Source organism: Trachypithecus francoisi, unplaced genomic scaffold, assembly GCF_009764315.1.
Source record: "Trachypithecus francoisi isolate TF-2019V2 unplaced genomic scaffold, Tfra_2.0 Contig01585, whole genome shotgun sequence".
Taxonomy (NCBI): Eukaryota; Metazoa; Chordata; class Mammalia; order Primates; family Cercopithecidae; genus Trachypithecus; species Trachypithecus francoisi.
The window spans coordinates 3,731,357-3,803,445 of NW_022681444.1; the positions used below are offsets into that span (position 1 = coordinate 3,731,357).

Below are 72,089 nucleotides of genomic sequence, written 5' to 3' on the forward strand. Positions count from 1 at the left end.
AGTCTTGTTCTCTCACCCAGGCTGCAGTGCAGTGGTGCGATCCTGGCTCACTGCAGCCTTGACCTCCTGGGCTCAAGTGGTCCTCCCACCTCAGCCTCCCGAGTTGTTGGGACGACAGATGCCTGACACCGTACCTGGCTATTTTTTGTATTTTTTTTTTCCGTAGAGATGGTGATGTGCCATGTTGTCCAGGTTAATCTGGAAATCCTGGGCTCAAGCAATTTGCGCACCTCAGCCTCCCAAAGTGCTAGGATTGCAGGTGTGAGTCACTGGGGCCAGCCTGTGCACAGTATTTCCTTTGCACATCTCACTGTGCCCCATCACAGTCCTATTACTTCTCGTTTTATAGATCAAGAGGCTGAGGCTCAGAGAAGCTAAGTAATGTATCCCAGAAACAGGATGTGGTGGAGGTAGGATTGAATCCAGGCCTGCACTTTTGTCTGTTTGAACTCATAGGCTGAAAGCCTCCTCCCGGGGCCTGGAGTCTTCTCTGAATCTGGGTCATAGAAGCCCCAGTCCTGTACCTTTTCAAGGCAGCTTTTGTCAGACCCTGAGCCTCCGTGTGTCAGAGGCATGGTCTAGAGCCCCCAGTCTGACCAGGGGAGCACTTCCCAATCTTCAGGGAGTCCCAACCTTGAAAGCAACCAGGAATGCTGGATTCCGATCCTACCATACCCTTGGGAAAAATCCCTCTCCCCGCCTTTTTTTTTTTTGAGACGGAATCTTGCTCTTATCGCCCAGGTTGAAGTGCAGTGGTGCAATCTCGATTCACTGCAACCTCCACCTCCTAGGTACAAGTTATTTTTGTACCTCACAGCCTCCCAAGTAGCTGGGATTACAGGCATGTGCTGCCACGCCCAGCTAATTTTTTGCATTTTTAGTAGAGACGGGGTTTCGCCATGCTGGTCTCGAACTCCTGAGCTCAGGTGATCTGCCCACCTCGGCCTTCCAAAATGCTGGGATTACAGGTGTGACCCACTGCACCCAGCCAGGAAAAGCTCTTCACCTCTCTGGGCCTCAGCTTCCAAGTCCACCCAATGGGCTGAGAACCGCTACCTCAGGGCCTGCATCTGGGGAGAGGTGGGTGAGAGGATGATGTCCGCTTTCCAGGTTTGGACTGTCTGACTGAGGTGGGAGGTATGTGGTTCCTGGGGAGGAGGACTTCTGGGCTTGAGGAGGAGGCTGGAGTGAGTGGAGTCCGCAAGGTTTGGCAGGGCGGGAGCCAGAATGTTGACCAGGCACCGTTTCTAAGCCAGGGCCTGGGCCCAGACCGGGTCTGTTGTCATCCCCGTCACACAGGTGTGAGGTGTCATGAAATAACCACCTCCCTCAGCTGCTTCTCCCCTTTTCCTCCTCACTGAACTATCCCAGGTCTCAGACTGGCCCTGGAGCCCAGGTGTCCACGCCTGTGGTGGCCCCAGCTTCTGAGTCAACTGTATCCTAGGGTCCTTCCCAGCCTCGCCCACCACCAGCTGCTTTGGGTCATAGGGAGCACGTGCCTGGGGCTCTGTGTGAACCCTGGCTCTGCTTCCCTCCCAGAGGGGGCTGCTAGGCTCTAGCTATGCGAAGGTCGTGCTATGCAGGCTTTGGCTGGTGAGCTCCTGGCTACAGCGACCCCCTCGAACCCCGCACTGGCTTCAGCCCTCCCTGCCAGGTAAGAGGAACCAGCTTCAGCGATTAGAAGCTGGTGGGGAGCATGGGAGAGGCTCAAATGAAGGGCAGCACAGTGGTCAAGGGCACAGGTTCTGGAGCTGGGGGGACATCCTGGCTGCACACTGCAGCGTGTGACCTCAAGCTCATGACTCCACCTCTGAGCCTCAGCCTCCTCAGCTGTGGAGTGGGCTGGGGAGACCCTAGCTTCCCAGGTTGTTAGCATGAACTGAGGCGATGCATGTGGGTGCTGAGCACGAAGCTGGCGTGTGGTCAACCCTCAGCGAATGCATCTAGCTACCCTCCTCCCTTTCCAGAAGCCGCAGCACTGAGGGTAGAGTGCTGGGGCCAGGACAGGGAGGGCCAGGGCCAGGGAGCTGGGCTCTAGGGACAAGATGGATAGGAGCTGAAGGGACCTTCAGGCGTGGGGACCCTGAACCCCCCAAGGTGACAGGAAAGCAGCGAGGCCCTCACCAGCCAACATCAGATTCATCATTTTCTTCTCTTATCCTCTCAAACTGGAGGTTCTCCCAGGTAGAGCCTGGTCTGCTGTGTCTCAGTGCCCCAGCACCCAAAGGAAAATCAATGACTTATTCAGTCTTAAGTGTTGAGTGGTGTCACTGTCCTATCTTGGTTGAGGGGGAATCCATTCATCAGCTTACAGGGTGCCACATCCTGGCACTGAGTGTTTGTGGCTTTAGTTGAGGGGATCGGGGACACACTGTAGGGAATTCAGAGCTGGCGTTTGTGTTGGGCAGGGACCCAGCTCTTTTTCTAAGTGGGATGAATTTGAGGTCACAATAATAACTCCAACCTATTGAGTCCTTACTCTGTGCCAGGTACCATAAGTGGGGCCTTGCCCTCATGCCTCCTTCTAGAAACTTCCGTATGATTTCTATTTTCAGACACAGACACAGAGGCTCAGGGAAGGTGAGCAACTCGCTTAAGGTCACCCAGGGCAGAGCTGGGACTTGCTCAAGGTCATTCTGGCTCCAGCGCTGCAGATGATCCTTTTCAGTGCAGCCTCCTCTCCGAGCTGTTGAACGGGGTCCCCCGCAACCCAGATAGGAGAGTGATGCCACTCACTGCCACCACCCACGACTGAGAAAGTCTTTTATTTTCCCTGTCTATAAAACTTTTCGCACAGTAACAAAAGGTGTAATGTGCAAGATCTTCAGAATGACCTTTAGAAGAAGTGACCACATCTTAGTGGCTCTTACCCTCGGCTGCCCATGGGCATCACGTGGGAGTGTCAGAAAGCTCTGAAGCCCCGCCTCACCCCCAGCCAGTGACGTCAGACTCCCTGGGGGTGTGGCCCAGAGCAGTATGTTTCAAAGCCTTTGATTGGTCCCTGTGGGCAGCTGGGGCACCTGATGTGTCTAAGTTGTATGTGTCTTTTTTTTTTTTTTTTTTTTTGAGACAGAGTCTCGCTCCATTGTCCAGACTCGAGTGTGGTGGCACAATCCGGCTCACTGCAACCTCCGCCTCTTGGGTTCAAGCAATTCTCTTGCCTCAGCCTCCCGAGTAGCTGGGACTACAGGCGCCCGCCACCATGCCCAGCTAATTTTTGTATTTTTAATAGAGATGGGGTTTTACCATGTCGGCCAGACTGGTTTCGAACTCCTGACCTCAGGTGATCTGCCCGCCTCGGTCTCCCAAAGTGCTGGGATTGCAGGGCGTGAGCCACCACGCCACCATGCCTGGCCTGCATGTGTCTTCCTTGCGTACCCTGATGGCTTCAATTCTTAGGTTAGCTTAAAGCCATTCTCATCCCAATTTAATTGAAGAGCCTTGGTGAGTCCCTTAAACCCTCACGTGGAATCAAACTGTCGTGCTGTGGGGAGATGGCCTGAGGTTCTGGAACTCCCTGACACTAGACCGTCCTTCAACAGGCCTCTTTCAAGTCCGTTTGCCCCCGGGCCCCTTTATCCCAGCTTTCTTTTGCCATCATTGTAACAGTCATCAACACAGCCCGGCCTGCTAATGAGTAGCCCCATCTGGGCACAGTCAGAGGAGAAAGGGTCTCTGCCCTCCAGGGACCAACGCCTGTCTGGGGAGGCAGCAACCCAGACTCGGATGAAGCCCCGGGCCCCTCCTGAGCCCCACAGCTGCTGGGGAGGTGGGGTGACTTCATCTCCACACTCTGGATCTTCCCGGGCGGTTCCCTTAGCAACAGGGCCTTGCTTTGACAGCCGCCTTCGCAGACAGTCTGCTTTCCAGGAGGCTCTTTCCACCAACCCCATCCTCTCTTCCAGTGGAAATTTTTGCAGGGGCTTCAAGCAGAGGCTCAAAGCAGGCCCTTCCTGACCCTCAGGGAGTCAAGCTGCCCCTGGACCCTACAGCCTTCCTGGACTGTTCACGAACGTCCCATACACAGGGCATGCCCATTCCTCCAGCTTCCGACTTCCTCCTGTTCCTGCAGGTCCTAATGAATTCGATCTTGCTCTTCTACCCGCCCCCCACCACCGCCTCCTTGCTTTTTCTACCTCCCGACTTTCTCTTCCCCTGACACACCTGTGCCCCACCTGCCTCTCACCCGCACATGAGCAGTTTAAAGCGTCTGCGCTGACATTTAATGTTCTTAATATAGGCCTCGGTGACAGAGGGAAGCGGGCACAGAGTCCCCTGCTGGGGAGGAGGCTTTTCATCCCCTCTGCGTGGGTATGGAGACCTTCCCTCCCGCAGTCAAAGGACGGGATGGCTTCAGTGGGGCCCACAGCTGCAGGCATCGCTGGCGACCATGTGCTGAGCCCTGTGCAGGGAGCCTCTGACCCCACGATAACAGCTAACAGTATTCCCATTTCCCAGGCTAGAGAAGGCGGCTTCAGAGAGGTTAGCTACCTTATTTAAGACCATCAATTAATAGTTGGAGACATCGGTAGTGACAAATATGAAATATTTTTGTCTCTGAGCACCCACCCAGTGGAAACGCTGGACACCCCACGCACCTGAGAGGGTCCTCATCAAAGCTTGCAAAGGAGGGAGTTTAAACTCAGCATCCACCTACAACCACAGTGCAGTGTGCTGGGGGAGCCAGGCCCAGGGCACCCAGTTGCCATGCAGTTTGCAAGCAGCCGGCTGCCGCTGCCAGCTCTAACCCTCCCTCCGGTGCCCTGTCTGTATTATCCTTCTCTTGGCTGCTGTCACTTATGTGGTGGGAAGAGGACTCCTCTATCAGGCCCCTAAAATGTGGCCTGTGGGCAGCGGTGATGAGTTTGGGGTCAGTTTTCTGGATGACGAATTAGAGAACAATGGAACAGTTCCTCCTTTGTTCACACCTTGAAGAACCTCTTTCCACCAACCCATAAACTTAGGGCAGAGGCCAAGCAACTCGGTGTGGAAGGTAAGTGGTCTTGCTTCTTATTCCAGAGCCGTAATCTCATTGCTCTGGCTTGATTGAAAATCCCAGGTCACCATCGTTCATCACCATTATTTCTCCCCAAAAGTCCACAGAATGCCATTTCAAATATCTGCTCTGGGCTTGGAGAGACCTGGGAGTCCGTAGTGCAGAAAGGGAAGCTTGACACCAGGGAGGTGGTGACACCCTTGAGTGCAAGTCCAGGGGAGAGGGACACTGGGGAGGGATTCTGAGGGACACTGAGATGGGCTGGAAGAGGCCAGACGAGGAGGCTGGGCGGCAGGGAAGGTGGAGAAAGTCCAAGGACGTGGAGTCAGGAAGGCAGAGGACATCTCACCAGAGACGAGGAATGGGGTCGGGAGCTGACACGTTGGGAAGGCAAGGGCTATGAAACAGTGACCGCATTTAGTGACAGGTGCATCGTTGTTGATCTTGTTGGATGTTGTTTCAGTAAAGAATTGGAAAAAGAAGCCAGATTTAAGCAGGTCAAGGAATCCACGGGAGAAAAGAGAATAGAGCAGATAATTCTTTGGGGAATCCCGACTGTGAGGTCCCATAGAGACATAGAGAGAGGCTGAAGGTGAAGAATTGGTTTTGTTTGCTTGTTTTAGGGGTGGAGAGAGACTCGAGCATGTTAAGATGCTGATGAGAAGGCTCCAGTGAGAGGGAAGGGATGGCTGGTGGGCCTTGGTCCCCAGAGGTGGAGGCAGCCAGCAGCTGGAATACTGGTACCGATGCAGGATTCATTCTGTAGAAGTCCCAGTCCCCTCTGTTGACCAAGAGGGAATGAAGTGACAGGGAGTGCTGATGGAGATAAGCCTGCATGTTCAATGGGGAGGGAGCGCTATGGCATCATCCCCTAAGAGACAAAGAGAGGATGGTGAAGTGGGGAGGTTTGAGGACAGCAGGGAAGGTTGGCAAGAGTGGAGGCCAGGACAGAGAGCTGACCAGGGAAGAATTGCTAGGCAATGTTGGGAACTATGAGAGGCTGGGGACCCTTGAAGTTATCACAGCATCAACTGTTTAGCCAATCCTTTGTGATGTTCTATATTCCAACTTTTTGAATTAGTCAAATACATTTGGGAAATATGTTGTATTTCCCACATAATATATTGGTAAGATATGTTATGCTAATAACAAGATTGGTTAAGCCAAATACGTTGCATCAATATGATGAAATCTTAGATTTCTCAGAGACTTTGATATGCTCATGTATGTTGTAACCTGCAGAATTGGCATGTCCAATTTTATTTTTGACCACAGTATTTTTTCCTCACAGACCATCTCATGGTCTAGTGTTCTATTCAGTGGTGTGCTTGAGCTGGCTTATGAAAGCAAAGGTATGCATCTGTTTTTAATTTCTTGTCCAGTGACATCACAGTGTGGCTTGACATCAGCCATGGTAGGAGAATTTACACCACAGAAATGGGCAAGTGGCACAAATCAGGGTTATTTCTCCTGGATAGCTGGTTGTTAAACATTTACCATCGCACCTCAGATATCTTGCACCGGTCAATGCAAAAGGAAAGAAAAACAATAAGTGGTAAAACTATAAAAAAGAAAGGCTCGAAATTATTTTTCACATATTATATGATTATTTACCTAGAAAATTCAAAAGATCAACTAGGGACTATTACAATTAATCAGAAAAATCAGTAAGATGCTGACTTAAAAGAATTATTCAAAAATCAATGCCTTTCCTATGTACTAGCATTAATCACCTAGAATATATGATGGAAAAAAGATGACACTCACCATAACAACAAAAGTAGAAAATATCCAGCAACAAACTTAACAAAAAATGTGTGAAGCTCAACTTAACATAAAAATAAGAATTGACTATATGGAAACACCTGCCGTGTTCATGGGAAAGAAGATGAAAATTTGTCAGTTCCATTAAGATTAATCCATACATTTAATTCCATTCCAATTAAATCCCAAATGTATATTCTTACTTGCAATGTTAGTTCACTGGGAGTTATAAGTAGTCAAGAATGCCCAAGAACATCTTGATAAATGCAATTGATTGGGGCAAAAGCAACTTTTTTTTTTTGTTTTTTTGAGATAGAGTATTGCTCTATTGCCCAGGCTGGAGTGCTGTGGTGTGATCTTGGCTCACTGCGACCTCTGCCTCCTGGATTCAAGCAATTCTCCTGCCTCAGCCTCCTGAGTAGCTGGGACTACAGGGCTGTGCCACCATGTCCAGCTACATTTTTTTTTTGTATTTTTTTTTAATAAAGACAGGGTTTTGCCATGTTGGCCAGGCTGGTCTCAAACTCCTGAGCTCCAGTGATCTGCCTGCCTGGGCCTCTCAAAGCGCTGGGATTACAGGCATGAGCCACCACAGTTGGCAGAGGCAAAAGCAACTTCTAAGGTCAGATATTAAAATGCAAGTGGCAAGAGGGTGATGCGGTGTTGTCACTGTTCCATTGCCCATTGTGGAATCTTGGTTTCTAGAACAGTACCTGGTCCACAGAACTACTCGATACGTATTCATTGAATAAGCAAGTTAGTGAGTGAATGAATGAAAAAAAAAAAAAAGCATCACAAGGATATTATAACTCAATACAGTTTGAATTGGCACAATTAAATAAATGAAATAAAAATGAGTATATATAACTAATATACGATAAATGTGGCATTTCAAATCAGTAGGAAAAAAATGAGTTATTTAAAAAATAGTGTTGGGGTAATTAGTTAACCATTTAAAAAATAATAAAGTCAGGCAGGGCACGGTGGCTCATGCCTCTAATCCCAGCACTTTGGGAGGCCGAGGCAGGTGGATCATCCGAGGTCAGGAGTTTGAAACCAGCCTGGCCAACATGGTGAAATCCCGTCTCTACTAAAAATACAAAAATTAGCTGGGCATGGTGGCGGGCGCCTGTTATCTCAGCTACTGGGGAGGCTGAGGCATGAGAATCGCTTGAACCCCAGAGGTGGAAGTTGCAGTGAGCTGAGATCCCATCCCTGCCCTCCAACCTGGGTGACAGAGCAAGACTCCATCTTAGAAAGAAAAAAAAAAGAAAAAAGTCACACAATTGGACATATACTAATAACAGGATAAGTTAAGCAAATTATGTTGCATCAATATGATGGAATGCCATGCGCCCACAAAAATGATGTTATGAATGATATTTATTGGCATGGGTCACACAATTGCTCAGTGGAAAAGGGAACAGGAAACAAAATTAACAATGTAGTTCAAAAGACAAATGAGGGAGTCAGAGCTTGCATTCGCATTTCGGCTCCGTGATTGCTAGTAAGCTGTGTGACCTAAAGCAAGTTACTTAGGCTCTCTGTGCCTCAATTTCCTCATGGCCAAAACAGCAATAATAACAGCACTTACTCTCATTGGTTCTTGAGAAGGATGAATATGAGAAAATGCATGCAAAGTACTTGGCATTGTATCTGGCACATAGTAGGTGCTCCGTAAATATTTGCTGTTATTACAGCATTTACTGAGCACCTCCAGTGGCCCAGAGGGTACAGAGATGTGTGGGACACAATCCTTGGAGGTGCTTACAGGCTGGGAGGGAATGAGGAGGTGAAGCCTTCTGTGAACAGGGGATACCTGCCTTACGTAATAGGTTATCCAGCAGGGGGAGGACATGTGCTCTGGGGACTGAGGAGGAACCTGGCCTCACCAGCAGGTAAGAGAAGGTTTGCCCTGTCTCATTAGTCTTGAAGAACCATCAGAAAATGAGAAAGAAGAGCGTTCCAGGCTGCAGGAATAGCTTGGGCAAGTGAGAAGCAAGCCAGCTGTATGGGTGTATTGATGACGTTGAGGTAGGATCAGGAGTTGAGGATGGAGAGACAGGAGAGAGCAAAGGATTGTGGGTGCCCTGTTAGTCATCTGTGGTCCACTAGCATGGCAGGCAGAGGGCTGCAGGGTCGAATGGGCAGTTTGCAATCACTGCCCTGGCTGCTGGGTAAAGAGTGGATTGAATGGAGGAAGCTGGAGTCAGGGAGACAGCGAGGAGGCCGGTGCGGACACCCGGTGGAAGTGACAACACAGGGAGGTGACACAGGAAGGGATGAAATGCTTGAAGCCAGTGTTAAGGAGCTATCTCCAAGGACCAGCGGCAGATGGGATGCTGTAGATGGGATGGAAAGAGCCCAGGGCAACACACAGAACTCAGCCCCAGGCCCTAGGGAGGATGGTGGAGAACAGGAAGAACGGGCCTAGGGGAAGGTGGGACATGTTGATTCTGGACAGTTGATGAGAAATGCATCCGGCCTCCAAACAGAGATGGCCCAGAGCAAGCAGAGGGACCCTTGGCTCTGAGCCACCACAACACCCTGTGTGCTGGAGAGGCACTCCCAGGACACCAGCCTTGTGTGGGAAGAAGAAGGGCCAGGAGGTCGTCCTGGGGGCACTGTGGGACAGGCATAGCACAGAGGCCAGCGGAGATGCCCAGGAGTGACTGTCAGAGCCGCAACAGGAGGAACCAGAGGGCTTCTTGACGTGGCAGCATCCCAGGAAGGAGACGGTGGGAGGAAGTGAGTTGGGGAGAGTCAAAAAGTCAAACAGGGACACGGGAGATGAGCAGAAGGACTCCACGGACTAGCAACGAGGGTGCCAAAGGGCAGTTAACATGAGTGCTTTCAGTGGAGGTGGGAGCTGGGATGGTACATGGTAGGGTGGGGACAGCCAGCTCACAGGGGCCCAGAAGCCAAATATGTTTGTGTATTTATTATTTATTATTTTTATTTTTAGAAACAGGGTCTTGCTCTGTGGCCCAGGCTGGAGTGCAGAGGCATGATCATGGTTCACTGTAAACTTCAACTCCTGGATTCAAATGATCCTCTCTTCTTAACCCCCCAAGGAACTGGGACCACAGGTGTGCACCACCGCATCTGGCTCCATTTTTTTTTTTTTTTTTTCTTTTCTGAGATGGAGTTTTGCTCTTGTTGCCCAGGCTGGAGGGCAACTGTGCAATCTTCGCTCACTGCAACCTTCCCCTTCCAGGTTCAAGCAATTCTCCTGCCTTAGCCTCCCAAATAGCTAAGATTACAGGCAAGTGCCACCACCCCCAGCTAATTTTGTATTTTTAGTAGAGATGGGGTTTCACCATTTTGGTCAGGCTGGTCTCGAACTCCTGACCTCAGGTGATCCACCCACCTTGGCCTCCCAAAGTGCTGGGATTACAGGCGTGAGCCACCATGCCCGGCCTCTCTTTTTTTTTTTTTTTAATTGAGACAGGGTCTCACTCTGTCACTCACTCTGTCACCTAGGCTGGAGTGCAGTGGCGTGATCTCAGCTCATTGCATCCTCCACCTCCTGTGTTCAAGCCATCCTTCTGCTTCAGCCTCCCAAGTAGCTGGGACTACAGGCGCACGCCACAATGCCTGGCTAATTTTTTTGAATTTTTTCTGGAGATGGAGTTTTGCCGTGTTGCCCAGGCTGGTGTAAGCTCAAGAGGTCTGCCTGCTTTGGACTCCCAAAGTGCTGGGATTACAGAAGTGAGCCACTGCACCTGGCCTTACCTGGCTAATTTTTTTTTTTTTTTCCTTTGGTACATGCAGGGTCTCCCTATGTAGCCCAAGCTGGTCTCTAACTCCTGGGCTCAAACAATCCTCATGCCTCAGCTTCCCAAAGCACTGGGATAACAGGCCTGAGCCAGTGTACCCGGCCTGATTGATTTAAATAAATATTTGATTTTGGAATAATTTTAGATTTACAGAAAAACGTAAGGTAGTACAGAGAGTTCCCATATACCCCATATCTAGTTTCCCCTACTATTAGCATCTTACATTAATAGAGTATATTCGTCGCAATTAACAAACCAATATTGATCTGTAATTGTTAATGGAGTGTATACTTTACTCAGATTTCCTCAGTTTTTCTCTAGCACCCTATTTCTGTTTCTGGGTCCCACCCATGAGACCACACCGCACTCAGTCCTCATGTCTTCCTAGGCTCCTTTCAGCTGTGACAGTTTCTCAGACTTTCCTTCTTCTTTTGGTGATTTTGACACTTGTGAGGAATACTAGTCAGGTATTTTGTAGCACGTCCCCCTATTGGAATTTGCCTGATGTTTTGCTTTGCTCATGATTAGACTGGAGGTATGGATTTTGGGGAGGACCACAGAGCTAAGCCACCATTTCGTCCCATCATCTCACGGCCACATGCTGTCCCTATCAATGTGACTTACCACTGCTGATGTTGACCTTGATCACTGGCCAATAGGACCTGAAGTGGGGCCTGGGAGTAGGCTGAATGCCCCAACTGGAGTGGCACGTTTGACTCATTAGGGACATGAAGGTTCTTGACCTTGGCCTTGGGCTGGTGTGGCTGGCCCTTCGGGGCAGGAGTAGCAGGGACTATGTCAGACAGGCCAGCAGAGGCAGGGAGCGGCTAGAATAGGGAGCAAGAAGGGCTTTCCTGTAAAGGCCATGCCCTGGGCAAAAGCTTAGAGAAGGGGAGGAGCTGGGCTTGGCTGCCCACCACCCTCGATGTGCCTTCGGGACTCCTCCCTCGCTGCTCACTCCTTTTGTCTGTGTAAGTGTTATTTCTGCAAATGTAATAAACCCCTGTGCCTTCCAAGTACACACTTGCTCCGCAGAACCATGCGGTTAAAATGACTGCTTAATGGAGCTAATGAGGTGCCTGTTTGTTCTGACCCAGAGGGCAGGAGGAACCCCCAGGAACAGGCACCAAGGCACTGATTAGGGGCAGGGCCCAGCCAGCCCCACAGCTGTTAACTCCCAGGGTACCTGAGTAGGGCGCCTATCTCCCCCTCCATCTTGCGATGGAGCCAGCATGCCAGAGAGAAGGGATAGCTTCAGCAGGGTTCCTTGGCTTCCACATCACCTTCAGGCCTTGCCAGTCTCAATGGGGACTTCAAGGGTAGAGCCCCGGGCTGAGGTTAGGAGATTTGAGTGACCTCCTGTCACACACTCCACCAACTCATGGTTAGTGAATCAACCATGTCAGGCACAGCCCCTGGTACCCCTGCCCCTGGGGATCAGTCACGCCAGCCCAAGGCCAAGGTCAAGAGCCTTCATGCTCCCAGTAATGGATCCCTGTGCCACTCCAGGTGGGGCATTCATCCTACAGAGTGCTGGGCACTTCCAGGCCCCACTTCAGGTCCTGTTGGCCAAGTCTCTGGCTTGGTGCCTGCCTGTGAGACCCACTGCCAGTGTGCAGATTTATCTTCGAGGATAGCGGTGCTATCCTCCAGCCATGGTGCCTTCTCTTCCTCCAAACGCAGCCCAGAAGACCCAGGGCTGCAATTCTGCGGATTTCCCAACAGTTTCACTTTGTTCTCATCCCAGCAGCCTCTATCTGCTGCCCAGTGGTCCTCACACAGCAGTTGCAAAATCCTTCCCTGCCCTTCCCTACACCTCTTTAAAGGCCAGTACAACCTTTCCAGGGTTGCTGGCCTTTAAAGAAGTGTCATTGCATTGTAGATAGGCTGCTGGAGCCACTCCACCTGGGCTCAAATCCTGGCTCCACGACTTAGACACGCTGTGACCTTGGGCATGTTGCTAACTGCTCTGTGCCTCAGTTTCCTCATCCTCAACTGGGGATGATGATATAGTAGCTCCTTTCTCATAGGGTGTTTTTGTGAGGAGTACAGGAATTGATACCTGTGTAACACCTAGAATAGTGCTGGGTGTGTCTAAATGCTGTGTGAGGGTTCTGTAACTGTCATAACTTTATTTGTATAACTGTTCCACTAAAATCATTTACTGAGCTTTTAACCACATGCCAGGCACTAAGCCTAGCATTGTACCTGTTGTATCTTACTGAATGCTTACATGAACTCCAGGATGGACATGCTACTGTACCAATTTTATGGAGGAATACACCAGCCCAGGCTCACAAAGCACTTCTGGCCTCACCCACCCTGTTCTCTTCTCTTCATCCAAATTTCTTTCTGTCTAGGTACATAGAGCTCCATGTTTCTCCAGGCCCCATGTTCCTCTCAATAGTCACTTTATTGATTGAGTTATACATTTATTTATCATCTTAAGCCTTCATTTTAAAATAGATTTTCATGTTTATAGAAAAATTGCAAGAATAGTACAGAGAATACCTACATACTTTTTATTCCAACTTACCAAGTCTTATTTTACCTCACTGGTTTTATCATTGTGATCTCTATCTCTTGCTCTCTCTTGGCATATATACATATATATGTATGTACATCTGTGTGTACGTACATATATATGTATGTGTGTGTGCATGTGTATATAAGTACGCAAATATGTCTATATACACACACACACTGCATATATATATGCATATATATTTTTTCTCCTAAATACTTTGAGAGTTATTTGCAAATAATATGATGTCCCTTTGCCTACAAATATTCAGGGTATATTTCCTAAGACAAGGACTTTCTCTGAGATAAAGTGCATTTATCAAGAGCATGAACTGTAGGATGATAATACTCTTATTTATTCCATAGTTCTTATTCAAATTTATCCCAATAATAGGAGGGACATTACATTCCAATAATGCCATTTATAGCTATTTTATTTACTTAAATTTTAAGTAAAAATTAAAATGGAGATATTAACCATTTCTAAATGTACAACTCAGTGGTTTTTAGTATATTTACAATGTTATATAGTCATCACCACTCTCTCATTCCAGAACATTTTCATCACCCCAAAAAGAAACCCAGTGTTAATTAGTCCATTCTCATGCTGCTAATAAAGAAATACCTGAGACTGGGTAATTGATAAAGAAAAAGAGGTTTAATGGACTCACAGTTCCACATGGCTGGGAGGCCTTACAGTCATGGCAGAAGGTGAAGGAGAAACAAAACCACGTCTTACATGGCTACAGGCAAACAGGGCCTGTCCAGGGGAACTTCCCTTTACAAAACCGTCAGACCTTGTGAGACTTACTCACTATCATGAGAACAGCGCAGGAAAGACCCACCCCCATGATTCAGTTACCTCCCACTGGGTCCATCCCATGACACTAGGAATTATGGGAGCTATAATTCAAGATGAGATTTGGGTGGGGACACAGCCAAGCCATATCACCCAGTATCCATTAAGCAATCGCTCCCCATTCTTCCCTCCTCCCAGATTCTGGCAACTAATAATCTATGTTCTGTCTGTACGGATTTGCCTATTCTGGACATTTCACATAAATGGAATCTCATAACATGTGGCCTTTTGGTCCTGGGTTCTTTCATTTACCACAATGTGTTCCAGATTCACCCATGTTGTAGTGTGGATCAGAACTTCATTCCTTTTTATGGCAGAATAACATTCTCTTTTGTGGGCATACGACAATTTGTTTATCCATTCATCGCTTGATTTGTTTTGTTTCCCCTTTTAATTGTTTCCACTTTTGACTATTGTGAATATTGCAGCTATAAGCATGTGTATACAAGTTTGTGTGTAAACATGTTTTTAGTTCTCTTTGTCACACATCTAGGAATGGACATGCTGGGTCATATGGTAACTCTATATTTAATATTTTGAGAAAATTCCAAACTGTTTTCCACAGGAGCGGCCCCATTCTACATTCTTACTGGCAATGTATTAAGTTCCAATTACTCCACATTCTCGCCAACACTAGTTATTTTCCTCTATTATTCCTATGTTATTTTCCTTATTTCCATATAACAACAACACTTGTTACGATAAATTATAGTAGCCATCCTAGTAAATGGGAGGTGGTATCTCACTGTGGTTTTGATTTCCATTTCCCTAATGACTAAAGACATTCATAATCTTTTCCTGTGCCTGTTGATCATTTGTATTTGTATATCTTCTTTGGAGAAATACCTATTTGAGTCCTTTGCCCATGTTAAAATTGGATTATCTTTTTGTTGTTGAGTTATGAGAGTTACTTATATATTCTGGGTACAAGATCCTTTTTCAGATGTGTGGTTTGCATGTACTTTCTCCCATTCTGTAAGCTTTTATCCACTTTCATGATAATATTTTTTGATGCATGGAAGTTTTTTATTTTGATGAAGTCCAAATAATATGTTTTTTCTTGTATTTCTTGTGTTTCTTGTGCTTTTGGTGTGATATTTAAGAAACCATTACCCGATCCACAAAGTCATGAGGATTTCCACCTACATTTTCTTCCAAGAGTTTTATAGTTTTAGCTCTTACATTAAGGTCTTTAATTCATTTTGAATTAATTTTTGTATGTGGTACGAGAGAGGGATCCAGTCTCATTCTTTTGCATATGGATATCCAGTTGTCCCCATACCATTTGTCGAAGGAAATTTTCTCTCCCCCATTGAATGGCCTTAGTATTCCTGTTGAAAAATCATTTGATCATAAATGTATGGATTTATTTCTGGATTCAGTCCTAGTGCATTGATCTCTGTGTCTGTCCTTATGCCAGTACCACACTGATTTTGATTCTTGTAGCTTTGTAATCAGTTTTGAAATAGGAAAGTGTGAGTACTCCAACTTTGCTTTTCCTTTTAAAGGTTGTTTTGACTATCCTTGCAATTCTATGTGAATTTTAGAATCCACTTGTCCACTTCTGAAAAAAGTAAGGTAGCTGGGATTTTGTTGGAGATTGCATTGAAATTGTAAATCATTTTCGAGAGCATTGTCATCTTAACAATATTAAGTCTACTGATCCGTAAATGTGAGATATCTTTCCATTTATTGATTGTCTTCAGTTTTTCAGCTGTGTTTTGTAGTTTTCAGTGTACAAGTCCTTCACTTTCTTGATTTAATTTATTCCTGAGTATTTTATTATTTTTAATGCTACTGCAAATAGAATTGTTTTCTTAATTTCTTTTTTTTGCATTATTCATTCCTAGTGTATAGAAATATAATACGTTTTTACCTGTTTATCCTGTATCCTCCACCTTTGCAGAATTTGCTTATAGTTCTAAGTTTTGGTTAAGTTTTTTTGTTTTTTTAAGTTTTTTGGTTAAGTTCTAAGTTTTGGTTTAAGTTTTTTGGTTTGTTTGTGAATTTTTTAGGGTTTTTTACATATAAGAACCTGCCATGTACGAATAGGATAGTTTTACTTCTTCCTTCTAATCTAGATGCCTTTTACTTCTCTTTCTTGACTAACTGCCCTGTGTAAAACCTCCACTACAATGTTGAATAGAAGTGGTGAGAGTAGACATCCTTTCTTGTTCCTGATCTTAGAGAGAACACTTTTGGTTTTTCTCCATTAAGCATGCTGTTGATTGTGTGATTTTCATAAATGCTGCTTATCAGGTTGAGAAATTTTTCTTCTATTCCTAGTTTGTTGAGTGCTTTTATCATGCAAGGGTGTTGGATTTTGCTAAATGTTATTTTTTTTTTTTAAATCTATTGAAATGATCATACAGAGTCTTTCATTCTTGCTAATGTGGTATATTATGTTGATTGATTTTTGTATGTTGAACCACCCTTGCATTAAAGGAATAAATCTCCCTTGGTGTTATGACGTACAATCCTTGTAATATGCTGCTGGATTCAATTTGCATAAAGGATATTGGTCTGTGGTTTTCTTGTGTTGTCTTTGTCTTTGGGATCAGTGTAATAGTGATCTCATGTGATAAGCTATAAAGTGTTTGCTTCTCTTCTGTTTTTTGGAAAAGTTTGAGAAATATGGGCATTAATTCCTCTTTAACCATTTGGTAGAATTCATTGGGGAAGCCATCATCTGGTCCTGGACTTTGTTAGAAGTCTTTTGGTTACTGATTTAATCTCTCTTATTCTCATAGGTTTGTTTAGATTTCTAGTTCATATTCAGTTAATTTTGGCTGTTTCTGTGTTTTTAGGAATTTGTCTGTTTCATCTAGATTATCCAATTTGTTGGCATACAGCTGTTCAGAGTATTCTCTTATAATCCTTTTTATTTCTACAAGGTAAATAATGATATCCTACTTCATTCCTGGTTTTAATAACTTGAGTCTTCTCTCTTTTTTTCTTGACTGATCTAGCTAAGAATTTGCCAATTTTGTTGATCTAAAGGACTAACTTCCGATTTTCTCTATTGTTTTTCTATTCTCTATTTTATTTATCTCTGCTGTAATATTTTTCTCATTCTGCTTGCTTTGGTTTAATTTGCTCTTCTTTCTCTTTTCTTAAAACATAAGCTTATTTTATTAATTTCATGTTTTTCTTCTTTTTAAATGTAGGTGTTTGCAGCCATAAATGTCCCTCTGAGTATTGCTTTTCCTGCATCCCCTAAATTTTGGTATGTTGTATGTTTATTCTCATTCATTTCAAAATATTTTCTGATTTTGCTTGTGATTGCTTCTTTGGTCCCTTGTTTATTCAGGACTATGTTGTTTAATTTCCACATATTTGTGAATTTTCCAAATTTCATTCTATTACTGGTTTCTAATTTCATTCCATGTGGTTAAAGAAGATACTTTGTATGATTTTATACATTTTACATGTACTAAAAGTTGTTTTGTGGCCTAACATGGTTTATCCTGGAGAATGTTCCATGGGTACTTGATAAGAATGTGTATTCTGCTATTGTTGGATGGAGTGTTCTGCAGATGTCTGTTAAGCCTAGTTGGCTTATAATGTTGTTCAAGTCCCCTATTTCCTTGCTGAACTTCTGTCTAGGTGTTCTATACATTATTGGCAGTGAAATACTGAAGTTTTCCAGCTACTAGGGAACGATCTATTTTTTCCCTTTGGTTCTGAAGCAGATACTGATTTGCTTTATGTATTTTGGGGCTCTGTTGTTAGATGCATATATGTTTATAATTGCAATATCTTTTTGATGGATTGGATCTTTTATCATTGAATCACATCCTTCTTTGTGTTGTAACAATTTTTGTCTCAAAGTCTATTTTGTCTCATATTAGTATAGTCACTCCAGCTCTGGTTACTTTTTGTACAGAATAGCTTTTTCCATCCTTCTACTTTCAATATATTTGTATCTTTTAATCAAAAGTGAGTCTCTTATACATGACACATAGTTGGGTCATTTTTTTCAGCCATTGTGCCATTCGATTGGAGGGTTTAATCCATTTACATTTCATGTAATTACTGATAAGGAATCACTTGTTTCTGTCATTTTGTGCCATTACATCTTTATTTTATGTTGGATAGAGATTTTCCAATGTATCATTTTAATTCCCCTGCCATTTCTTTTAATGTATATTCTTGAGTTATTTTCTAAGAGTTCATCCTGGAGATTATAATTGACATTGTAATTTATAACAATCAGGCTTGGATTAATATCAACTTTCTCTCAATATTATATAAAAACTTTGCTCCAATATAGCTTCATCTCCTTGCTTTATGTTGTTGTTGTCATGAATTATATCTTTCTACAATGTGTGCTCATCAACAAAGATTTATAATGGTCATAACAAATTATCCATAATTATTATTTAATACATTTGTCTTCTAAATCTTACAGAAAAATGAAGTTACAGAGAAAAAAATAATAGTACTGGCTTTTATATTTACCCATGTAAGTCTATGTCTTTACCAGTTTTCTTAACTTCTTTGTATAGCTTTAAGCTACTGTCTAGTGTCCTTTCATTTCAGCTTAAAGGACTCCTGTTAGTATTTCTTGTAGGGTAGTTCTACCAGCAGTGAACTCTCTCAGCTTTTTTGTTTGTTTGTTTTAAATCTTGGGATGTCTGATTTCTCCTTCATTTTTGAAGTATAATTTTGCTGAATATAGAATTTTTGATTGAGAGTTTTTTTTCCTCTCAGAACTTTAAATATTGTATCCTATTTCTTTCTAACCTCCATGGTTTCTGATGAGAAACTGGCTATTAATATTATTGAGGGTCCTTTGTATGTGACTAGTCACTTCTCTCTTGCCACTTTCAGGATTCTCTCTGACTTTGGCTTTGAACAGTTTGTTTGAACAGTCTGTGTGGATCTCTTTAAGTTTATCTACTTGGATATTTTGATTTTCTTAAATGTGTAAATTCATGTTTTTCATCAAATTTAGGAAGTGTATTACCACTTTTTCTTTAAATGTCCTTTATTCCCCTTTCTCTCTCCTCATCTAGGATTCCTATTATGCATATGTTGGTATGTCTGATGGTGTCTCAGAGATCTCTTGGGTTCTGTTCATTTATATTCGTTATTTTTTCTTTCAGTTTTTCAGACTGAATAACTTCAGTGGACCTATCTTCAAATTTGATGATTCTTCCTTCTGCCTGTTCGAAACTGGTATGATCCCCCCTATTTAATTTTTTATTACAGTTATTGTACTTTTTAACTCCAGAATCTCTATTTGATACCTTTTTATAATTCCTGTCTTTTTATTAGTATTCTCTGTTTGGAGAGACATTATTTGCATAGTTTCCTTTAGCTCTTTGGTGATATCTAAAATAGCTTGTTCAAAGCCTTAATCTGGAAAGTCCAAGTCTGAGCTTCTGCAAGGGCAGTTTAGTTTCTCTTAATTGCTTTTTTCCCTATGTATGAGCCATATGCTCTTGTTTCTTTGCACCCCCTTTCCTTTGCTTTCTGTGTGCTGGATGCCCAGCCTTCCTTCCATTGTTCAGCTACGTGTCTTCCCTCTTCAGAACCTTTGTCCATGATGATCCTTTTACCTGGAATGACTGCACGTACCCGCCCCCCTCCCAACCCCTTTACCTCCTAAATACCTTTTACCTCCTAAAGACTCACATTAAAATATTAGCTACTTGTAAGTATGAATAATAGATTGAAAACTGTGGTCTGCGGTAAACAAAACTGTCTTTATCTTTCTATATCTCTGAATCATCTCTGAGCTCTCACTCCATGGGCTGTGGAAGGGAAGGGAGAATTACATGGTTCTGTGGTTTCTACCCCCACCTATGCCCATTTCTGGATCGTGCATGGAATGTGGCAAGCCTCATCTTGCCCCATAAAGCTGTTTCCTCTGGACTCAGTCTGTCCCCTCACCATCAACAAGGACTAGCCCCTTCCACTCTAGCCCCTAAAACTTATGTTCCTCTCTTGTCTCTCCTTCTGATAGCTGGAAATCTCTTCTTTGTGTCAGAGAACTGATTCTTTCTTCGTATTTCTGGCCAAGACTCTTTGTCTATGCCTCATATCTGTGCCTGGAAATGAACGTATAGGGTTAGACTATTGGTGAATAAAGTAAGGCCACTGCCCCTCCAGGTGAACAAAACTGACATGGGGTTCCTGGAGGCTCTCGGGAAAGCAGGACCAAGGATAGTCCTTTGCCTCTCACTTGGAGTTTCGAGTTCTTAAACTATGTCTGATGGACCAGGGTGGACTGAGGGAGACCAGATGGCAGGAAAGGCCTAGAGGGTCTGAGGGAGGCTAGTCCTGGGAATAGGGTCAGGGAACCTGCCTGGTTGGCCTGGACTCAGCTCCAGGACTGGGCAGCTAGAGGAGAGAGGGATTCTAGTCAGGGAACTTTGCTGTCAGGATCTTCTAATATGATTATCTCAATGCTGTTTGACACGAGAGAGAATGAAGGAGTGAATGAATAAATGGAAGGAACCCTGGGGACCAGGCCACCTTGGGGAGCTGCAGCAATGGCTGGGGAGTGACTTTCCAGGGGCATGATGGATATCCATGGTGATGGGGCAGCATATGGGCTTCACGGGGGAAGTGAGAGTAACCAGAATTGGGGAAAGGACATGTGGGATATGGACATATGGGATAGGCTGGGTGAGGAGTGATGTGGGGACTGTGTAGAAACAGGACTCCTGGGACCTGGCAGTTGGGAGCTTAGAGTCATTATTCATGGACAATCATGGAAACTTGACTTTGTTTCATGGTCTCTGGCTGGTGGGGATCGAGGATCTTTGGATTCCATCTGAAAAAAAGAGAGTAAGGGAGAATGAGAAACAGAGAGAACAAGGACATAAGAACACAGAGTGAGGCTAAGGAGGAGATGTGGTGGGAAGAATAGAGATGGATGAAGACAAAGGGCGAAGGAAAGAGGGATGAGGAGAGAGAGAAAGAGGGAAAAGCAGTTAGCAATGGATACAAGTTGGAAGTGAAAGGCATCTGGCAACCTTGCATTGCCTATGAAATGATATTAACATTTTATTATTGTAAGGTGAGCTTTTTAAAACGGAATTTTAAATGTTACCCTGCTGTTCCGGAACACAAAAACCTTTAATTTTATGCAAATGAACAGCGAGGAGCTGAGCGCTTAATGTAAACGAACACTTTCTTTGTAGGAGAGGTTGGAAGAGAGAAAAAAAAAATTCCCCAGGATTCTTTAATTGCTGTCTGAAATTATGTAAATCCCAGCACCAGGCAGAACACAATTACCCCGCGGCCCTCCCTGCCAGCGCCGCTAATGTCTAACAAAATATCGGTGGGTGACATTTAGACGAGGTAATGCAAATGAGAATTAATTTTTTTTCCAAGACAAAGGGCAGCTGAAAGATCACCTCATTCATATACAGGAGCGGAGAAAGCTTGCAAATGCTGGGGGTGGGGTGGGGTGGATGGGGAGCCCAGGGTGCCAGTCTCCCTCTTGTGCCTGGGTCTCTGAAATTCTGGCCTCAGGGAGCCTTAGGTCACTAACCCTCTGACTGCAGCTCCCAAGCAGTTCTTCATGGAAACTGGGTTAACAAATGTAAATAGCCATTAAAAAATACTCCGTGACCCGTTCTCAATTCCATGCTCATGGCAGGCCCACAGAGTGCTAACATCAACTTCTTATCTGAAGGAGGAAACTGAGGCTTGGGGATCTGAAGACCCAGTCAAAGGCACACAGTTAACTCCAGTGGCAAGAACGGCATCAACTAGGGAAGGAAAGATGTTGGTTTTGTGTTTCTGTCTCTCATTCTTCCTTCCGTCCTCCCTCCCTCCCTTCCTTCCTTCCTTCCTTCCTTCCTTCTTCTTTCTTTCTTTTCATCCTTCTTTCCTTCCTTCATCTTTCCACTTATGGAAATGTTTTTCATTTTCTAAAATGCTTTTAGTACAGAGAGCTTGAAGAGAGAAAACCAGGGTCAAGCACTCACTTCCACCCCAAATTCTTTTCTCAGCATGAAATAAGTTCCATATATGTAACCCAGCTTGGTCAGCTCCCACTTATTCTTTCAGTCTCAGCATAAAGTCTTCAGTTGCCTCCTTGGGGAAGCCTTCCTTGACCAACTCCCCATCCAAACACCCAAAACTTTGACTTCTAAGCACTTACCAAAAACTGCAAGGCCAAGTCTCTTCCCTGTGAGATGGTAGGTAAGTTCTGCAAGGCAGGGGCAGGGTCCCTTGTGGTTGTCACTATAGCCCTGGTGTCTAGAACACTACCTGGCACCGCCTTTGCAGAAACATATTTAATGACTTTATGAATAAATTCGTGATCTAAAAGGAGATTGTGTATTGGTCAAGGTGAGCATAATGGTTTATGCATGTAAACATGTGAAGCAGAGGCCAGGTGTGGTGGCTCATGCATATAATCCCAGCACTTTGGGAAGCCAAGGCAGGCCGATCACCTGAGGTCAGGAGTTCGAGACCAGCCTGGCCAACATGATGAAACCCCATCTGTACTAAAAATACAAAAAAATTAGCCAGGTGTCATGGCACAGGCATGTAATCCCAGCTACTCAAGAGGCTGAGGCAGGAGAATCGCTTGAACCTGGGAGGTGGAGGGTGCAGCGAGTGGAGATTGTGCAACTGCACTCCAGCCTGGGTGACAGAGCGAGACTCCGTCTAACAATAAGTAAATAAATAAATAAGTGAAGCAAGAAGTAGTAATGATTCTCTTAACAATCACTGCTGGAATTCTAGAAATATATTTAACAGTTGGAAGGGTGGCAGGAAATGTTTGGGAGGGCAGAGGTCAGGGATCTTTCAGGTTAAGAGAGCTGTCTCCCAATAGTCTCAAAGCCGGCACAACTCACATCTTCAATTCTGCAGATGACCGTAACTTAGTTTAGTCAACTCCTGAGTATTTGTATGAGCCTCTTCTGCCAGTTTTTAATCTTGAGATAAATCCTCTAATCACTATGAAAGATGCTTCGGGCTTGACCCAAATCTGAAGGTATCCAAATCTATCATTAAAAAGAAAACAAGCCAAGTGCAGTGGCTCACCTCTCTAATCCTAGCACTTTGGGAGACCGAGGCAAGAGGATTGCTTGAGCCCAGGAGTTCAAGACCAGCCTGGGCAACATAGTGAAACCCGGTCTCCACAAAAAATAAATTTAGAAAAAATTAGCTGTGTGTGGTGGCATGCAATCTGTAGTCCCAGCTACTTGGGAGGCTGAGGTGGGAGGATTGCTTGAGCCCAGGAGATCAAGGTGGCAGGGAGCCACGATCATGCCACTGTACTCCATCCTGGGCAACAGAGCAAGACCTTATCTCAGAAACAAAACAAGACAAAATACATTCTCTATGTGTTTGTTATTATTACTTTAAAAATACATTATCTATATCTACAGCTTTTAAAGAATGATCTGATATTTGTTCCTCTGTTTTTCTTCTTTAAAAATAACCTAAAACCTATGTAGATCAACAACCATAGGAGAAATTGAGAAATTTTTCTAACTTCCCACCAAAAAACGTGAGGTCCAGACAGTTTTAAAGTGAATTCATTCAAACCCACTAAGACCAGGTCTTATTAATACTTTTAAATTCCTTTGGAACACAGAGAAATAAGAACTTTCTTTTTCTTTTTTTCTTCTTCTTCTTCTTTTTTTTTTTTTTGAAAGCAGTACCAACATAATACTTCTCAAGGTCCAGGAGGAAAAAAGAAATTGCTCCGGATATGTCAGACAGAGGTAATTTAATATGGAAATTGGTCACGCCTGTGATAAGAATGCCGAGAAGCTAGACGGGATAGTGAGGTGACCCAGACATTGGCAAGAGCAAGAAGCTGCCACTGCAGGAAAGAGAAAGAGAAGATGTGTTGCCACGGACCAAAGGCAGAGGTCACCGGGAGGCAGCTGGAGCCAGGGAAGATGCGCAGCTGATGATGGAGAGGCTCCTGAAAAGGGAGGGAGAGAGAAGCGCCACCCAGGCCTTTTCCTTCTTGCAGCTCTCTAGTCCCTGCCGGTGCCTTCTATTGGGTTTACCTAGCTGGGATCCAGCTGACAAAGGAAGCTGGGAAATGCTACCTCTCCGGGTCAGCTCCCCAGTCCCCATTCAGAACAGAGCAGAGAAAGGTGGAAGATTGGATGAAAGAGCAAACAGGCAAAACCTTGAACCTGCTGAGACAGAGGCTGAAATAGACCTCTGGAACAAAGGCCCCCGATGATCATCAAAGTCAGGCTGATGGGGCAGTGTTAATGAATGATGAGATGGATGACTGGAGCTCTCTGGTCAACCTTAACGCCCCAAGAACAGAAAAACAGATCTTTCAGCACCGCTGGTGGAAGCGCATACCACCACCTCTGAAGAATTTGAACAAAAACACTGAACCTGAATTTGATGAAGCCTCTAAAACCAATCGTGAGTTTACAGAAGGGACATTGAAACATGTTAAAAGACTTCACAAGAGATCGGGGCTTGGTGGCTCATACCTGTAATCCCAGCACTTTGGGAGGCCAATCCAGGCAGATGACTTGAGGTTGGGAATTCAAGACCAGTGTGGCCAATATGATGAAACCCTGTCTCTATTAAAAATACAAAAATTAGCCAGGCAAGGTGGTGCATGTCTGTAATCCCAGCTACTTGGAAGGCTGGGGCAGGAGAATCACTTGAACCCGTAAGGTGGAGGTTGCAGTGAGATGAGATCCCACCACTGAACTCCAGCCTGGGCAACAGAACAAGACTCCATCTCACACACACACACACACACACACACACACAAATAATATAAATTTTAAAAAAAAAGACTTCACAAGACACATCAACAAAATGGAGAAAATAGCAACTCTACAGGGCAGTTGACTGGTTTCTTCAACAAATAAATTATAAAAACCAAAAAGTGGGGCAACTTAAAGACCAAAAGACACTTAGGGGACCTGTCAACCAAATGCAATGCATGAACCTTGATTTTTGTTTCGTTCTTGAGTCAAAATAAATCAACTGTGAAAAAACATTTATGAGACAATCAAGGAAACCCGAACACTAATTGGATATTTGATGAGATCAAGGAATTCTAGTATTTTTTTTAGGTGTGATGGTGGTGGTATAGCAATGTTTTGTTTCGTTTTTGTTCCAAAAGAGTCCTTTACTTTTAGAAAGACACATGGAAATTTTTCAGATAAAATGATTTGATGGCTGAGATTTGTTTCACAATAATTCAGTGGGGTCTTGGAAGATGGAGGGATAGAGACAAACTAGATATGAATTGATAATTGTCAAAATTAAGTGATAAGTATATGGAAGTGACCTCTATTATGCTCTACTTTTGTGTATTTTCATTTTATTTTTATTTTTTATTTTTTGAGATGGAGTCTCACTCTGTCATCCAGGCTGGAGTGCAGTGGCACAATAGCAGCTCACTGCAACCTCTGCTTCCTGGGTTCAAGGGATTCTCCTGCCTCAGTCCCCTGAGTAGCTGGGATTACAGGTGCATATCACCACACCCAGCTAATTTTCTGTATTTTCGGTAGAGACGGGGTTTTGCTATGCTGGCCAAGCTGGTCTTGAACTCCTGACCTCAGGTAATCCCCCTGCCTCAGCATCCCAAATTGCTGGGATTACAGGCATGAACCACTGCATCTGGACAACTTTTGTGTATATTTAAAGTTTTCTGTAATATAAAGTTTTAAATATTTGAAAAGGAAAATAACAGTCCAAACAAACTTAGCAATGTTTAGCCAAAAGATGTACTCTATGTATTCACATTTATATATATGTATATATACACACACATACATTTATATTATGTATATATGTAATTATGTAAGTAAAGAAAATGAGAAGTACATATATTTAAAAGAGGAATCTACACAAAGAAAATGGAATACCTTATGAGATATATATAAGAAAAATTGGGCTGGGCATGGTGGCTCACGCCTGTAATCCCAGCACTTTGGCAGGCCGAGGCAGGCAGATCACGAGGTCAGGAGATCGAGACCATCCTAGCTAACACGATGAAACCCCATCTCTATTAAAAATACAAAAAAGTTAGCCAGCTTTGTGGCGGGCGCCTGTAGTCCCAGCTACTTGGGAGGCTGAGGCAGGACGATGGCATGAACCCCAGAGACGGAGCTTGCAGTGAGCCGAGATTGCACCACTGCACTCCAGCCTGGGCGACAGAGCACGACTCCATCTCAAAAAAAAAAAAAAGAAAGAAAAATTGACTAATTGGAAATCCATTCCTTGCTCTAGGTAGGAAGCTTAATATTATAAAAAATCAATTCTCCATTAAGTAATCTATACATTAAATGAAATCTTAATAAAAATCCTAGCAGGTTTTTTTTTTTTTGAACTTGATAAACAAATTTGGAGATGAAAATCAGGAAAATACAGACACAGAAGAATCATGAGAATCATGAAGAGAGATTTCTCCTTATAGGACTATGGTAAACTGAGAAGGCCTCCTGGTATAATATACCTCAAAGTTCTGCGTGAAATTTTAAAATGTGCTTTTAAGTCTGCTTCTGAGCAGACAATAAACAGATCCCCAAGACTGTGAAAGGCACGATTCCAGAAAAGAAGCCTGGTTCCTCAAAGTATCCTCTGATCCCATGCAAGGAGGGAAACTGGATCAAGAACTCCCATCAATCTGTTACCTTGAAAGATAAATTCCTTAGGAAATGGGTTCATTTGCAAAGAAACACCACCACCAACAATATCGCCTCCCGTGAGGGATACTTGATGTCTTGACCTTGTTCTGATGAGTGAAAAAAACACAAGTTTCCCTAGAGAATCCCAAACCATAAACAGATCATCTCACGGATTGTTAGAATTCATACTCTCTGTGTAGCCCACACACCACCCCGCTAACAACAACAAAAGAAAGCTAGAGATTAGCTTGAAGTGTTTCTGTTATGTCAGTGTCTCCAGGAACCTAGTAGAAACCAAAGAAAAAATTTCTGTGGTTTCTGTGGTTTCAAAGAAAGAACGCATCTTAAACCAAAGTCTCAAAGAATGCCACTAGATAAATAGCAAATAAATGATTGTGAGTTTACTATAAAAACTCCCAAAACACACAAATGAACAAAGCCCCCATGCGTGGGCGGTAGCAGAAATGAAAGACTACAGAATCAGACCTGCAAAGACAGTAGATACTGGCACTGTTAAGGGCAGAATATAAAATAGTTTTGTCTGGCCTGGCATGATGGCTCACACCTGTAATCTCAGCACTTTGGGAGGCCGAGGTGGGTGGATCACTTGAGGTCAGGAGTTCAAGACCGGCCTGGCCAACATGGTGAAACCCTGTCTCTACTAAAAATACCAAAAAAAAAAAAAAAAAAAAAAAAACAGCGGGGCATGGTGGGATGTGCCTGTAGTCCCAGTTACTTGGGAGGCTGAGGTGGGAGAACCGTTTGAGCCCAGGAGCAGGAGGTTGCAGTGAGCTGAGATCACGCCACTGCACTCCAGCCTGGGTGTATGGATTAAATGTAGATCAGACATGGTCCAAGTAAAGAATAATGAATGAACTGGGAGACAGAGCTGAACAAATGACCAATGATGAAGCACAGACAGAAAGAAAATGGGAAACATGAAATAAAACTATGGCATATCAATGATAGAGATACTGAGTCTAAAAACACATTTTTTTTTTTTCTAGAGGAAGGATATAATCAAGAGAATGGGGAGTGGAGGAGATAATATTAGAAGAGATATTATCAATTTTCAGAATTGATGAAAGACACAAATATTCAGACTGAGGAAGTCTAGTAAATCTGAGCATAACAAATAAGGAATCCATACCTAGCCATTTTGCAATAAACCCGAAAAATAGCAAAGACAAAGTGACAATCAAAAAAGCAGCCAAAGGCCGGGTGCAGAGGCTCACACCTGTAATCCTAGCACTTTGGGAGGCCAAGACAGGAGGATTGCTTAAGGTCAGGAGTTTGAAATCAACCTGGGCAACATATCGAGACCTCATATCTACAAAAAAATTTAAATAATCAGCTGGTCATGGTGGTTCACAGCTGTAGTTCTAGTCTCTTGGAAGACTGAACCAGGAGAATAGCTTGAGCCCGTGAGTTTAAGGTTGCAGTGAGCTGGGATCACATCAAGCTGCACCACAGCCAGAGGGTGACACAGCGAGACCCTGCCTCTTTTTTTTTTTTTTTTTGAGATGGAGTCTCACTCTGTCACCCAGGCTGGAGTGCTGTGGCATAATCTCAGCTCACTGCAACCTCCGCCTCCTGAGTTCAAGTGATGCTCCTGCCTCAGCCTTCTGAGTAGCTGGGATTACAGGTGCCCACCACCACTCGCAGCTAATTTTTGTGTTTTTAGTAGAGATGGGGTTTCCGCATGTTGGCCAGGTTGGTCTCGAACTCCTGACCTCAGGTGATCTGCCCACCTCAGCCTCTCAAAGTGTTGGGATTACAGGTGTGAGCCACCACGCCTGGCTGACCCTGTCTCTAAATAAATAAATAAAATTTTTAAAAAAGGCAGCCACACAGAAAAAAGCAGATTACCTACATAACAATGACAGACAGGTGACTTTTCATAAGCAATGATGAAACCCAGAACACAATAGAATCTTTTTCAAAATGTGTGGTCAACAAAGCTATCGCTCAAGAACAATCATAAAATAAAGTCATGTTCAAGCACATAAAAACCCAGAGAATTAATATTAACAGACTCTCACTAAAACATCTAAAAAAGTGTCCTGCAAAGGAAAATGACCCTAACAGGAAAGTTTGAGATGTAGATAGAAATGATGAGCTGAGAAAATGGTGACTATATTAGCATATCCAAATAAATATTTATTCTATAAAATGGTAAAAATTGTAATACCAAACGTGGGGGGTTACAAAAGAATAGAAGAAAATACGGGATTCGATGGTTAATTTTAGCTGTCAGTTTACTGGATTGAGGGATGCCTAGATGGCTGGCGAAGCGTGGTTTCTGAGTGTGCCTATGAATGTTTTCAGGGAAGACTGGCATGTGAGTCAGGGAACTGAGAGAGGAACACTCGCCCTCAATGTCGGTAGGCATCATCTAATTATTGGGAAAAGGGATTGGGACCAACAGGCAGGCAGAAGGGAGGGGGATTCTCTCTCTCTGCTCTTTCTCCCTTCCATAGCAGGCCACCTTTTTTCCTCCTGCCTTTGGACATCAGACTTCAGTTTCTTTAGCTTGTGGGCTCTGACACTTGCACCAGTAACCTCCTGGGGCTCTTGGGCCTTTGGAGGCCTCACCATGGGCTTCCCTGATTCTGAGGCTTCTGAACTTGGATTGAGCCAAGCTACCCACTTCTCTGGTTCTCCAGCTTGCAGAGGGTGGGACTTCCCCATCTCTGTGATTGTGTGAGCCAAGTCTGCTAATAACCCCCCACCTTGTATTATATCCCATTGGTTCTGCCTCTCTGGAGAATCCTGACTAATACATTGGGTATCAATAACACACAAGTCAAGCAGGGTTTTCTGAGTTAAAGTGTTTTAAGGTCCTTGTATTGTTTGAGAGAAGGGTAATTTCAGAATTTATTAAACAAAACATGCCTGTTAATTTTAATCTTTATGTGAAAATAATTTGGTGGTGGTTTTAAGCCATTAAGTTTTGGCTTGTTTGTTATCCACCAATAGTTAATGAATACATTTGCCCTACCTGCTATTAAAAATGCATTTTAAAGTTACAATATTAAAGCAGTCAGGTACTTGTACATAAATAAACACACAAAATAATGGGACAGACTAGAGTCTAAAAATAGACACAAATAGAGGAAAAAAAAAAAAAGACCGGACGCAGTGGCTCACACCTGTAATCCCAGCACTTTGGGAGGCTGAGGCAGGTGGATCACTTGAGGTCAGGAGTTCCAGACCAGCCTGGCCAACATGGTGAAACCCCATCTCTACTAAAAATACAAAGTAAACCAGGTGTGGTGGCATACGCCTGTAGTCCCAGCTACTTGGGAGACTGAGACAGGAGAATTGCTTGAACCCAGGAGGCAGAGGTTGCAGTGAGCCGAGATTGCACCCTAGCCTGACCAAGACACCATCTCAAAGAAAAAAAAAGGTATTCAACAAGTGGTGTTGAGACAATTAGCTGGCCATTTGGAGGGAAAAAAAAAAAAAAAAAAAGGCTGACACTGTTCACTTTCCAGCACTGTTGGGTGGTGAATTTTTTTGTTTTGTACAACGTGTATAATTATTACCTCTGTATGTGTAAGTCCAGTAGGAACAAAACTCTCAAGGGTTTTACTTTTATCATGTACCATTCATCATGAATGAAAACTATAAGACGAAAACCATAAAGTACTAAGTTTAAGTAGAAGTGTGTAGTCGTGACAATAAGTGCATACAGAACGTCGTGTGCTCCTCCACGAGTCACAGCCTGCTTCGCAGTTAAGTTAGAGTTGTATTATGTTTGCACCCTGGGGAAAATGCTGCTAGTCACTTACCCAAGACCTAACCTCCTTCTTGTTTCCCCCAATGGAAGGTTGATATTGAGGAAGCTGCAATATGCCCTTCTAGAGGAATAACGAACAGAAGCACAATAAAGTGTGAGGTAAAAAAAAAAAAGGTTTGCAGAAGGAGAGGCAATTGAGAAAAGTGAACTAATTAAAGGTATTCGTGAGGCCGGGTGCGACGGCTCGTGTCTGTATTCCCAGCACTTCGGGAGGCCAAGGTGGGCAGATCACAAGGCCAAGAGATCAAGACCATCCTGGCCAATACGGTGAAACCCCGTCTCTACCAAAAATACAAAAATTAGCTGGGCGTGGTGCCCAGCCTGTAGTCCCAGTTACTCAGGAGGTTGAGGCAGGAGAATCGCTTGAACCCAGGAGGCTAAGGTTGCAGTGAGCTGAGACTGAACCACTGCACTCCAGCCTGGTGACAGAGTGAGACTCCGTCTCAAAAAAGAAAGAAAAGAAAAGAAAAGAAAAGAAAAGAAAAGAAAAGAAAAGAAAAGAAAAGAAAAGAAAAGAAAAGAAAGAGAGAGAGAGAGAGAGAGGGAGGGAGGGAGGGAGGGAGAGAGAGAGAGGAAGGAAGGAAGGAAGGAAAGAAGGAAGAAAGGAAGGAAGGAAGGAGGAAAAAGGAAGGAGAAGGAAAAGGAAAGAAAAGGAAGAAAAAGGAAGAAAGGAAAAGAAAGAAAAAGAGAGTGGAAGGACATATAACAAAAGTTATTACCTCTCAGTTGTTGAAGCACAATGATTTTTGTGTTCATCTTCACATAGTTCTGCATTTTCCAGGTTGCTAGGAGCATAAATTGTATTTTTATTAGAAAAAGTAAATGCTCAGCGTGTTCTGAGTTGTAATCCATTTATTCAAAATAGCACACTGTTTCACATGTTTTTACAAACCAGGTCTCCTCATCATGAACTGTTGCCTCCTTTGCCAACATTTTTTATTGGTGTCTTGATTTTTCCCTTATTGATATAGATCCCTTATTGATATAGACTGATTGATAATAAGGATAGTAACCCTTTCTGATTCTTTCCTTAGTTTGTCACTTGCCTTTTAATTCTGACAATGGGATTTTTAACTTAAAGAATTAAATTATTGGAATCAAATGAAATTTATCAATGTGTTCCTTGATACTTATTCCTCAGCTGGTCTGCCTGGGAAGTCCTCACTTTGATGGAGTTAAATATGCCCTTTATTAGAATACACATTCTTCTAGTTTTCTGACTTTACTTTTCATTCTGTAAATCCTATGGACATCGTATTCGTATTTGGTATGGATAAAAATATAACTTGAGGTTGTTTTTTAACCAAAACATTTTAGTCACTTCCTCTACCCTCATCAGTCAAATAATTGCTCCTTCCCACCCTTCTTCCTCATAGTGATTGAGATGTTTTCTGTTGGCAGATGTTGCTGGTTTCCTAGAATAATTAACCCTTCTTACCAACAGAATCTTAATTTTGTTTGGGGAAGGATTGTGCCCACCTATTTTTTAAAAAGTGTTTTTCCAACTGGGTGAGGTGGCTCATGCCCTATAATCCCAGCACTTTGGGAGGCTGAAGCAGGAGGATGACTTGAGATAGGAGTTCAAGACCAGCCTGGGTATCAAGAAAGGCCTCTGTCTCTACAGAAAATTTAAAAATTAGCTGAGCATGGTGGCAGGTGCCTGTGGTCCCAGCTACTCTGGAGGCTGAGGTGGGAGGATCTCTTGAGCCCAGGAGTGAAGGCTACAGTTGTCTATGATCACACCATTGCAATCCAGCCTGGGCGATAGAGAGAGACCCTTTCTACTAATAAAAAAATATATATGTGTATCAGCTTCCCTTATAGTTGGGGTAGTAGTTGACCCAAGTCTGGGCAATGAGATATAAGTGCATATCTGCTGAGGACTTAACGGGAGGTAGTTCTACTTCTAGATATAGATATCATTCTTTCTTCCTCCTCCCTCCCTTCCTCTCTCCCTTCCTCACTCCCTCCCTTTCCTCCTTCTTCGTATGTCTATAATGTGGATGGGATGTCTCAAGATGGGGCAGCCATTCTTCCAGTCCTAGATAGAAGGCACTCACCAAGCATGGTGGAAGAGAAAGGAAGAAGCTCTAATCCCAGAGTGGATGTATCATCTTGAACTGCCCGCCCTTGGCTAGCTTGTTTCATGAGAGAAACAATACCCTAAACACCAACAGCCAGGTTTCTGTTACATGTAACCAAATGCAACTTACATGTTAATGGAAATTATGCTTTAATGAAACATCTTATTTTTGAGTCCTTACAGCTAAAGTCTGTTTCCAGGCTATTTATCATGTTCTATTGAGTTGTCTGTGAAATACAGTAAAAGTGATATTCTTTTTTAAATGACTGCATTACTGTGCAGTAAGTTTTATTATTGGATGGATCTAGTGTCCCCTCATTACCTCTCTTTTTTCAACAACTCAACACTTTATTCCTCCTGATGAGCTTCAGAATACTTTATCAGATTGGTTCAACCCATTTTGTCCTTTGAAAGGAACTGTATTAAACCTATTAACTAATTTAGGAAGCATAAATATCTTCACAATATTTCATCTTCTTATGCTTGAGCATGGAATACGTTTTCATTTTTTTTCAGTCCTGTATATCTCTGTAAAAGATTTGGAGCATTCTTCACATAAAATTTCTGTGCTTTTTTTAAACGATTACTGCTAAATATTTTATGTTTTTATTGCAATTGTAAATAGAATCTATTTCCTATTATATCTTATAACTGGTTATTGCCAGGAGATAAAAAGCTATTGATTTTCAAATATTTATCTTGTATTTGACTACTAATTATCCTAAGAGTTCTTCAGTTAATACTTTTATGTTTTCTAGGTATATAATTATATAATCTGTAAGTGATAATGATTTCATCTTTTCCCTTCAAATACTTAGACCTCTTATCTATGTTTATGTATTTTAATGCATTGAACAAAACAGTGTTGAATAAAAATAGAAGTAGTCATGCTTGTTTTGCTCTTGATTTTCAAGAGAATGCCTCTATTGTATCCCCATAATTCTATTGTTCTCTTAATATAAGTATGCTTTATTATGTTAATGAATATTCTCCTCTTCCTGGTTTTTAAACAGGTTTTAAATATTAGCAATGAGTGTTAAATTTTATTCTTGCCTTTTTCGCGTTCATTGAGGTTATCTCTTGTTTTTGTTATTGGTCTTTCTGATATGATATATTATGCTATTGGGTTTCTTACAAGAAATCCTTGAAATCCTGTGATAAATTGCACTTTTTCATAAAAGGTGATTTTCTGAATACCATAATAGATTTTAATTTACTAATTAAAAAATATTTTTCACATTTTAATTTACAAATTAGGTTTATCTATAACTTTCTTTCCTTTAAAAAATGTTTGTGCTATCTCTGTTCACCGTTGGCTTCAGATTCTACTAACTTCATAAAAGGAAATAGTTAAGGTAGATTAAATTAGTTAGAATTATGCAACCAAATCTTTACTCCTTTGCAGTAGAATTTGACGTCCACATCCTTGTCATATCTTCATGGTGTGCAGAGTGTATGTTCTGCCCCTTGACATTGGGCTTAGCTATGTGACTTGCTTTGGACAATGAAACATGAGTGGATGTTTTAACAGCAGAAGCTTAACATGTGCTTAAACCGTGTAATTGCTTTCCTGCAATTCTGCCATCACTACAAGAAGAACATCAGCTAGTTTACTGGTCCAAAAGATGAGATAAACATGGAGTACACCTGGATCCTACCTTCAGCTTGGATCCAAGTCCAGCCAAGCCAAGATGAGATAAGCCAATACCCAGATGACCTATAGGCATGTGAGCAACGATAAATGATTGTTATTTTAAACCATGTAGTTTGGAGGTGCTTTGTTATGTAGTAGTATTGTGGTAATAGCTGACTGATGCACTAGATAACTTTGCACCTTTTTCCTGTGTTCTGGAACCATTTATTATACCCACAGGAATTATTATTTTTTGCTCACACGATTAAAAGAATTCACCAATATATCCAGCTTTTAAATGTCTGCCTTGCTTTGCTGAGGGGTTTGAATTTGTTCGATTTGTTTCTTTTTCTTTCAAATCATTTAAAAATAAAATAAGACATTACAGATAGTTGAATGTTCTAAATTCTTCCACGGCCCTATCCCTCTTTCTCCCTCCCCAGAGATAACCATGATCTGGACCCCAAGTGTATTATTTCCTCCAAGTTAGAAAACTTTTGCTACATAAGATACATATACGTAAAAATATATAATGTTGTTTTACCTGTTTTAAAATTGTATATATTGCTAAATAAATCGTACTATAATATAATGTCCTATTTGATGGGCTTTTGTTGTTTCTCCTTCTTTTCTGCAACTACAACAGTGTTTCAATAAACACCTTTGGCCCAGCAATGTGGCTCAACCTGTAATCCCAGCACTTTTGGGAGGCCAATGCAGGAGGATCGCTTGAGCCCAGGAGTTCGAGACCAGCCTAGGAAACATAGGGAAACCCCATCTCTACAAATACTCAGGGGCCTAAGGCGGGAGGATCACCTGAGCCCGGGAGGTCAAGGATGCAGTGAGCCAAGATCACTGTGCTGCACTCCAGCCTGGGCAACAGAGCAAGACTCTGTCTCAAAACAAACAAAAAAAAAACCACACACAAAACAAAACAAAACAAAACAAAACAGCCACCCTTGTACATGTTCCTTTAGACATCATGTCTGAATTTCTTTGGGCAGTGGCTTTCAAGTATTTTAAAACTTCAACTAATAATCACAAGTTATTTTACAGCACAATGCAAGGCACATATGTGTATTATTAAAGCAAAAGTTTTATAAAATAATATTTATCCTTATAAGTGATGCAATCTAATAATTTCCATTCTGTTCTATTTATTTTGATACTGGCTTCTACTCTCCAAATCGAGTTCATGACTTTTTAATGGATCATGACACCAGTTTGCCAAACAATACTCTAAGGCACGTGCCTCAAAGTAGAACTGCTTAGTTGGATGTGAGCATCTTCAGGTTTATTAGCTATTCTAATTGCTCTCCAAGGTGATTATAACTATTTTATTCTTACCAGCCGTGTACAAGAGTTTCCATTTCTCAGCATTCCCATCTATGCTTGGTACTGTTAGATTTCTCAATTTTTGTCAATCTGATGGATATTTGAAATGGTTTCTCATTGTTTTAGTTTGTATTTTCTAGTACTAGCGACATTAAACATCTTTCCACAAGTTCATTTGCCACTTGGGTTTCCTCATCTCTAAATAATTTGTTACTCATATACTTTGTCCATTTTTTATTAGGTTAGTTGCCTTTTCTTCTTACTTTGTAGGATATTCTAAATCTAATTTATTGCTATGTACTGAGACAAATATCTTCTCTGAATATGTGTGCCAAATCTTTTTACTCTCTAGATAAACAGAAGGTCTCAAGCTTAATATAATTAAGATTATCAATTGTTTCACTTATACTTTGTGCTTTTTGGTCTTATTTAGGAAGACTTTCCTACTCTATGTTTATAAAGTTACTTGCCTAAATTTTTTTCCAACTGTTTTAATGTTTTGCTTTTCACATTTATATCTTAATTCATCCACAAACTGCATATTGTAATTGTTTATGGTATAAGATAAGGATATGTATTTTTCATGTGGATAACCAATTGTTCTAATCCATTCTTTCCTTGATGATTTGCGATCCTGACTCTGTAATATACCATCTTTTTTTTTTAATGCAGAAGATTGATTTCTGGCATCTTCATTTTATTTCATTTGTCTATTTTGTAGCTCATGCTACATTGCCTTATTAACTTTTACTTTTATACTCTTAATGGTTAGTTCAATCTTTCTTTAGGGAGTAGGTTTTTATAACTTTTAAAATATTTTTCAATATTATTAGTCCATTTAGGTTTTTTTTTTAATTAAACTTTGAGTCAATTTGATAATTTATATTGTCCCAGGTAATTATCTTTTATTGAAATTTTAACATATAAGTACAGAGATTCCCATAATAATCCCTTATAATGTTATTTTAAAAAATCATTTCTTTAGCTTTTGTTTTATCTCATTTCTCAATTGTATCTTGATATATTAATATTCTGTCTGATATTGTTTGATTTGTCAGAGGTTTGCCTGTTTTTGTTTTTACAAAGACCTTTCTGTTTCGATGTAGCTGGATTTTTGGTTTCTCTAGAGGATTCTGTTAACCTTTAGTTTTACTGTGTTCAGAGAAAGAGACTTAGAAATTTTAGCTTTTTAAATATATTAGCTGACGATAAGATTTGGCTCTGTGTCCCCACCTGAATCTCATCTCGAATTGTAATCCCCACATGTCGAGGGAGGGACCTGGTTGGGGGTGATTAGATCATGGAGGTGGTTTCCCCCATGCTGTTCTCATGATAGTGAGAGAGTTTTCACGAGAGCTGATGGTCTTAAGTGTGGCACTTCCTTGCTCTTTCACACTCTCTCTTCTGCCGCCTTGTGAAGAAGGTACTTGCTTTTCCTTTGCCTTCCGCCATGATTGTAAGTTTCCTGAGGCCTCCCAGCCATGTGGAACTGTGAGTCAATTAGACCTTTTTTCTTCATAAATTACCACTCTCAGGTAACGTCTTTATAGCAGCATGAGAATGGATTAGTACAGCTGCTACATAAACAATTTTTATAAATTGTCTAAGAATATTTAAAATACAGGTTTTCTATTAAGGTATAAATTAAGTGTTTCTGTTAATGTAGTCATATTTTTTAAACTACTAAAAAATCAATTCTGCATTTTAATGGTTGTCTACTTGGTATATGAAATAATCAAATAGTGCTCCTAAAAGTCTCCCCAACGATTATTTCTGTTCATTCCTTATGTTCCTGGTGAATTTTGCTTTATATAGAGAGATAATGACATTAGTAATTGCATAAAAGTTAATATGTTTGTATTCATTATGGATGATCACTTTGATCAATATAAGATGAAGCAATATTACCACTTTTGCCTTCTTTTCCTTTGCATTTGCTTGAAAAAAATTTGCCTATAATTTCTTTATGTGTTTTGTTTTTCTTGGTGTTTTCTTCTAAGTAGCAAATGATTTGATCTTTTTTCAATTTGAAGATTAAAATGTTAAGAGAGATCAAATCTTCCTAAGTTAATATAGACATCTAATAAGATCACGATAAATATGCCAAGAGAATTTTTTAAATAGACAAGTCAATTATAAAGCTCATCTGGAAAACCAAATATACACAAGAATGGCCAGCAACATTCTGGAAAAAAAAAAGAGCAATGAAGAAGAACTAGCTCTGCCATATATTATGACAAGTCACTAAAGTTCAGTAATTAAAATGTTGTGGTTGTGATATAAGAGTAGAAAGACTGGCCAGTTGGTCAAATGGAGCACAGAAGTGTATCCAGTAAGAAATGAGAATGTAATGTATGATAAAAATAGTATTTCTTTCTCTTTTTTTCTTTCTTTTCTTTCAACTTTTATTTTAAATTCTAGGTACATGTGCAGGATGTGCAGGTTTGTTATATGGGTAAATGTGTGCGTGGTGGTTTGCTGCACAAATCAACCCATCACCTAGTTATTAAGCCCAGCATCCATTAACTAGGCTTCCTGATGTTCTCCCCCTGCCACACACACGTCCAACAGGCCCCAGCATGTGATGTTCCTCACCATCTGTCCATGTGTTCTCATTGTTCAGCTCCCACTTGTAAGTGAGAACATGCAGTGTTTGGTTTTCTGTTCCTGCATTAGTTTGCTGAGGATAACAGCTTCCAGCTCCAGCTATGTCCCTGCAAATGACATGATCTCATTCCTTTTTATGGCTGCATAGTATTTCAGGGTGTATATATACCACATTCTCTTTATCCAGTCTAACACTGATGGGCATTTGGGTTGATTCCACATCTTTGCTATTATGAATAGTGCTTCAATGAACATATGTGTGCATGTATCCTTATAATAGAATGATTTATATTCCTTTGGGTATATACCCAGTAATGGGATTGCTGGGTCAGATGGTATTTATGCTTCTAGATCTTTGAGGAATCACACACCATTTTCCACAATGGCTGAACTAATTTACACTCCCACCAACAGTGTGAGAGCATTCCTTTTTCTCCACAACCTCGCCAGCATCTGTTGCTTCTTGACTTTTTAATAATCGCCATTCTAACTGGTATGAGATGGTATCTCATGGTGGTTTTGATTTGCATTTCTATAATGATCAGTAATGTTGAGCTTTTTTTCATATGTTTGTTGGCTACATGAATGTCTTCTTTTGAGAAGTGTCTGTTCATGTCCTTTGCCCACTTCTTAATGGGGTGCTTTATTTTGTGATATTTCTTACCAAAGAGAAAACAGGGAGTATTTAATAAATGGTACTGGGATAACAGGAAACCATCCAGAAGAAAAATTGTCAGATCCCTACCTTAGGCCTTACATCAAAGCCATTCCACACAGCTCAAATGTTTAAATATAAAGTTTAAAAACATAAAAAGTACTATAACAATAGAGATTTTAAAAAAACAATCTTGTTATAAGAGAGGGCTTTCTAAATAAGACACAGGACCCAGAAGTCATAAAAGAGATAAATTCAAATGAGAAAAAAAGTTTAATATGCAAGAATAAAATAGAGTGAGAAGACAAATAACACAATAGGGAAGGTGTTCGCAACACACAGATTGATAAATGACTGATTTAATATAAAGAATGCCTACAAATAGGTTTAAAAATAAATAAAAAACAATGACCCACTAGAAGAGCTAGGGGCTTGAAAAGGCAGCTTTCTAAAAACACAAATTCAAATGGCTCTTAAGCATATGAAAAGATGTTCAGCCCAGCTCAAAGTAGCAGAAATGAAAACCTATGGCAAAATATCCTTTCTCATCAATCATACCATCAAACCTCAAAACCTTGTTAACACACAATGTTGACACAGGTGTGAAAAATATATCAATGCATAAAACATTTGTGGGAGAAAATTGGGCAAAATCTTTCAACATTAAAAGTGCACAAGCCCTTTGACCTAGCAATTTCACTTTTAGGGATTTATTCTACAGACACGTTAGCCAAATCTCAACTGAATTTTACACAACAGTGCTGGATTGAGCACTTGCCATGTGCCAGGCATGGTAGCAGGCAAGAAGGATACCCAGGTAAGTGAAACAAAGTCACTGTATAATCTTACAATGTGAACTTCAATGGAATTTAGAGATTTCATTCCAGAGATGAAAACAGTGAGGTTCAGAGAGAAGAGTGTCTTTTCTAGGAAGTGGCTGAGCAGGAACTGGAACTAAGGTTAAACATTTCCACACAAGTGGCCCTTAACCCCGAGAGAATAGAAACTATTCCCCCAAAGATCTGGGAGCAAAGCCTAGAGTGGCTTATTACAAGCAAGGAAATATTTATTATTTGTTTCTAAAAGGTCATGCAAATTTTGCATTTTATTTTATCTATTTAAACACACACATATAAATTGTTTAACATAAAGTAATGTTTTAAAAATTATTTTATTACTTACCACTTAATGGTAAGTAATCTCTTGGGGGTTGCCCGACTGCTGCAGCTCCCCTCACCAGGAGGTGCTATAGTCACCTGCCTTTTCGCATTCAGGCCGGCTGTGACTTGCTTTGGCCAATAGAACGCAGCAAGAGCTGTGGTTCCTCAGGTGCGCGGAATCAGGGCCTGGGCCTCAAGAGCGCCCCTGCTGGATGGAGCCAAGGTGACTGTGATGCATACACTAACGTGCTAATTCCGTGCTAACTTGACTGGGCCACCGGATGCCCAGACATTTGGCCAAATGTTGGTCTGGGTGTGTGGGCTGTTCTGGGTGAGATTGACATGTGAATGGGTAGACAGAGGGAGACAGATAGCTTTCCTTGTGAGAGTGGGTCACATCCAATCAGGTGAAACCCTGAGTTAAAGAAAAGGGTGGACTCGTCCTCGAGGAAGGGGGAATGTTTCCTGCCTGACTGCTGGAGCTGGAATGTCGCTTTTTTCCTGCCTTCAGACATGGATGGAGACATTGGCAAGTCCTGGGTCTGGTGCTTGCCAGCTTTCAGACTGCAACTTACAACACCAGCCGTCCTGGGCCTCCAGTTTGCTGACAGTAGATCTCGGGACTTCTTAACCTCCATAGTTGTGTGAGCCAATTTCTTAAGATAAACCTTTTATACCACCCCCTCCCACACACACACACACACACACCCTGTTGGTTCTGTTTCTCTGGAGAACCCTGCCTAATACAGTGACCTCCATGGGACTTTGCTGACACGGCAGCCCTGCTTGGCCTCCCTTCCTCCTGTCCCCAACCCCGTGTCCCCAGGAAGCCATCCTAATGCAGCCCTTCATGGGACTCCCCGTTCCACCCTCTCATCCTAGGCCTCATTCACACTGATACATATGACCCCCGACTCCACTCCCAGGCACCCTAACCCAGACCAGGAGTGCCTCCCCTTGGTGCCTACCCCCCTCCCCAGCACACACAGACCCCACCCCTGCCACTCACTGTGACATTCCTGCCTCCTCTCAGCCTGGGGTTCACTCAGTCACCAGAGAGGGAAGGCCAAGCCTGCCGAGAGGAGCCCTGCCCACACCCCAGCCTGGCCAGCAGGCAGGAAGGGGCCAGCCACTCAGACCTCCTGGCCCAGTGGATGAGGGCTTGGCAGGGGACTTCCAACCCACTGGCTGCCCCAGGTAGGCACTGCGGCACCCAATGCGTGTGTGTATGTGTGTGTGTGTGTGTGTGTGTGTCTGTGTGGGGGGTGTGGTGTGTGTGAGGGGATGTGTCTATGTGGTGTGCCTGTGTTTGTGTCTGTGTCTGTGGTGTGTCAGTGTGTGTGGTGTGTGTGTGGTGTGTGTCTCTGTGTGTGGTCTGTGTGTGGTGTGTATGTGCATCTATATATGTGTCTGTGTGTGGGATGTGTGTGGTGTATGTGGTGTGTGTGGGGTGTGCATGTGGTGTGTGTGTGTGTGCATCTATGTATGTGTCTGTGTGTGGTGTGTGTGTGGTGTATGTGGTGTGTGTGATGTGTGTGATGTACATGATGTGTGTGTGTGGTGTGTGTGGTGTGTGTCTGTGTATGTCTGTGGTATGTGTGTGTCTGTGTGTGCATCTATGTATGTGTCTCTGTGTGGTATATGTGGCATGTGTGTGGTTGTGTGTCTGTGTGTGGTATATATCTGTGTGTGTGTCTGCGTGTGGATCTATGTATGTGTGTGGTGTGTGTGTGTGATGTGTCTGTGTGTGTGTGGTGTGTATCTGTGTATGTGTGTGTGGCATGTGTCAGTGTGTGTCTGTGTGTGTCTGTGTTGTGTGTGTGTGCCTGTGTGTGTGTGGTGTGTGTCTGTGTGTGTGGTGTGTCTGTGTGTCTGTGCGTTGTGTGTGTGTGTATGATATGTGTAGTGTGCAGTGTGTGTCTCTATATGTGGTGTGTCTGTGTGTCTGTGGGTTGTGTGTATGGTGTGTGTGGTGTATGGTGTGTGGTGTGTGTGTGGTGTGTGGTGTGTGTGTGTCTGTGTGTTGTGTGTGTGTGTGTTGTGTGTGTGTATGGTGTGTGTAGTGTGTGGTGTGTGTGTCTGTGGGTTGTGTGTATGGTGTGTGTGTGTATGGTGTGTGTGTGTGTGGTGTGTGTGTGTCTCTGTATGTGTGGTGTGTCTGTGTGTCTGTGGGTTATGTGTATGGTATGTGTAGTGTGTGGTGTGTGTGTGTATGGTGTGTGTGTGTCTGTGTGTTGTGTGTGTGTATGGTGTGTGTAGTGTGTGGTGTGTGTGTGTGTCTCTGTATGCGTGGTGTGTGTGTCTGTGGGTTGTGTGTATGGTGTGTGTGTGTGTGGTGTGTGTGTATGGTGTGTGTGTGTGTGGTGTGTGTGGTGTGTTGTGTGTGTGTGTATGGTGTGTGTAGTGTGTAGTATGTGTGTCTGTGTGGTGTGTGTGTGTGTCTGTGTGTGTGTGGTGTGTAGTGTGTGTGTGTGTGTGTATGGTGTGTGTGTGTCTGTGTGTTGTGTGTGTGTATGGTGTGTGTAGTGTGTGGTGTGTGTGGTGTGTCTCTGTATGCGTGGTGTGTGTGTCTGTGGGTTGTGTGTATGGTGTGTGTGTGTGTGGTGTGTGTGTGTGGTGTGTGTGTGTGTGGTGTGTCTGTGTGTTGTGTGTGTGTGTATGGTGTGTGTAGTGTGTAGTATGTGTGTCTGTGTGGTGTGTGTGTGTGTCTGTGTGTGTGTGGTGTGTATGTGTGTGTGTTGAGGGGCAACCGCTGCCCTCCCCAGCCCCAGACCCTCCTCGTTCCCTCAAGCCGGGTGGTGGATGCTGCAGGAGCTGGCTGCCGGCTGCCCTCATTAATATTTATGACAGGGAGAGGAAGTTGCATAAATCTTCCCTAATACTTAATTAAACCAAACTTCTTTTGATTTCCCCTTTTTTCTGCCTCATCGAGTGTGGCCAGCATGCCTATCAGATGTTCATCCTCCCCTGGGGCTGGACAGGATCCCCCAAGGGCCTCCACACACACTGGTCACTCCAGCCACCAGCTGGGAGCTTGGAGAAGCCAGGTGACCCCCGCCTGCCCTTGGCGGACTGTGTGTGTGGCTTTGGGTAGAGGCTCCCCGCAGCCTCTGGGGAGTAGAGGAGATATGGGAAGACACTGGCTGCATCCCCTCAACAGATGCCCCCTCCAGACCTGAAAGATGGAGGCTTTGAAGAGTAGCAAAGCAAAGCTGTGACCTCCCATCCTCCCTGCTTCTCAGACAGGGAAGACCCCCAGCCTCAGGAGTGGCTGAGTCCCACAGAGAAGCTGGCTTTGGCTATGTTCCCCTCAATCCCCTCTCCATTTTCCACACTGGCACCCTGGCCCGGGGACCCCACTGCAAACCCAGCCAGTGCTGGGTGTCTCCGTGAACAGCAAGAGCTGGTTAGCACCCGGCTGACACATCTTTGATATGGAATCATATCCAGGAAGCAGCTTGACCCCGAAGGCCCCTCTTAGCGTGGGATTGACACCGAGCATTGACTTTGCTTCAGGCTTATCCACAAATCTCAGCCAATTTTATTAAAGAGCTGCGTGTGGTGTGGAACATGCCAGAGAGACAACTTTATTTATAGATCTTGATCGGCAGAGAGGAGCCCACGCTTGATTCTGTTGGCGCCCCGGCCTGCCTCACTCCACCTCAGGCGGGAGGGGGTGATTGACAGGTGCGGCTCCTCACCAGCCCCCCTCCCAGCCCAGCTGCACGCAGAGACGCAGACACATGTGTGGACCGACACGTGGGCCTTAACCTGGACAGACACATCTACCTTCACCAGATGCGGAATCCCACATTGTTATGGATTGAATTGTGTCCCCTCAAAATCCGTATGTTGAGACTCTAACCCCCTGTGACTGTATTTAGAGACTGGGCCTTTAGGGAGGTAATTAGGTTAAATGAAGTTGTAGGGGTGGGGCCCTAATCTGAAAGGAATGTTGCCCCTATAAAAAGAGGAAGAGGCACCCAATCTCTCGCTCTCCCTCTCCTCTTCTCCCTTTCCCTCTCCTTACCTTTCTCTCCCTGCCTGTGCCCGAAGAAAAGGCCTTGTGAGGACCCAGTGAGTCTGTAAGGCAGGTAGAGAGCCCTCATCAAAAACTGAATTTGCTGGCACCTTGATCATGAACTCTAGCCTCCAAAATTGTGAGAAAATAAGTATCTGTTGTTTGCCCACCTAGCCTGTGGTATTCTGTTATAACAGCCCAAGCTGACTAATGCACACGTAGACACACTCATGCACCAGCATACAGACGTGTGGAGTCATCACTACAGACACCCACAGTCATGTACCAGTTCACACACACACTGAGACACAGACACACAGGGACATACACTGACCTTGCTAGACCAAGGCAGCACCTTCCCTGATTTGCCTCTAGCCCAGAGAAGGTGTTCGGAGATGAGTTGGGGACTTAGTGAGGGAGGGAAAGAGGGGCAAGTGAATGTAGACAAAAGCCTGAACTCTAAGAACATAAACCTGTAGATATGCAATACTACAGGTTTGTAAATGTGAATACTCTGCAGTCCCCATAGACAACATGCATAGGTTCCACAATTAATAATAATAATAATAATAATAGTGAATAATGCCTATAATGCTGGCCTAACCTAAATAAATACAGCTGGCATTGACTGATGTTTACGAGGAGCCAGGCGCTCTATCAAGCATTCGTATGCTATCTCATGTTTACCTTCGCAACTCTGGAAAGTATGGCGCTCTAGAGAGAACTGAGAGATACAAAGTAGTGTGCCCAGGATGATACAGCTGAGGAGATGCTAGACAGGCATCAAGCCAGGTCTCTTGGCTGGACCTGAGCCCCACCCTTAACCACTTGCCAGCCATGCCCGTAGCATGGGGCATGCGCAGTGATGCCAGTACCCTGGGGGGCTCGCCATGAGCCAAGCACCTGTGCTGCAAGCGCCAGAAAGCCTGCAGAGATGCTGTCTTTTCTTAACCTGCAGTCTCATTGACCGAGTTATAGCTGACCCTGCACAAACTGGGATCTAGACCAGCTAACAGCTAGGAAGGGAAGGGCAAAGAAACGCCCACCAGCCATGCCGCCACCAAAGCCGGCTAATGGGAGAGGTCTTTGGGGTGCTTCATCATTAATTTCAGGCCGCCATGTGTCCATTAACATGGACTAAATCTAGACATGAGCAGGTGACCTGTCTAGGGGGTTGTCAGACAAGGTTTCTCTCTGGCTGTGGCAAGGTCAGACTGAAAATGTTTTGGCTCCAGAAGCTTCTCTGTAGGGAGACAAAGGGTTCTGATGGGACACGTGGATTCCTGCCAAGTATATGTGTTCAAAGAAGATGGACTTTAACTGAAATTCTTCTGGCTCCTTGTGCTAAGCCCTAGGCATAAGACTCAGTGAATCACTCACAGCCACTGAGCCTGAGGAGCTCTGGGTAATGGGGGGACCTGGTGGGGCTCAGAGATGTCCCCCAGACAATGTCACCTGGAGGGACTGTGCAGGACCAGGGCCATAGCTCGTAGGGAGGTTGGAGGGGGCGATGCTGGGCAGAGTGGGACAGGGACTGGGGAAAGTGGCCTCTGAGCTCCAAGTTATGTGGCTTTGGGGAGCCTCAACTCCTCATTTTTACCCAAGAGTTGGTAATGTTGAGCCCAGGGGCTGCTGAAAGGATTAAGGAAGATGACTGTGTGTGAGCGCCCTCGCCACTGCCTGGTACATTCCTGTTTCTTCCTCCCAAAAGAAAGGAGGTCTTCCCCCTGCCCCATGCCCAGGAGGCATGGAAGGCCCCAACTTCCTTCTTTGTGGCCCTGAAGCCCCAAGAGCTCCTGCAGGCAGCTGCGCAAGGAGGAGTAAGAAAATACTCAGGAGATCCTCAGGTCAGGGCAGAAACTGGGCTCAGGCCCTGGGCATGAGGAGGGTCAAGGCTGCTGGGGTAGTACTGGGGATGGGCCTGAGGCAGGTTGGGGGTGACAGGGTTCACCTACCCCACGCTAATGGCAGCAGGGCGGCCAGCAAAGGTGGAGTTTCCAACATGGCTGAGAAGGCGTGATTAAGGGCACTAGTGGAGTGACTGCTCAGTGGACTGGTGGTTTTCTTTTGGGGTAACAAAATGTTTGGAAACTAGATAAAGGTAATAGCTGCACAACATTGTGAATGTACTAAATGCCATTGGATTGTATACTTTTAAATAGTTAATTTTATGTTATGTGAATTTCACCTCAATTTAAGAAAAAGAGAGTGGGAGAGCATGGGCATTTAGCTCTCTGAACCTACCCTTGAATCCCAGCTCCGTCACCTGTTGGCTGGGTGTCTTCATCTGTGAGATGGGCTAATATTAATACTTACCTAGCACATTATTGTGGATAAAATGATGGGATAGATTTGAGAGCATCTAGAACATAATAGGAACGATGCCAGTTTGTAAAATGAACTACAAGACTTTCTAGATGTGCTCTACACTGTCCTACCATTCCAACTCCAACACACACACACACACACACACACACACACACACACACACAGAAAGGCAGGCATCATCAGCAGTTGGGACCAGGTCTCTGATTCAAAGACCTGTCAGCCCATGGGAAAGATTTCCAGTAGCCAAGGCAAGGACAAAACCCTGAGCAGAATGAAGATGACAGACAAGAAAAAGATGTCAGGGGAGTTACTTCACCGGTCCGTTCTTCTGGGCTCATTTCAATGACTGAGAAGGAAGCAACTCCCTGCTCTACAGAGACATTTTAGGGCAGCAGTTTTGAGTCCCCCTCACCACCCCCTACCCCGTAAATCATTCTCCCATCTCAGAATTTAAGCCTCCTTGAACTGTAGTTCCCAGCAGAGAAGTGCTGCTGAGTGCCACCCATCTGGGGTTGAGAGGCTCCAGAAGAAACTGGACCAGACAGAACCACAGAGGAGGAGAGAAGAGGTGCATTCTGCAGATTGTAATTGTCCATTAATTATTTCCTGCAAGGAAATAGCTACAGGGTTCAGAGAAATCAAGAATGCATTCCCCTCATGACCTGGTTGCTCAACAAAGAGATTCCTCTTCAAGTCACAAAATCCACAGAAATCATAAAATTAAGAAAGAAACCATCAGAATGATGCCTGGAGCTCCTTCACAGGTGCCTCCTTGAGGAAGGAAGGAACAGCACTGCGTTATCAAGAGATTCTGCATTGTGAAATGTGGAAACTAGAGGAAGCACAGATTTTTAGGGAAATTTTGCTATAGGAAGCCAAAGTGAATTAAAAAGCATTTGCTTTGTTCTCTCAGTAAGAGTCAGGAAAACATGAACATTATGAAAACAGAAGATGATAAGGCCAAAGATTGAGTTGAAAAGGAATGTAGCAATGAGGTCAGCAGAATTGAAAATAGAATAGCATCAGGTCTAGAAATATTGTGAAACAAAAGAAAAACCAAATTACAGTTAAAACCAGAATTAGAAACATTAATAAAAAAAACCAACCCTGTAATAAACTGAATCTGTGTTGTGAAGGAAAACTTGAAAAGCTCTTCTGAAACTCAAGGAAGGAAAAGCAGTTTTTCTAACAAATGATTGATATAAATGACAGAGGACAGAGAAGAGACTCAATTAATTGGTAACCAATAGTTAACTAATAGATATTGTTGAATTAATTGATATTGTTGAATAAGAGAGAAGAAAACCAGAAGTAATAATTAAAGATATTATAGAAGAAAATTTTCAAACATGAAGAAAGTAGTAAATCCATGGATTAAAATATTCAAATTAGTTATTAGAAATATACACATAGACATGTTCTGTTTGATGTTTTTATTATAAGAATAAAACCTCATAGAAATTTAGGCAGACAAAAAACAAGTTGCCTCTGACGAGCCAAAATTAGATTTGCTCAGATTTGTCCAATACACACTAAACACAAGATAACAATGAAGCAAAATGTACAGAGTTATGAGGGAAAGATCTTGTGTCATAAGAATTTTATGCTTATCTTGTCTAGCATGAAAGCAGCTGATTTGCTTTCACAGATGAGAAAAAGCCTGTTAAGTCTATACTCCCAGCCTCATCATGCAAAGATACTGAAGAAATTTTCCAGCCCATGTCTTCTGAAACTTTTTCATGTGATGGCACAACAATAAGGTGATAGAAGTGTGCCACACAGAGATTTCAAAAAGTCTATTCTTGCTGATATCTATAGCAATGAGATTTGAGCTTTGGGGAGTGTATTAGTTCGTTCTCACATTGCTATAAAGAACTACCTGTGACTGGGTAATTTATAAAGAAAAGCTGTTTAATTGGCTCACTGTTCCACAGGCTGTACAGGGAGCATGGCTGGAGAGGCCTCAGGAAACTTACAATCATGGTGGAAGTTGAAGAAGCAAGCACATACTCACATGGCCAGCAGGACGGAGAGCGAAGGGGGAAGTGTTACACATTTTTAAATAACCAGATCTTGTGAGAACTCCTTCACAATCTTGAGAATGCCAAAGGTGAAATCCTCCTTCATGATCCAATCACCTCCCACCAGGTCCCTTACCCAACACTGAAGATTACAATTCAACATGAGATTTGGGTGGGGACACAGGGTCAAACCATATCAGGGAGATCATTGTGGATGCAAGACTAGAAGGGGGTGAGAGGGGAACAGGACTGTCGGCACAGAGCAGTTGGGAGGATGTCCCAACAAAACAGGAAAGCAGCTGTGAAATGACAGGGAAGCCAGAAGATTGAGGAAGGTGAAGAAAGTGAAGAATGTGTTTTTAAGAGAATGAGCAATGGTGCCCAATGCTGCTGAGAGTTCAGAGAATGTGAGGATGAAAAAGTGACCCCCAGAATTAGCAACATGGAGGTCACTGGTAGCTTGGATATGAATAGTTTCCAAGGAATGATGAGTTTAAGAAAGAACGAAAGGAAGAAAAATGAAGAAAATGGGCATGGCTAACACTTGCAGGATTTTGCTGCCAAAGGGAGTTGAGAAATAGGACAGTAGCTGAAGAGGGAGATAGAATCAAAAGGGGCTGTTTGTCCTATGAACATGGGACATGTACTGGCATGTTCACAGGAAAAAAAGAATCATCTATTGGGAGGAAAATTTGGTGATGTAGGAGAGGGGAGAGAACATCTGGGCAATGCTCATGAGTAGGCAAGAAGGGGAGAATCTATCCAGTGCTCAAGTGGAGGGTTGACTTTGGAGAGTTGGTTTACAGGGATGGGAAGGAAGCCAGAGGATGTATGGGTGCACATGCTGGTGGGTGGATGGATGTGGTGGTGGATCTGACAGAGAGAGAGAGATGATGGTGGAGGAGGTGTCAAAGGAATGAGGAAAGAGGAAGTTTTGAAAGAGTCTAGGAGGTGGGAGAGAGAATGGACTAGGGAAGTAGATTACAATGGCTGGGCCACATCAAGGTCCACTGAGATTCCTGGTGTTATTTTAAAGCAAGAGCAGTGAGGGTGGTTGTATGTTTTTCTCCAGTCACATTCAGCTGATTGGCAGCTGAGAAGGAATTGGATTTCACTCAGATTGTGGTCTTGCCAAATGTATATGACAAAGTGAGAGAGGGAAGAGGGAGTTGAGAAAGAAGACTAGGAGAGATCTTAATGCGTGGCTGTGAATTTGAAGCTGGGTCACGGGTGATATGGTTTGGATATTTTACTCACCCAAATCTCATGCAGAATTGTAATCCCCAATGCTGAAGGTGAGGCCTGGTGGAAGGTGTTTGGGTCATGGGGGCAGATCCCTCATGGTTTGGTGCTGTCTTCATGACAGTGAGTGAATTCTTGAGAGATCTGGTCATTTAAAAGTGTGTGCCACTCCCATCCTAACTCTCTCTCTCTCTCTCTTTTGCTCTTTTTCTTGCCATGTCATGTGCCAGCTCCCTGTTTGCCTTCCTCTATGATTGGCAGTTTCCTGATGCCTCCCCAGAAGCAGATGCTGCTATGCTTCCTGTACAGCCTGCAGAACAATGAGCCAAATAAGCCTATCTTCTTATAAATTACCCAGTCTCAGGTATTTCTTTATAGCAATGCAAGAACAGCCTAACACGGGAGGAAAGAAGGTAAGGACAGTGAGAAGATGGCATCAATAATTGTAGGTCTCTATGGGGTCAAAGGATAGCTAGGGATGAGGCACTAGAAGGAATGAGTTGGAAGGACAGAAGGTGGTGTTCAGGGAGGAGGATGAATAAGATGGAAAGGATGGAGGGACTACTGGTAAAGACAAAGTCTAGAGGATGACCCTGGGAGGGAGGGGCCCAGGTAGGGTGGAGATCATGGAGGAAAGGAACTTGGGCACTGAGAGACCAGGATGTCAGAAGGATCATCTCCAGGCATACTGAAATCATCAGAATAAAACAGTAGTAGTGTTGAAGAGAGAAACAACAAGCCAGGAGCTAAAATCAATGAGAACCAAGGAGTGACATGGGCATCAGTGAATTGATTGCAGCAAGGATGAGGAGCAGAGGATAGATTTGTGGGATATCTTGGGGTGAAAAGTGGGTTGGGGTTTTCAGGGATGAGAGAGCAAGGGATATTGTAACCCCATTTTTTATACCTTCTGTAGGTACACCCATTGCAATGCAACTTTGCAGAAATCCCTTTCAGGAGATCAAGTCTATTTCCCACCCCTTGAATTTGGACAGTACTTTTGACTTACTTTGGCCAACAGGATGCAGCATAAGCAATCCTGTGCCAGTTGATCAAGAGGTCCAGCAGCTCCCACTGCCTTGGACCCATGTCCTGCTGTCATATGAACAAATATGGGTTAGCCTGCTACAAGCTGAGAGATCATGTGAAGCAGAACCAAGTTGTTCCATTTGAAGCCATCCAGATCAGCCTATAGTCAGTGGACCCCAAAACATGTGACAGACCCCAGCCCAGATCAGCAGAGCTGCCTATCCAATCTGCAGCTGACCAGAGACACATGAGTGAGCCCAGCTAAGACTGCAAGAACCATCCAGCTGATCAGAAAACTCATTAATCAAATCAATGCTTATTGTTGTAAGCTGTATTGCTTTTCTATTGCTTTGTAACAAATTACCACAAATTTAGTGGCTTAAAACAACACCCATTTATTAGCTCATAGTTCTGTAAGTTAGAAATCTTGATGAGTTCAGTGGGGTTAGAGTCTCCTTAGTCTCACAGCCAGTATTTAGCTTCACTGCTAAGCCATGTAGTGTACTATATTAATATTTCCTTTCTTATGCAACTTGGAGTTGATAGCTGCTGGCTTTTTTCATTCACTTATTTTTATTGACACATAATATTTGCAATTTAGAGAGTACATGTGATATTTTGATTCCAGCATACTATGTGTAATGATCAAGTCAGAGTGTTTAGAATATCCATCACCTTGAACATGTATTATTTCCTTGTGTTGGGAACATTTCAAATCTAGCTATTTTGAAACATACAATATATGGTTGTTAACTATAGTCATTCCACTGTGCCACTGAATATTAGAATATATTCCTTCTATCTAACTGCATGTTTGTACCCATTAATAAACCTTTCTTCATCCTCCCACCCCCACCCTTCCCAGCCTCTGGCAACTAATATATACAGATTATCTATCTACTCTCTTGCTGGGTAGGGGAGGGACAGTTGCTGTGTGGGTTAGAAAAATAGGCCAGGGAGGGGGTGGGAGATCTCACAGCTCTTTCTACAAACTCTCATCTAAATCCAACACATAAACACCCTATTATTTCGCTCATAAAAGCAAAACAAAACCGAATCCAAAAAGCCTCACTGCCACACCAATCTTCTATCCAGTATGGCAGCCACTAGCTATACATGGCTCTCGAGCACTTGCAGTGTGGCCAGCAAAATCAAGGTGCATTGTAAGGGTAAAATACACACCAGATTTCAAAGATATCATTTGAAAAAGAATGCAAACTATCTCATTAATAATTTTATATCAATTACATATGGAAAATATAATTTTTAGATACATTAGGTTAAATAAAATATATTAATAAAATTAATCTCACCTGTTCCTTTTAATTTTTAAAATGTGGCTACTATTAATTTAAAAATTACATAGGTAGCTTATATTGTTTCTACTGGACAGGGCTGGTCTAAACCCTTGCTCCAATTGCTCTATTCTTGTCCTCTCTTGAACTCATTCTCTACTTCCCTCCCTTGAAATGGTCCCTCAGGCTCACTGACAACTGCCATGTTGCCAAGTCTGAATTCCCAGACCTCATCTTACTTGACCTCTCAGAGGGTACACACCAACTGGTCATTCTCCTCTTGGAGACACATTCTCTACTGGAACTCCAGGACATGACACTCTCCTGGTTTCCCTCATACCTCTCGTGACTGCTGCTCCCTGAACCCTTTGCTGGGTTCCCCCTCCTGTCCCTGAACTTTAAATGTTGCCATGCCCAGTCTCTGGTTTCTTTTCTTTCTTTCTTTCTTTCTTTCTTTCTTTCTTTCTTTCTTTCTTTCTCTCCTTTCTTTCTCTCCTTTCTTTCTCTCTCTTTCTTTCTTTCTTTCCCTCCCTCTCTCCCTCTTTCTATCTTTCTCTCTCTCTCTCTTCTTTCTTTCTTTCTCTCTCTTTCTTTTTTTCTTTCTTTCTTTCTTTCTTTCTTTCTTTCTTTCTTTCTTTCTCTCCCTCCCTCTTTCCCTCTTTCTATCTTTCTCTCTCTCTCTCTCTCTCTCTCTCTCTCTCTCTCTCTCTCTGTCTCTCTCAGGATCTCGCTTTGTTGCCCCTGCTGGAGTGCTATGGCACAAACATGGCTCACTGCAGTCCCACCTCCTGGGCTCAAGAGATCCTCTCACCTCAGCCCCACAAGTAGCTGGGACCACAGGTGTGTGCCACTGCATCTGACTAATTTTTGTAGAGATGGGGTCTCCCTATGTTGTTCAGGCTGATCTCAAATTCCCAGCTCAAACAATCTTCCCACCTCAGCCTCCTCAAGTGCTGGGACCACAGGTGTAAGCCACTGCACCTGGCCCATAGCTTTCTTTTCTGTCCACAATCTTTCCCTTGGTAATCTCATTCACTCAAGCTTTAAACACTATTTCTTCATAATAGGACCCACTGCTAATTCCCTGACCTCATCTCCCACTGGCCTTCCCCTCACTCACTTGGCGCCAGCCACATTTTCTTCCTTACTGTCCCTCAAACACGCTGGACACATTCCAGTCTCAGGGCCTTTGCACTTGCTGTCCCCTCTGATGAAGCAATCTGTACTCAGCTTTGTGAATGGCTCACTCCCTTTCTTGCTCCACGTCTTGACTCATCTGTCACCTTCCATGGAGTCCTTCCCTGGCCTCTCTAAAGTTGCACCCCTCCAATGTAATATTTCCTGTCCTTTTCCCTCCCTCATTTTTCTCCAGGGTTCTCACCACTGTCTAATATCCTATATGTTTCACTTATTCATTTGTTTCCTCAACTAGAATGTAAGCTCCACGAAAGAGAAACCTGGAACATAGCAGATCTCCTATATTTGTTGAATGAGTGACCAAACAAATCCTCCTGCTTTGACCCCATACCTCAACCTCATCTTCCTTGGTAGCTGATGCTCCAAGCTCCTACATCTTTCTAGGGTGCTGCATCTTCCTGGGGTGCTGTGCTGTGGAGTTCATTGCCAGCATCCCCTCTGCTGGCTCATAATGCTCATCTTCATCATCTGCTCTAGTTCATTATCCTCACTCCACTTCCCCCGAATTCCTGTCTCTCATCTCCTCTCACATTCACTTTGCCTTGTGGGTTTGTGCATTTTTATTCCTTTTATTTTAGTGTGATTTCAGGGGGAAGCAGAAATAAAAACATTTTTTCAACCTACCCTATTTAGCCAGAAGTCCCAACATAGTATTTTGGGAACACCTTTTTACATATCATTGTATAGGGTGAGCGTGTGTGTGTGTGTGTGTGTGTGTTCACTGTAACTGGCCGCAAGGATTCTGCTTTGTAGATAGACTACAACTTATTACACTAATTCCCAGCCCTGGCCTATTAAGAGCTGTTTCTAATTTTTTGCTATGATAAAATAGTGTGATTCACATTGTTATATTTTCTCCTATCTTTGTGATTATTTAAATGCTAAGGAGCGGAATTTTGGAGGCCAAAAGGCATGCATATTTTTAAACCTTCTGATACATATTGCTAGATTATTCTTCAAAAAAAATTCCAGTTTACATTCCTCCCAGCAATGATTGTTTGGAAGAGCCTGTTTCTGCATGCATATACCAGCAGTAGGGATTATCATTATTCTAAATCTTTAACAATGTGATAGCTAAAAATTTATGTCTCACTGTTATTATAATTCATATTTTCCTTAATTACTAGTGAGATTGTCTTTTCATACTTATTTGCCTTTTCTATTTCTTCATATATTTATGACATATTATAAAAGATAAAAGCAGATTACAAAACATTATGTATAATATAATCCCAAGTTTGTTAAAAAAAAAAGTTTATCTATGCATAGAAAATGAGACTGGCAGGAACTAAGACAGACATGGACTGTGGTTTTGTCTGGGCAGTGACTTAATGAATGAGTTTTCTTTTTCATTTTCAAACTTACGTATTTTCTAAATTTTATACAAGAACCATGTATTATTTTGTAACTAAAAATGTGATTTTAAAAGTAACAATTATTATAATCACATTAACATAGCCCAAAGTTTGCAGAACAGAGTCGGGCAGCAAAGCAGCCCACAGTTTCTTGAAAAAGCACAGTCCAACCAAACCTCTGGGGACATTCAAGATTGGCTCTTCTTTACAACTGCAGAAAACCATATGCGATGCATTCTGTCTCTAGAAGGGCAAAGGTGGGCCACTGGGGGTGGGGCAGCAGGCCTGGGATGTGGCCGGTGGGTACCAGGCGCTCACAGGCATCAGTGGGTAATTACATCTCCTTTTAACGCATGCAAATTGTATCAGTATTATTTATATATTCAAAGCCACGGATGAATAATATATGCATTTATGCAGAGGTAATTGCCTTAGCCAGGTTCTTCCTGGGACTTTTATTGTCTCCCCAGATACTGAATATTCAACTCCTCTCTCCCGACTGGAGCTGGGGGTGCAGTGTGCTGTGTGCAACCCTGGCCTCCTCCAGGGAAGGGGAGAAGGCTGAGCAGGAAAGGAGGCCTCAATTTGAAGTGTATGGGTAATGAGGCTGAGGGTCAGGGCTCTGGAATTGCAACTCCAGCTGGTTCCTCCGTGGCTCATCCCTGGTTCAGGGATGACACCCAGCTTCCTTCTTTGGTGCAAACTCTAGTACTGCAAGAGTCTGTTAAACCTGGGTGTTCACCTGCTTCCATGCAGCCAGCACCACCGGAAAGGCCACCACCTCCTTTGCCCTATTGACAGCCTTGCTTAAGAATCTCTTACCCTAACCCATGCATTTTTACAGACTGCTCCAGCCAGACCAGTTTGGGCTGTGACTGTGGCAGGCAGTTCTGGTCTCTGTGGGGGCATCCCGGGTAGACACCCTCCCATCTCATGCAGCCTTCTCTATTTGGTGCAGTGTGGCCCATCCCTGGCCATGCCCCGTGGGAGTGCAAGAGGAACCAAGGAAGCAGGAAGCATCGTTCTAGATGTCTTCAGTGAAGACTCAGGAAACAAAATTAGACTGCAGTGGGTAAAGGGTTGGGTGGAGTGTCGGACTCACAATTGAGGGAGTAGATCTCTAAGCCAAGCCTTGCTTTTTGGTGCGTTCTGTGCACCTCTTGTCTGAAAAGATGTCACTTTGGGGAAATGAGCTCAGGGGCAGCACCTGCAACCCCTGCCACCCTCTGCAGGGTGACACTCACCAGGCCATGAGCCCACGAAGGGATCCCACGTAGACTATTTTAAGAAAGTTGGCAGAGTAAGGAAATTGAGAACTTTGATGAAAAGAGAAATTTGTTTCTAGGGAAATTTTAAGAGATGGGACAACATAAGATTTCATAGCAGGATGTGCCAGGGAGGGGGAGCGGCTGGGGACCCCAGAAAAGGAGGGCTCTCGGTGGAGGGGCTTCAGAGGAGGTGAGATAAAATGGGGGTGTGGGCACAGGCAGAGGCAGCGCCCTGCAGGAGCAGAGACCCCCAATCTCCTGAGGCCTGGGGGAAGCAGGGCAGAGGCTGTGAGTCCAAGAGATGTGCAAGTTTGGCAGAGGCAGGTGGGAGTTCTAACCTGTGACTTCTGTTTTGTCTATTAACTGTGAGATGAAATGGATTCCAGAGAGCAAGTGGAGGAGTGGGGAGAGGAGATCCTTGGGGACATGGGAAAAGTTTGGAATAACTGCTGAGAGGGTGGAGGAGGGGTCCGACATCCTCTCTGGCACCCAGTCTTACCAGGCTTTCACTCTGCCACCACACCAAAGTGCCCTTGGTCAAGGTCTCCAGTGACCTCCTGACCTCCTTGTTGCCAAATTCACTCATATCTGTCCTCTAGCCAGCACTTGACATGGTTGTTCGCGCCTTCCTCCCGAAAACACTGCCTTTGCTTGGCTTGCAAGATGCTCTCGGTTGTCCTCCCACCTCCCTGACCATCCTCCTTGGCCTCCTTCACTGGTTCCTCCTCTTCTCATCCTAAAACCTTGACATGCTCAGGGCTCAGGCCTCAGACACCTCCAGCTGCATGCACTCCTCAGGTGGCCCCTTTCTGTGTCATGGCTTCCAATCCCGTCACATGGCTGAGTCCCCGAGTTTAGCCTCCAGCCTTGGTCTCTCCCTGCCTCCAAGCCCTCACACACAGCAGCCCACTCCACAACTCCCCGTGACTGTGCACCAAGCACCATACACCTGCCATGGCTACAGCCACACTCCTGATTGTCCTCCCTAAGCCCTCCTCCATGGCAACCCCATTGGCTCAGCTGCTCAGGCCAAAACCTGGGAGATATTCTTGACACCTCCCCTTCTCCCTCAGCTCACCTCCAACCCATAAGGAAACTTGTCAGCAATGCCCTTGACATTCATCCCCAACCAGACCACAAAAGTGGTCAAAAGGCCACCTCCACCACCGCCACCCTAGTGCAAGCCTGTGTCAGTCACATCCAACCTGGATGGCCATGGCAGCGTTCTACCCATCTCTCTGCCTCCATCCAGCAGTTTACACATGAGCCCCAGGCATCTCTCACAACACAGGGCCGACGCTGCTGCTTCTCCACTCCAAGCCCTCCTCCAAGGGGCCCACCTCACTTCTAGTAAGAGCCAAAGGCCAGCCACAGCCCTGAAGCCCTCCACAATCTGCTCCCTTCTCTGCCCCCCTTCTCCGACCTCCTCTCCCGCAACCCCCTCCCTACTCTCAGTGTCCAGCCACACTGGCTGTTGCTGCTTGGAGCTGGCCTGGGGCTCTGCCTTGGGCTGTGGGTGGCAGCTGTTCTAGTTCAATCATCTTAAAAATCATTTGAGGTGATGTGGAAACCCACCTGCCGACTCCACATCAGGAGACACCCAGATCCGGCCAACTGCACAGCAAGGTCACGCCCCCACAGGGTCAGCGTCTGCTCTGTGATGCACAGGGCATGGGGACAGAGTGGCCACTGGGGACGCTGCAGATGGCCAAGGGGTAGTCATTAACCAAAGAGCAGCAGGGCCTAGGCCCTGGCTTGGGGGAAATAATGGGAGGGGAGGGAGGAGGTTGCCTCATTGGAGAGGATATATTTTTTAAATTTTTACCATAAAAATTGCAAACATTCAAAAGTAGAGCTAATAATATAATGAGCCCTCAGCAGCCATCATGAGTTTCAATCACAATCAGCTCATGACCAGATATGTTTCATCCATTTTACCATTCGCTCTCCCTCAATTATTTTGAAGCAAATCCCAGAGATAATAGTATTTCAACCCAGGCAATGACTCTTGTTTCTTTACCTCTAGGACTAGATTGCACTCTCACAATGGGTGTACGGTTCTGGGTTCTTGGATACCCCAGTCTTCTCTCTGGGCTGGTTTCCATTAAAGGACAATGTCCTAGGTGAAATAGTGAGTTTTCAGGAAATGATATTAGCAGGAGGGATAGTTGAGGGTGGCTGCTCAGGGACATTCAGAGTGCCAGGCCTGGAGCTTGGGCCAAACTGGCAGGGTAGGGCACCAAAACCGGGCAAGGGAGCCAGGTAGCCTCCTGAGACCCTGTATAAAGTGACATGTGGAAAAATTTGGATCCCAGTCGAAGTCTCAACAGACCTTCGGCAGTAATTGACAAGCCAATTCTAAAATTTATGTGGAAAAGCAAAGGACCTATGATAGATACCATCATTAATCTTTAAAAAGAAGATTCACTATATCTGATTTTCAACCTTACTCAAAAGGTACAGTAATCAAGACAGTGAGATCCAGCACAAGGGCAGAAAAAATGGATCAACAGACTCAAATAGAGTCCAGAAACAGACTCACAGGTAGAGAATCCACTGATTTTTTTTTTTTTTAACAAAGGCAGCAAGGCTATTCAATATGAAAAGGAAAGGCCTTCAACAATTCGTGCTGGAACAACTGAATAAATGAATGTGGAAAAAAAACTCAACCCCTACCTCACACCACACAAAGATTAATTCAAGATGAAGCATAAAAGCTAAATCTATAAAGCTTCTACAAGCAATTATAGGAGAAATACATTCCTGGGCAAAGATTAATTTGAGAGGACAGAAGAAAGCATGAACTGTGAGAAAAAGTTGATAAACTGGACTTTATTAAAGTTAAAAATGCTTATCAAAAGATACTGTTAATTAACAGGCAAGCTACAAATTTGGAGAAAATATTCACAATAGACATATCTAGCACAGAACTTGTCTTTTTTTTTTTTTTTTTTTGACAGAGGTCTCACTCTGTCTCACAGGCTGGAGTGCAATGGCACAATCATAGCTCACTGCAGCCTCAAACTCCTAGGCTCAAATGATCCTCCTGCCTCAACCTCCTGAGTAGCTGAGACTACAGGTGCACACCACCATACCTGGCTTTTGCTTTTTAATATAAAAATACATCCTACAAATCAATAACAAAAAGATAAATAATCCTCCCCAAAATAAGCAAAATATACACTTCACAAAAGGAAATATACGAATGGTCAATAATTACCTTTAATTACCTGAAAAGGTAATCAGTAATATTAGTCATAAGGGAAGTGAAAATTAAAACTACAATGAGACAGCACTACACTCAATAGAATGGCTAAAATTTAAAAGCCTGACAATTCCAAGTGTTGACATGGATGTGGAGCAACTAGAAAACTTAACTTAGCCGGTGAGAGTGTAAATACAAACTTTTGGAAAACAGTTTGAAAGTCGCTTTCAAAACCAAATATATGCTTATCATTTGAGCTAGAAATTTCACTCATAAGTATTTACTCAACAACAAAAAGACCCGTATACAAATTTTCACAGAAGCTATTATTATTCATGATAGCCAAACACTGAAACAACCGCATGCTTATCAGCAGGTAAATGGACCTGTGACAGTCATACAGTGGAGTATTATTCAGCAATAACATGAACAGACTACTGATAAAAACAGAGTACATGTCTGTATGATTTAATTGATATGAAGTTCAAGAACAAGCAAAACTATTTTATGGCAAAGGCACTCAGAAGAGTGGTTGCCTTTGGGAGTAGGAGAGGGAGCTTCCTGCCTTCAAGGGCGCAAGAAGAAAGCTAATGGGGTAGGGAAAGCTCTGTATCCTGATTGGGGTGTTGATTTCAGGGATGTGTACATTGATCAATATTCAAAGCTTGTATAGGTAACATTTCACTGTATGGACATTTTACTTCCTCCCCAACCCACCTCAAAAAGCTGAGCAACTTTCAGGGGATCCATTCCAACCTTTAGTTTTAGAGAGGTCCCTGAAAGTCGCAGAAGGCAAGCGGTCTGCCTAGGGTCACACAGCAGGTTGGGGCAGGCACAGCCCCTTCCCCTCCCAACTCTCCCAATCTGTCCACTGAACTGCACCCACCTGGGATTCCATTCTCCTTACTTACTGAGGTTCCCGACCCAGGGAAAAAGGAGGGAAGGAAGACAGAAGGAAGTGATGGAGCAAAAGATGGACCCCCAATCAGAGTTGGCCACAGAGCTGGGGAGAGGCCTCTGCACGCGGATTGGGGCAGCCCCAAACCTTCCTCCTGGTACTGGGCGATTCCAGTGCAGCCGCAGGGCCCAGAGCGGGTGTAGGAGGCGTGGCCGCAGCCCCACCTTAGACCCCAGGCCGGGCCAGGAAGATGCGTCTGGTCTGCGCGTGCGGGCAGGTGTAGGGGGCGAGGAGGTGGGAAGAGGCGGGCAGGGGAAGCAGCGAGGGGAGAGGTTGCCTAGCCGAGCCTCCGCGGACCCGCTCGCCCCTAAATCACGCAGCCACATGAATAATAAATAAGGACTGCTCGGATCCTTAATAGTAGTCGCATGTCTTATTAAACTAATATTTCACAAACTTTTATTCTCCCTGTGGTTGGAGGTCGGGAACAAAGCCCCCAGTCCCTCATCCCGCTGGCTCTGCACAGCCTGGGGCGGACCCCCGATGGGAGGAGCTCAGCGTGCCCCGCAGGGCCCTGGAGGGGGACACCTCTCGCCCTCGTCTCCCCTGTGGGTTCCTTCTTTCAACTCACGTGGCCCTGGTTCTTCCCCTGTGCCAGGCCCTGCGCAGAGGATACAGATGGGTCCACCCCGCTCCCGCCCAAGGAACCCCCTGGGCCCGGGAGGGAGAGACAGACCCCTACACCAACGGTGTCCGTGAGGCCCAGGGCTGGAACACAGTCGGGCACAGGGGGCTCGCCGGTGGGGAGCAGAGGGGAGCAGGGGAGGCCTCGCCTGGGAACCCTAAACAGAGCCCTCAGGGGTGAGCGTGAAAGCTCTGTCCTGTGGAAGGCGCCGCAGCGCAGGGCCTGGCGGCCTCGCGACACAGACCTGATGTGAACCTTGCCTCCACCACCAGCCGTGTGGCCTTGGGAGGACAACGGACAAGACCCTGAGAGGAGTATGCTGTGTAAGAAGGCCGGAGGGGCCCTGGAGACCCAGAGGGCTCATCTCAGAGTCAGAAGGGTGGGGGGCTTTGGGAAGGCCAGGGTCCGGAGTTGGGGCGGCCCTACTGGATCCATGCTTTTCTCCTTAGCAAAAGATCTGTTTTCCTTGAAGATCTGGGCTCCAATCCTGGCCCCGTCCCTCATCTGTGAAAGCAGTCACAGAATCCACCTTGCAGGGCTGACGAGGGAACAGTGTGAGATAGAAGCCTGTGTGGGAGCCAGTGGGTATCTATTCCCATTGCTTCCCCCAAACCACACCCTTCTGCTGTGCCCCCTACTCCCCAGAGGCTCTGATGGGCTGCACCCGGTCCCAGAGGTCTCTTCCTCCTGCCCCTCTGTGCCTTCCTCGGCTCCATGCTGCATCCTTCTTGCCTTCCCCAGGGACCTACACTTGCCAGGTGCCAGGCTGTGTGCTGGCACCGGGGCTCTGGGCTGGGTGCAGACAGTGATCTCTGCCCTGAGGAGCTCCCAGACTTCCCAGTCTGATGAAAGAAGCAGCCACGAAGGCCCAGCATCACCATGCAGGGGTGAAGCAATGCTGGGCAGGCACTGGCTCTGCCAGGCACCCCATTCTCTCTAGTGGTTCTGACCCCCAGGCTTGCCTGCCCACCCTGACTCTATCTCTGGCCAGATCACGATCCTGAGCATCCATCATGTCCAGGGGCCTCCTGGACACGACATCTCCCAGGCTCCTCCAACTCCACACAGTCACCACTGAATTCCCCATCTGCCTCTTGGCCTTGACCCTCAGCCAAGCTGCTTTCTCCCCTTATGAGTGGCAGCACCTCACTCCTCCATTAATGGGATACCAAACCAGCGATCAGATCTGGTTTCTCCCTCTCCCACTCCAACCCTGTGCAGTCAACTCAAATTCAGCCAGGCCTGCCTCCAAACTGGTTTCAAACCTTTCCTCTCCTCTCCACCTTCCCCACCGTGCTATGCTGGCCTCTCCTCCATTCCCCCAGGCTAGTTACCCAGACCCTGTGCAGGTCTTCCTGCCTCCACACTCCCCCAATCCCATCCATCTTACACCCACCATCAGGGTAATCCTCCAGCTGCTCAGGTATAACCTCAGAAGGCTTCTGTGGGTCTCCACTACCCACAAAATAAACCCAGGCTCTTTAACCTCGTGTTCAACACTCTTCTGCCAACAGCTAGTATCCACTCCTTATTCCACACATAGTCCCCTCCACCTCCTTCCCCACCCTGACACATACACTGGCTCAGCCACCCATCCTCCACTGTGTCCTTGGAGACCTATAAGGTAGGAAAACAATAACAGCAAAAATGACTTAACTGCTCTGCTCAGTAATAATAGTATTGTATGAGTTTCACTAGCTCAGTTAAGAGTCCAGAATGAGGCCAGGTGCAGTGGTTCATGCCTGTAATCCCGACACTTTGGGATGCCAAGGTGGGAGGATCACTTGAGCCCAGTAGTTTGAGACCAGCCTGAACAATATAGCAAGACTTCTTGTCTACAAAAAAAATGAAAAATTAGCCAAGGGTGGTGGTGCATGCCTGCAGTCCCAGCTCCTTCCTTGGAAGGCTGAAATGGGAGGATCACTTAAGCCCAGAAGGTTGAGGCAGCAGTGAGCCCACATTGTGTCACTGTACTCCAGCCTGCGTGACAGAGCAAGACCTTGTCTAAAAAAAAATCTAGAATGGACTATAAGGGGGGTTCTATGAGCATCTAAGAAGAAGAAGTGGTAAATCCAGGAAAGCAATGGGGTTGCTAAGAAAAGGCCACATCAGGCTCATGCCTGTAATCCCAGAACTTTGGGAGGCTGAGGTGGGAGGATGACTTGAGGTCAGGAGTTTGAGACCAGCCTGGCCAACATGGCAAAACTCCATCTCTACTAAAAATGCAAAAATTAGCTGGGTGTGGTGGCAGGTGCCTGTAATCCCATCTACTCGGGAGACTGAGACAGGAGAATCTCTTGAACCCGGGAGGTGGAGGTTGCAGTGAACCGAGATCATGTCACTGCACTCCAGCTTGGGCAACAGAGCAAGACTCTGTCTCAAAACAAACAAACAAACAAGAAAAGAAAAGGCCACATCAGATTGGTCCATGTCCTTGTCCACAAGGTGACTAGCCCAATAGGTCAGAGAAGTGAGGCTGTCAGAAGGGATCTGGGGTCCTGTGAAACGGATGATGAGATCCCCCGGGACGTGCTTAGGCGAGATGGGGAAATGTGGGATGGACAAAGACACAAGCAAATAACACCACGACTACAGCCAATGTCCATGGGCGGGCGGGGGATGGGGTCTCCACAGAGTGCCCCAGGCTCCATCCTGTTCTGCTGTGTTTCACTTCCTTGTGCATGAAGGTAGAGGTGGTACCTTCACAGGTCCCACAGAGTGGGAGCAAGAGAGCTCCGCTGGGTCCACAGCCCAGACAAGGAGAGAGGAGCCCGGCCGTGTCAAGGCAATGTGTCCGGGACCCATAGGGGCTCCCTATTTGAGTCCTAGACACGGAAAGGAGAGAGTCTCAGGCTACCCAGGGTGTGTGGGAAAAGGGGCCATGGTGGGAGGAGAGGGAGGGGCCACTAAAGGGGCTTTTCCTCTGCTGCTAAGCACTTTCCTCACAGGCTCTGTGACACAGGAGGGAAGTGGGGCTCCTGCAGGTTGCAGCACCTGTGCATGGTCACCTGGTCGATGAGCAGCAGGGCCAGAACACCAACCCAGGATGTATGGAGTTAGTGCCGCTGTTCTAGGCTGCCTCCCATCTGGGCAGCAGCCTCCACAGCCTGCAGACTAGCAGGCTCCATGGTTTTTTTCTACCTGGAACAGATCACAGAGTTGGAGGGGAGAGGAGTCACCCCCTCAGCCCCGGGGCAGACCCCAGTACTCTCCAAGAACCCCGGGGCTCTGGGCAGCAGAGTTTGAGCACTGGGTCTAGGATGAAGGGAAGAGTCCGGGTGGCTGGTTTTGCCTCTGTGAGAGCAGCCCAGGAGAGCAGCCAGCCGAGTTCCTGCCTGAAGCTGGAGGGGCCAGGCCACCCAATCAACGAGGAGAAGCATCAGGAGCAGCTGAGAGGGGCTGCACTTGATGCTGGGGGCAGGAGGGGGCTGCGAAGAGCTCCTGGTTATTGACTGCCTACCTCTGCAGGGCTGATAGGAGTAGGGAGTGGAGGGAGCTGTGGGTTAGCACATAAAGGCTGATTCTGAGGAAGGACCTTCTCAGAGTTAGAGTTCCCTAAGGATGAGTGAGTTTCCCATCCCTGGAGATGGCCAACTGGGTGACCCTGCGGGGAGAAATTACAGAGGGAATCCAGGCATTGCTGGATGCACTGGGCCTTCAAGGGTCCTTGCAACCTGGAAATTCTGCCATGCTGTTGCATAAGCCTTTCCCACAATCTGGAATGCTGTTTCCTCGAATTCCACCTCCACACTCAAGTCAAACCTTTCCTCTTGCAAGGTGTCTCCCCAAAGCCATCCGTCTTGCCTCATCTCATTTTTCCTGACTCATGTGTTGTAAACTAGACACCTTGTGGAATGGGAGAGAGTCAAGTCAAATGGAATTGCAGGAAATTGACTAGAACCAGGGAAAACAATAGCACACACTTGTACAGCACCCACTAGTACCAGGCACTGGTCCCCAAGTATGCAGACGTGGACCTGTTTAACACTCACAACCACGATTGGCATGGGTAGGTGCCATGTTCCAGATGAGGGCAGCTGGGGACCGGGAGGAAAAGTGACCTGCCCAGGGTCACGCAGCCAGGGCCAGGGGAAGAGCTGGGATTTGAACCCAGGCAGTCTGGCTCCGGAGTCCATGCTCTGATTCACTGCCTCGGGGCTATCAGGAGGATAACATGAGCCAATGCTGTGAGAACACAGAGCAGAGCCAGCACTTAGTAGGCACTCGGCACTCCCGAGGCCCGTCTCCCTTTGTCTCCGCCCCTGAGTGTGCCCACCACTGTCCCTGCCCTGCCCAGCTCTGCCGTTGCCTGCTGCTCATCCTCTCTGGCTTTGTCTAGCTCTCCCTGCCCCTGTGTGTCACTCTATGTCTGTCTCCCTGTTCTCCCTCCCCTGCCCTGTCTCTTGCTCTGTGTCCTTGTCTGTCCTTCTGTCCTCTCTGCATCTTCCTGTCCCTTTCCCACCAGCCCCTGCAGCGTGGACCCCGCTGACTCGTGCTTCTGCTTTCCCCATATCCCTGGCGCCTCTAATCATCAACGCATCCTTTGTCTTTACAAGCTGGCCTGGTCTCTCTCCGTCTCTCCCTCCATTTACGAGCCTATGTGTTAGTGGACAGGGCAGCCGATGGAGGCCACTCAATAGTGACCCATCTCTGTGATCACCTCATTATTTATCACCAGGGACGCCAGTGTTTCCATAAATTACCCCGACCAGGAGCCGCCCGCGCCGGAATCAATAGTCACCTCTCACCTAATACCCAATTATTAATAACCACGGGGGGAAGGGTAACCAGACGTGGCCAGACGTGGTACTCCAGGTTCTTGCCCAGCGGGGGAGGGGCGGGCTGGGAAGGTGCTGGCCCCCATGCTGCAAGATGCCAGCACAGGGCAAGAGGCGGGGCCTGGAGAAGGACAGGGTCCCCACATTCTCTCTAGGACCGGGCGATAGAACCTGAGACATGGTTGCACCCTGAGGGCAGAGGGAGACGCAGAGCCCCATCGTTACGGTCCTCTAGTCTGAGGACAGGAGACCTGGCCAAGCAGTGAAGTCTGCCCTTTTAGGACCCACCGGGGCCCTAGCCATAAGGGTGCACCTTCCCCAGAGAGAAGAGTTTCATCCCACAGGCAGAAGAAAGGCTACCAGAGGCAGGTGCTGGGGTGGGGCTTTGGTTCCACCAGGGCACAGGGGTCAGGAGGTAATTTTCCACCCCCGTCCTCCGGCCCTGCAACACACGCTTGGAGCCCTGCAGTTACATCTGGGTAAAGATCTGAACCTGCAGGAGCTGGTGCTTGGTGGGGTGGAGGCACGGCAGGAAGGACAGGAGGAGGAGCAGGGCACCTTAAGGGGGTCTACGCCTGCTGGTGCCCGAGGCTGGGGCTTGGGAGTGAATCAAAACAGTTGTCCATGCAGATGACGGTGGGAGAGGCAAGGCCAGAGGAGAGAGACCAAGCCCTGGAAGACTCCTACCTCAGTGTATCCTGATACCCAGATATACACATGTCCTCAACCAGTGGCTCTCCCTTCACTGCAATGGATGGACACACACACACACACACACCCCACATGCACAATCCAGCGGCACGAAAACACCCACACACACCCACACGCAGAAATACAAGTGCATGTTTGGGCCTATGCACACATACACCCCAGATACCCCCCCCCCACACACACACACACAGGCATCTACACACGCTGACACAACGCACACTTGCAGCCCATCCTGCACGCACACCCTTTTGTGCACACAGTGTGCACATGCAGCCACGCGGCCTCTAAGGGCATCTCTCCGAACGAGGCTGAGGCTTCGTTCAACTCCTCTAGAGCCCAGTCGGTTCCAACACTGCCACCGTGTGGCCTCAGGTGCACAGTGCGCAGGCCGTGAGGCTGGAACACCTGGCCAGTGGGGATGAGGTGTCGCCCCAAATCTTGGGTCTCTCCATCTAGATGAACCGGGCTGCCGTTTGGCCACTTCCCAGGGAAACCGAACACAGTCCTGGAGAACTGGGGTCAGATTGTGTGATGGCTGGAGCCTGCTACTGTGGGCCATTGCTGTCCATTCAGCAGGGCTGGCCCCGTGGCTTGTGTCTCTGCAACCCATGGCTGGAGACACGTGGTAGGCAGGCAGCCTCCATGTTAGTGTAGATTTGGTGCCAAGTTGCTTAAACTCTCCCCGAGAGACGGGTTCAATCCCGACCTGCAACTTAATTATTAATTCACTCATCACAGTATCGAGGCTGTAATCTCTGTCCATGTATGATGCTAAGTTGAAATTACAGTGAGCAACATGGACAGTTGCCTCTCCTAAATGTCAGGGGGCCCAACACTGAAGAGATAACACAACAAATATTTATCAGGTTATACCACAGAAAACTGACACTGGCGTAGGTCTAAATGGTCAGCTACTGGCAGAGTATTCACGCAAGATCCTTTGATTCACCCTAATGATGGCAAGTGTCATACAGGTTACAGAACAGGGCAGTGGGGCTTAATCTGGGGTTGGAATGGCAGGGAAGGCTTCCTTGGACTGTAAGCTGAACTTGAAAGGGTGAGCAGTGATAAAGCTGCTCACAGGGCGCCCAGAGCCCGTGGAGGCACAGATGTTCTCGCTTTTGTTCTCAGAGGCCCTGGAGCCCTCAGGTGCCCCCTATGCACCTCAGTTTAGACTCGAGGTCTCCCCAGGGATGAGCACTGTTAGGGGAGTGGTGCCTGGGATGACCTTGCCAAGGTTTTCTATCCTCCTAGATGCTGCAAGGAGTTGAGGCAGACACCCAGTCACACAGGCCTGCCAAGGATGTATCATGATGTTGTAGAGATGGGGAAACTGAGGCTCAGGGAGATTACATCACACACTGAGTAGCAGTGCTGGGATTTGAGACGACCCTGACTCCCAAAACTACGCTTTTTAATTTTTTAATCTTAGGTGCAGAAACTTGAGTTAATCATGCATCTCAGTTCCCGGCAGACTATTCATGCAAGATCCATCTCCTGACTTGTTATTACTAAAAAATCGATATGTGTCAGTCAATCATTCCCGGAGCCTTATTTTGCACCCGGCTCAGTGACAAGGCCCATGCGGGTTCATCCACAGGTGGTTCAGTGACAGGTCCTGCCCTTGGGGAGCATGCGAGCTAGTGACAGTCAACTCTGGGCAAAGAACTTCCACTCTCCTGCCCAGCAGTGCTGATTTAAGGGATTTATCCAAGGAAAACAAGGACGAGGATCTATAAAGGTGCTTGCATCAGGCTGATAATAAATATTTCATGCCCTTCAGTGAGGAATAAAGGGATTATGATATATCTGTCCAATGGAATATTATGCATCTATTACAATTGGTGGCAAGAGCATTCCTTTATTGATGTGGAAAGATGGCTACACTTTGTGGTTCAGATTTTTTAAAAAATAGGTCATATAACAGTATTCATAGAGATATCCATTTTGAAAAACATAGATAATACGTGCATACATTTTCCCGATTCTAAGATGCACATTTTTAAACATTTGAACATTTCTAAAATCAGGATGTGCATTTCAATTAATAGATATGTTTAATGCAGTAGTTCCTTTCTCCAAAAGAACCGTGTAATTAAATCAATGATGCATCCCGCAATCAGTGTTGTCCTAGAATCAAGAAAAACAGATATCTACATGCACACATAGGAAAAATTCCAGAAAGATAGCAACCAAAATGGTAAAAGTCATTAAATCTAGGTGATTTCCACTTTCTTCACAAACCTTCTGTACTGTCTGGGTTTTATAAACTGAACACGAATTATTTTTATAATTAGAAAAAATCTCCTATTTTCATATTGAAAAACAAAACAAAGTCTCAGGTCAAAAAAAGTCAAAGCTTCTCTTACACAACAGGCCAGAATACTCGCTAAACAGAGCCCCAGAAGCAGGGGATGGGAACCAAGGGGACTTGGCAGCCTGGTTGTAAAGGAGCTGGGCTTCCTAATGCAGGAGGGATTTGGGTAGAAGGGGAACAGGTTTAGACACTGCAAGCCGAGGAGACAGTCTAAAAGGAGGCCTGGGTATTCGGAGTATTCCCCTCAGGTCTGGAGGGAAATGGTGTGGCTGAGGCCAGGCAGATGGCAGTGGTGGTCATTAGAATAATAACCTAGCTGGCCGGGCGCGGTGGCTCAAGCCTGTAATCCCAGCACTTTGGGAGGCCGAGACGGGCGGATCACGAGGTCAGGAGATCGAGACCCTCCTGGCTAATACAGTGAAACCCCGTCTCTACTAAAAATACAAAAACTAGCCGGGCGAGGTGGCGGACGCCTGTAGTCCCAGCTACTCGGGAGCTGAGGCAGGAGAATGGCGTAAACCCGGGAGGCGGAGCTTGCAGTGAGCTGAGATCCGGCCACTGCACTCCAGCCTGGGCGACAGAGCGAGACTCCGCCTCAAAAAAAAAAAAAAAAAGAATAATAACCTAGCTGACGTTTATTGGGTGCTTACTCCGTGCTGGGTACTGCTCTAAGCATTTCATATGCATGTCCTTATTGTAACAGACTGCCTTGTGTCCCCGCAAGATGCATATGTTGATGTCCTAACCCCCAGTACCTTAGAGTGTGATTGCATCTGGAGATAGGGTCTTTAAAGAGGTGATAACGTTGAAATGAAGTCACTAGCGTGGACCCTAATCCAGTATAACTGGAGTCTTTGTAAGAAGAGATTAGAACACACACATCAACAGAGAGAAGAACACGCAAAAGCACAAGGAGAAGACGGCCGTCCACAAGCCAGGAGGAGAGACCTCAGAAGGAACCAACCCCTGCTGGCACCTTGACCTCAGCCTTCTATCCTTCAGAATAGTGAGAAAATAAATTTCTGTTAAGACACCCAGTCTGTTGCTCTTTGTTATGACAGTCCTAGCAAACTAATATACTTCTTTACCCCACAACAACCCTGTTGGGGTGGGTATTTCTGTTATCTCTTGCTGCGTAACGAGCTGCCCCAACACTTGGTGGCTCGAAGTATCAATAATAATTTGCTTTGCTCTGGAGCTTGGCAAGGTCAGCTTATCTATGCTCTGCATGGCATTGCTGGGCAGACGACATTCAGGATGGCTCATGCATGTGACTCACATGACAAGCTGGTGCTGTGAGCCAGATGCCTAGTGTGGCCTCTCCATGTGGCTGCTTGGCCTCCTCACAGCATGGTCACTGGATTCCCACAGTGGGCATCCCAAGAGAACCCGATGAAGTACGTGGCATTCTTATGACCGAATCTTAGGAGTCTTGCAACGTCACTGGTGCTACATCTATCCAGGCAGTGACAAAAGTCCTCCCAAGTTCAGGGCAAGGGACAGCTACCCCCTGGGAAGAGTGTCAATGCTCTCATAAGAAGACCTTGTGGGATGGGATATATATTGTAGCTGACATATTTGGAAAATGCACCCCATGATAGTAGGTACTGTAATTATCCCCATGTTACAGGTGAGGAAATGCAGGTGGAGAGATAATTTAAGGGATGGGGCTAAGATCCTGCAGCTTGTAAGTGGTGGCATTGGGTGGGTTGGTGCTGGATCATGAAAGGCCTTGAATGCCAAATCCAAGGTTTAGGTTTCAAGTCAGTGGACAATAGAGAGCCAGTGAGCTTTTGGAAGCAGAGAATGAAATCATTAGGTCTGTGTTCAAGGAAAATCGCTCTGATTGCAGGATAGAAAAAGGAAGAAGGGTAATCTGGAGGCAAGAGGAGGCCGGAGTCACAGTGCTGGGGAGGGGATGTGGACCAATCCAGGGCAGTGCTTGGGGGCTGGAGGGAAGGATCTCGCTGCTGCTTCTAGGCAGGAGGGCCTCTGGGTGGTTAGTAGCACCCACCCCACTCCTCTGCAGACCAGCTGAGGTCCCCGCTCCCTTGGCTCCCCAAGATCCACCATCTCATAAGATTCCTCTGGGCCCTCCTTCTTCAGGGCGTCTGGCGAGGGCCCTGCTGGGTTTGATCTCACCGCACAGAGCTAGCACGTAACAGGTCCTTAGTGTTTGCCGAATGAGCAAATGATGAGTGAATGAATGAATGAGTGGGAGACAGGCCGTAAAAGAAAACTGATAAACTAAGGGAGGAAAAAAAAAAAAAAAGCCAAATGTACTTCAACTATGCACCTTCATGGAATCACAGATTTGGGGGGACTAACTGGGTGATGACTAGAAGCATGGCCAGAATGGGGCAGGGCAGGGGTGGGGTGGGCGGTTCAGGAGTTTGAGAAGCCTCCAGAAGCTGTCCCAGGAGAAAGACCAGAGCCGGGATGGGGCTGAGCTCTGATTGGATATAATGGGTGTCCATCACAGATGTTCCACCAATGAGGCAATCAGCTACTTCCGCAGTGTCCACAAAGGCAAAGTTTCACCCGGGTTCGAATACCTGCTCCGTGACCCGTTCCCGAGACGTCCTCGAGCCCGATCCTTCTCTGCAGTTTTCTCAGCTGCACCATGGGGGTGAGAGCAGCACAGCCCTCCTTGGGTAGCAATGCAGACCTGGGAGGCGCTGGGTGAAAAGCACCAACTTCGGTCAGGCTGGAATTAGAGGCTACTGGGGACTCCTGGCCCGGGCCTTGGCCCCACAGTGGTGTGTGCTAGAGTAATGGTCCACCCACTTTTCTTCCCCGCCACCAGACTGGGAGCTCCTGACAGGCAGAGACTGTGTCCCAGGGCTCAGCCCAGGGCTGGCAGGAGTAGGACTTGGAAAGGTCTGGGGTGTTAGCTTCGGGAACGGGTGCACTTCCCCAGGGTGCTGTTCACAAAAGGACACAGAGCATGGAGGGGCAGCCAGGACTCCACCGTCTCCTGCAGACTGCCCCATCGGCAGACCCTGTCTGGATGCCAGCCCGGAAGCCCAGGGTCACAGAAACCCTGCAGCACAGCCAGTCAGGCCCATGGGAAATGGGTCAAAGGTGAACGAGGGACTTCCAGCGGCCAGGAACCAGAGAGACAGGAGGTAGGGAAGGGACCCCTGGGTGGACAGAACACCTACAACATGCCAGGAGGAAGTCATGTTCCCCTCCCCATTTTACAGATGGGAAATCGTGAGCTTTGACCTGTATTACTCCACGGAGACTTTGAGGAGGGGAAGGAGAGAGACATGGATAAGGGGCAGGGTAGGCCCTCCCCAGTAGCAGCATCTTGGGATCAGAGAATGGCCAGCTGTCGTCTCCAGGTCCTTGCACCCCGGGTTCTGTGCCTCAAGCACCCCTGCTTGGGCTCCCCCTGGGTAGGGCCCCTAAGTTTCTTCTGAGGGGCATTCCTTCTGGGTTCACCATTCAGGTCAACCTAGACTGACAGAAAGCCAAGAAAAAGTAGATTTCTCTCTTGTGTGCTCGAGGGGCAGAGACAATAGGGGTCACTGGTGTCCTGGAGAATGGGGCCAGTTCAGAGATCCTTGCGAGTGAACACCAGTGAGACAGGATCACAGGACAGGCTGGTGGCTTCCTGCCTTCTCTCGGGGCCAGATTCACCTTCAGATTCCAGGGCCCACATCCCTGTGTCCCAGCATGACCTGGAAGGAGTTCCAAATAGTCCCAAGGGTTCCGGGACCTAAACCTGGGGCTGTGGGCTGGGCTTTGAGTTCAAGCTAAACTCATCCCTCGTCTTTTGCCTCATGTCATCTTCACCCAACTAGGATCCCTGCTGGTCACTGCTCAGCCCCTTGCCTGCCCTGGTCAGGGCAGGAAGCTCATCCGGTGCCAGCAATAGGCACCAGAATTGGCCACGCTGCCCTAAGGCCATCAGCAGCCCCGCAGGGCTCCAGCCTTGC

General features: G+C 45.2%; 1 long non-coding RNA gene across 1 annotated transcript; it reads right to left on the reverse strand.

Moving 5' to 3' along the window:
* Positions 1-20,620: 20,620 nt before the first annotated feature.
* On the reverse strand, positions 20,621-39,985 carry LOC117070698. The gene is made up of 3 exons (XR_004432009.1): positions 39,818-39,985; positions 31,042-31,107; positions 20,621-20,705 (listed from the first exon to the last, which is right to left on the reverse strand). It is a non-coding gene; the product is annotated as an uncharacterized LOC117070698 (long non-coding RNA).
* Positions 39,986-72,089: the final 32,104 nt, after the last annotated feature.